The sequence below is a fragment of the Trichosurus vulpecula genome, chromosome 4 (genome assembly GCF_011100635.1).
Source record: "Trichosurus vulpecula isolate mTriVul1 chromosome 4, mTriVul1.pri, whole genome shotgun sequence".
NCBI lineage: Eukaryota > Metazoa > Chordata > Mammalia > Diprotodontia > Phalangeridae > Trichosurus > Trichosurus vulpecula.
In genome coordinates this window covers 246,863,946-246,936,034 of record NC_050576.1, presented here as the reverse complement: position 1 = coordinate 246,936,034, position 72,089 = coordinate 246,863,946, and the positions used below count along the sequence as shown (strand labels likewise).

The following is a 72,089-nucleotide window of genomic DNA, read 5'->3' as shown; positions in this document are numbered from 1 at the left end:
CACAAATTATTCATAACTATATGAACCATTGTTCCATATCCTTAGTAAGAGACAAGCAAAACAACTCTGGAGTTTCACTTCATATTCACCTAATTACCCAAGATGACAAAAGGTAGGAATAGTCAATGTTTAAGAGGTTTGGGGGAAAACCAGCACACTAATGCACTATGGCTGGAACTGTGAATTGGCTTAGCCATTCTGGACAGGCATTTGGAATGATACGTTAAAAAAAAAAAGGCTAAAATGTCCCTACCCTTTGACCCAGAGATTCTATTGTTAGGCATATGCCCCAGAGAGGTCATTGATAAGAAGAAAATCTCCATAAAAATGAAAATATTTATTTTCGCTTTGTTCAGTTGTTTAGTCATGATTGACTCTATGTGACCCCGTGGACCATAGCCCTTCTGTTCTTTCCTATCTCTCAAAGTCTGTTTGATTCATGTTCATTGTTCCCATGACACTATCTATCCTTCTCCTTCTCTGCCATTCCCTTTTCCTTTTGCCTCCAATCTTTCCCCAAATCAGGGTCTTTTCCAATGAGTCCCATCTTCTCATTATGTGGTCAAAGTATTTAAGCTTCAGCTTCAGTATTTGACCTTGCAGTGAATAGCCTGAACTAATTTCTTTAAGTATTGACTGATTTATCTCCTCGCTGTCCAAGGGACTCTCAAAAGTCTTTTCCTGCACCACAATCTGAAAGCATCGATTCAGGGGCACTCAGCTCTCCTTATTGTTTCACAGCCCTACATTACCACTGGAAAAGCCACAGCTTAACTATATGAACCTTTTTTGGCAAGGTAATCTCTGCCTTTTAACATGCTGCCCAAATTTGACATAGTTTTCCTTTCAAGGAGCAAGTATCTTCCTTTCATGGCTGCAGTGACCGTCTGCAGTGATCTTTGAGTCCAAGAACATAAAATCTGACACTGCTTCCATTTCTTCTCCCTCTATTTGCCAGGAAGTGATGGGAGCAGTTGCCAAGATCTTAGTTGTTTTGTTGTTGCTTTTATGTCAAGCTTCAAGCCAGTTTTTATACCCTTTCACCCACATCAAGAGTCTTCTTAATATCTTCTTCACTTTCTGCCCTCAGAGTGATATCATCTGCACATCTGAGATTGTTGCTATTTCTCCCAGCAACCTTAATTCCAGATTTTGTTTTATATAGCACTTTTTGTGGTGGCAAAAAACTAGAAACAAAGAAGATGTCTATCATTTAGAGAAACTGTGGTACAATTGCGTGTAATGGAATATTTCCTTGCTGTTAAGAACAACAAATATGATAAATACACAGAAGCATGAAAAGATGTACATGAACTGATGCAAAATAAAGTAGAATAAAAATTGAGTGTGTATATATATGCATACACAGAGATAGATATATATGTCCACAACAATGTAAATGTAAATAACAGCCACAAAACAACTGAAAATGTTCCAAAATTACAAAGAGCAGGCTTGGCCCCAATGAATAGATATGGGAAGATATCTCCATAACTCTTCTGCAGAACTCGGGTGTCCATGCACTCTAGGGTGGAATATCACTTATACTGCCAGATCTTTTTAATGACCAGTTTTGCTCTTTTTTTTAATCAGGAAAATTGAGAATTCAAAGGAAATGGATAATTATCAACAGAACAATTAAATACCCAAATTTAAAAAAACAAGGAACATACCCAATGTCAGAAAGAAATCATTTTTTCTTTATAAACTGTTTCTTTAAAAATTATAAACTTTTTTTCTTTTTCTTTATACTTCTTTAAAAATTATTTATAGATGGGTGGCATTCTAGGAGGAGAAAAGGAAGAAATACAAGGGTAAATTTAAGTTATGTAAAAAACAAAAGATATCAATAAAACAAAGTTTTTAAAGAAAATGAATGTTACAAAGTTACAAAGAACAAGCATGCCCCTAAAGAAGAGATAAGACACTTCAAGTCCTGACTCCTTTGAAGAGGTGGGGTAAGGGGGGCAGAGAAAGAGTGTCAATGATGTGGAAGGATGCATGTGATGCCAATTTTTTTTATGTATTGATTGGTTTTCTTGAATTTTTTTTCACTTCTTTTTTTTTAAATTACTTGTTATAAAATCTAGGTGATGTGAAAATAAGAGATAAACAAAATCTATTTCAAAACATTCAGAACGAAAATGAAGGGATGGGACAAAATGTATCATGCTTCAGGCAATTTGAAAAAGTAAGAGTTGCATCATACTTTCAGATACAGTAATAATAAAAATTGTCAAAAGAAACCAACGGAGAAATTATGCTATAGAACTGGTGTAATTATTCTGAAAAATGCCTTGAAATTACACACACAAGATCACTAAATCGTCCACGGCATATGACTTAGCAATATCACTACCTGCTATATATACTCCAAGGAGATCAAAGACAGGCAAAAATAGTTGCAGCAACAAAGACCTAGAAACAAAATGGGTGCCCATCATTTGGGAAATAGCTGAACAAATTGGGATGCGTTGAATATAATTCTACTCTAAGAAATAACAACTATGGAAAATTCCAATAGACTTCGGTAAACATGTGTGAACTGAAGCAGAAAGACATAAACAAAACCAGGAGAGTAATTGATATTATGTCCACAATAATGTAAAGGAAAATGGTACTAAAAGATTTCAAAACTATAATCTATGCAGCAAATATGATTTCAGCAGGTTGATAGGGAAGCATGAACTAGATGTGGGACGAGGCACACTGTTTCAGACATGGACAATGAATGAATAAAACACTTAATAAGCACTTACTATGGGCAAAGCATTAAGTTAAGCTCTGGGGAAACAAATAGAAAAGAAAGACATGGACGATATGTTAATTTGTTTTGTTTGACTATTCTTATTTGTTACACAAGGAGAGCTCTGTTCAGGAGGGGAAGGAAATCAATTGGACTTGGCAGTGATGTAAAAGAAAAGAATCTCCCTAAATCATTTAAAAATAAAAAATAGGGGCAGTTAGGTGGCACAGTGAGCAAAGCACCGGCCCTGGAGTCAGGAGGACCTGAATTCAAATCTGGCCTCAGACACTTGACACATTTACTAGCTGTGTGACCTTGGGCAAGTCACTTAACCCCAATTGCCCTCAAAAAACAAAAACAATAAAAATTAAAAATACCAGAAACTAGACAGTAAACCATACACACTGAAAAAAAATTTCATTACTCCAAATTCTGCAATGGATGTGTGATTTCATCAATGTGGATAAATGCAGCTCTCAATCCATCCATCCCTGCCCTTCCTGTGAAATCTTTGTCCTTGTTTTCCCAAAGGTTTACTACAGGGTATCTACCCAACGAGCTGAAGTCCTTCCTATGCATTAAATGGCATAATGTCTAAGTTCCTAAAGGCAAATCTAGCTAAACTGCTAATAGACACCAAGAGTAACACAATAATTATAGGAGATTTTAATATCCCTCTCTTAGAGCTAGATAAATCCAGAAAGGTAAACAAGGTAGAAAAAAGAAAGAAAACATAGTTCTACACAGTTTGTTGGAGGCAGAGGAGGAATGGACTTGAAAGACGAGTAAAGAATTCTGAAGTAGAGAAGTATAGATATGGAACTTTAACCAAAAGTGATCATGTGCTGAAGCATAAAGAAACCTTAAATAAATGTAAACATGCAAAAATAATCAGCATCTTTTATAATCTACAACAATTAAAAAACAGGAATGAAAGAAACTTGAGGAAAAAATACAGAAATAATTGGAAATTAAGTAACAGGTGGGTCTAGGAACAAATCGTGAAAATAATAATTATATTGAAAAGAATGAGACAACATATCAAAATTTCAATGATGGAGTTAAAGCAGTCCTCAGAAGAAAAAGTCTATCTCAGAAAACATTTTAACAAAACAAAAAAATAAATTAGGGGACTATTTGAATTGTTTTTTAAACTAGAAAATAATAAATAATTATCCCCAAAACAAACACAAAAGAAATCTTGAAAATTATAGAAATAAAAGTGAAAATAAAAATTACCAAAGAAAAAAATTAATGTGAATGTACAACAGAAAGGAGCTAATGAGACCTCTCACAAGTGCCTATGCCCAATTATATGCCAGAAAAACTAAGAATTCAAAGGAAATTGATGATCATCAACAAAACTATCAAAGACCCAAAATTTTAAAAAATGAGAAATATGCACCTAATGTCAAAAAGAGAAATAATTGAGCTATCAAAGGGGAAAAAAAACCTTAGTCCAGATGAATTTACAAAGAGCAAATAAATACATGCTACAAATATTTTTCTAATTGAGAAAGAAGAAAATTTAACTGAATCTCTTTTATGAGACAAATAGGGTCCCCAAAGCCCAAACCATGGAGGGTGAAAGAAGAGAAAGAGAGCAACAAACCAATCTCATCCATGAACATTGATACAAAAAAAAAAAAAATAGAAATATCTTGGGGAAGAAAGATTACAGCAATGTCCAACTCTTTGTGACCCCATTTGGGGTTTTCTTGGCAAAGATACTAGAGTGGTTTGCCATTTCCTCCTCCAGCTCATTTTATAGATGTGAAATTGAGGCAAACAGGTTGAAGTGATCACCCAGGGTCCCACAGCTAGTAAATGTCTGAGGCTGAATTTGAACTCACAAAGATGTCTTCTTGATTCCAGACCCAGTGGTCTATCCACTGTGCCACCTAGTTGCACCCTAAACTCGCTTTGACCAAGTTGGATTAGTGTCAGTGATAAAAGGAATGTCAAAGACTATAAGATAAACCTGGAAAGGAAAGGTGGCAACCAACTATGGATGGCTGTGAAAAATAAGCAAAGGACTTAGACCACTGCTAGGTAGGTAATAGGTAGCCACTGGAGATGGTTGAGAGAAATATTGCCATTACCAGATCTACAAAGATTAGTTTGGCAGTGGTTTGAGAAGTGGATTAAAGGTGGGGAGAGAATGGAAACCGTAACTTCTTCAAGAGTAAGACTTTCATTTCCGTCTTCATACCCCTAGCACAATGTCTAGCTTCTGGTGAGCAAAAATGGTTACTGAATTAAAGCAGGAAAATCATTGCCGTAGGCCAGATAAGTAGGAATGAGGGTAGTAGCAATGGGAAGAGAGGAAGAGATTGTTGTGAGGAGGATTTCAGAGGCCAAATAGTAAGGCTTTGCAATTGACTGGATAAGAGAGAAAGGGGTATAGAAAATCTCTTGGTATAGAAAAATCTCTTTTAAAAGTCTGGCAATGAAGGAGGAAAAAAAAGGGGTAGGATAGTATCTGGATATTGTTCAATGGAAAGGTTTTGGTTTTGGTTTTAATGTGGGCATATTTGTAGGCAGAACAAGTTGGGAGGAGAGGAGTGGCGGGAGAGAGAGCAAACGAGAGAGAGGGCAGAAGACGGAGGTAAGGGAGAGAAAGAAAGAGAAGGAAGAAGGGAAAGGGAGAAGGAAAGAGAAGTAAAGACTTATGGAACAACGTCCTGGAAGAGGGAGAAGACAACATGATCCAGGGCACAGTAAAGGGATTTGTTTTAGAGAGATAGAAATACCTTGACCTCTGTAACTAGAAAGGACTGAGCAGATGATGTTCCTGAAGGGTTACAAGGGTAGCGAACCTATGGCCTCAAGGCCACATGTGGCTTTCTAGGACCTTGGGTGCTGCCTTTTGACTGAGTCCAAGTTTTACAGAAAAAAATCCTTTTAGTGAGGGGATTTGTTCTGTGAAGTTTGGATTCAGTCAAAGGGACTTAGAGGGACACAAGTGGCCTCAAGGCCACAGGTTCCCTGAACCTGCTAAAGAGTAGCAGAAGATGAGGGAACTCACATCAGGACTCAATCTCGGTAATGAAATAGGCTGCCATCTGCTCTAAGTATAGAAGATTAGGAGTACAGTTAAGGAGAGAAAAACACTCAGAAAAATCAATCGCTACGGACAATGAAACAGGGAACTGATAAGCTTGGTGGAACAGGATGGCTGGGCACCAGGGAAAGTCCAACAGAAGGGTGGACACTACCATCAGCTCCATTTCATGGCTTTCTTCAAGAATATTCAGCAGCCCTGAAACACAAATGAAGAAATAGAATATGCCATAGGGTAAGGATAGGATGAGGACTAGTTTGGAAATGGAGAAAAGTAGAGATGGGAGATTCTGGCCTGCTGTAGTGAATCATTAAAAGGGCTGACCATGAGGCTAAGGCTGGGTGTGAAGGCAAGAAAAACTAGAGTACAATTCATGCTTGCCTTTTTTTCCTCCCTTTTTTTATTCTTTTTCTCTCTTTTGTTTTTGGATTTTTTTTTGTTTTGTTTTGTTTGTTGGTTCTGTTTCTTCTTTCTCATGATTCATTCCATTAGTCATGGTTCTTCTCCGTAACTTGACTAGTGTGTAAATTAATTCAATGCAAAGTTATACATGGAGGTTATATGGGATTCCATGCCGTCTTGGGGAGGGAGGGGGGAAGGGAGGGAAGAAGGTCTGGAACTTGGGATTATGTAGAGCCGTGTTTTAAGCTAAAAATAAAAAAAATTTAATTTAAAAAAATAAATAAAAAACTAGAGTATGAGAGATCGACGGGGAAAACATGGAGGGGTCAGGATACAATGAGGATAATGACATTTGTTGTGAGAAAGCATAAGGAGGCAGAATTAATGAGTGAATAAATGAAAAAGAACTTGTTACATGCTTCCTATGTACAAAGCACTGGGGATACAAATAGAAATGCCATCAATCTTTGCTTACATTCTGATGAGGAAGACAAGATGGCTCTTCAGCTGCAAGTCACACGGAAGGGTCCAATGGCCCTCACAGTGAAATATATCTTCTTTGTTGTCACCTGAGTGACAAAAACTATATTTGCTTCCAAAGCTGAACTGTTTGAAGACGTGAAAACAGAGGTAGAAACCAATTAGAAGGCTGTGGCAATAAACTAAGCAAGAAGTGATGAGGGCCAGCACTAAGATGATCACTGTGTGAGTGGAAAGAAGAGGCTGGATGTGAGACATGTTGTGGTAAAAATGGCAAAGTTTAGCAGCAGAATGAATATATGAGAGAAGAGAGAGGAGGAGAGGATAATGTTAAAAATTATATGCCTATTGCTGTTTCAGGAAGGGGGGAGGGGAGAAAGGAAGGCATAGAATTTGGAATTCAAAACTTTTTTTAAAAATGTTAAAAATTGTTTTTACGTGTAATTAGGGGAAAAAAATATTATTGTAAAAAATTATATGCCTAAGATACTGAAAGGATTGTGGTGCGTTTGACAGAAATAAAAATATTTAGAAGACGGGAAGATTTATAGGAAAAGATATTGAGCTCAGCTTTGGACGTGTGTAGTTAAGTGTCTCAGGGAGACCTATTATGTGCCCAGTGTTGTGCTAAGTTTTACAAATAATACCCTACTTGATCCTCACAACAGCCCTGCCTGTGAGGAATGTGCTATTATCATTCCCACTTTTACAGGTGAAAAAACAAACTGAGGCAGACAGAGACTAAGTGACTTGCCCAGGGTCACACAGCTTTGTGTCTAAGGCCAGGTTTGAACTCAAGTCTTCCCAATTCCATGCCCAGAGGTCTGTCCACTGCACCACCTAACAGCCTCTAGGTTTACTCTCCAGCATATATCAAGGACTAAAGCTTGGGGGAAGAGACTGGGGCTGGATATATAGGATTGTCAACATGAATATCAAAGTCCCCAAAGATGGTGGAATAGAGGTAAGTCCTAAAGTCATTGAGAAAAGTGAGTGAAGTAGAGTCCAACAAATAGCAGCCCCAAGGACAGAAAGAGGGTAGTATAATCAAACCACATGAACTTCAAAAGAGGAAGGATTATATGGAGTTAGAGGAAACTGTCCGAAAGGGGTAGAAGCAGGCCCACATCATGTCAATTCTTCCTCTTAGATCTGTCTCTGCCCTCAAAGATTACATTCTAATGGGGAGACACAATCTATAAAGAAGGGAACTGAAAAGCAGAAGGGGGAAGGGAGAAATTAGTATAGACAGGAGCAGAGCTGGGAGAGGAATGTTCGTATTTCCATAGGAGACACCCTCCCAATACAAGATGTTGTACTCCTCTCCTCCCTTCCCTACATCCCTGCCCCAGTATAGACCAGCTACATAACTTATCCTAATTCCAAACTGAAGAAATTCCCACTTCTTCCTTTCTATCCTCCTTGTTAGAAAGAAATCAATTAGATGAACAAAGTGAGATGTTAATCTTGCTTTTCTTCTTTCTGGTGTTCGAGTAAGCTCTGAGAAGTGAAAACATATCTCAGGTACTACACGATCTGCAACCTCCCTGCTGGAGAGTACTCTGCTCACCTCCCTATCACAGGACAGGGAGAAAGCATCAACATAATCTACTCTCTTCTGCTGTTTCCAAGCAATTTTTCTTTTGAAGTCCATCTCATGTTGGGAGTCACCTAACAGTAGACCTGCCAAAGAGAAACAATCTTACTGGCAAGCAGTTGGAGTTAAACCAATTTTTTTTTTTTGGTCCAGGACTGATTTCATGAATGTGGGGAACTCCTGGCATGGAAACTCCCTCTTCCAAAGGCTGTCAGCACCTACTCTTCAAGAATTACCTGGAACACTGTGAGGTGAAAGGCTTTGCCCTGGGTCATGTTGCTAGTACGTGTTGCAAGCAGAACTTGAACCCAGATCATCCTGTCTGAGACCCACTCCCTTACCCACTACACATCATACTGCCTCGCTAGCAAAACATTAGCATTATAAATTTGAAAATATCTCTTCATTCCCTAGAGGTTTTGTTTTCCATAGACAGTAGAGTAAGTCACAGTGATGAAGTGTTAATGAGAGTGACCTTAAAATAAGATGAGAGACTTACCAGTTTTGTCCAACAGCATGAAAGGTGAGATTTTCCTAGCAATGAATATTTATGAAGCAGCTTTTCTATATATCACTCCCACAGAGCACTTAGCAGTCTATGGAGCCGTCTGAAGTCACTCATGTAATAGGTTTTGTCCTTGTAGCAGAAGGATTCCTGCTTTGATGATAACCATGTGAGCTCCTTGAGGGTAGGGTCCGTTTTGCCTGGTCAGCACTTAAATCAGTGTTTGCTGAACTGAAGTATCCAAGGGGGATGAATATGGATGACACTAACAAGACTAGAAGTCTTGAATGAAACCTTTTTCCCCTTTCTAAAGCATAACTGGGCTGCCAAAGTAAAAAAGGGGGCTACGTGACAGTCCAAGTGAATGTTCGTATCCAAATAAATGTGGCAAAAGATGATTAATCGAAAAACATTTATTAAATACTACTATGTGCCAGGCATTGTGCTAAGCTGGGGAATCGGTCTACCAGAAGAACGAAGGATTTACAATGTAATGGAAGAAGATGATGAGTAAAAGGAAGTTAATGGGAGTTAATAAAGGCCTTGCCGGCACGAGCCGGTGTTTCAAGGCCTGAAGCGCTTTCACACGACTGCAAGTTGAAGAAATGTTGCTGACCTGCACTGCCAAGAGTGGTTTCCACCCCTAGGAGTTACCTAGACCAAGGCAGTCATAGGTTCAGTCTCTATCTGTACCCCCATCATTCATGGGGGACCCAGAGCTAGGCACCAGAACAGGAGAACAGACAACATCCCTTCAAGCTTAGCCAGGAATGTCAGTCCTGGTATTCCCACCATAATAGGACTTGCTCTTAAGGCGCTCACATTCAACTCAGAGGGATAACATGCAATTAAAATTCATAGAACATGTATATAAACCAAATGGAAGTTAATCTCGGAGGCAAGGCACTAATATTGATAAGAAGGGAGAAGAGGAGGAAAGGCCCCTCAACAGGTGGGGTGAGCTGAGTCTTGAAGACAACCAAGAGGATGAGTTGAGGAGGGAAGACTACTCCAGCTGGGCAAGGGAGATAGCCAGTAAAAACAGAGTCAAGAGGTGGAGCGTCTGGGGTGAGAAACATGAAGGCCAGCATGGCAGGACCACAGAGCAAGTGGAGGGGTATCTCAGAGACTTCCCTGGATAGTGTGCAGGTACAAATACATACCTCGTTCCTTATGTGAAAAGGTTTTACTTACACACACACACACACACACGCACGCACACACACGCAAACACACACAATGACTCAACTTTTTTTCCCTAATAAGCCTTCCTTATTGTATAATGGCTTACATTTTCTACAGTGTGCTAAACCTACAAAAGCATTTCCCCGTGTATTTTCTTATTGGACCTTCATGACAGCCCTGTGCTGTAGACAGTGATCTTCCCCCTTTGAAGATGACAAAACCTTCATCCAGACAGATTAAGGGATACACCAGAAGCCAGTGGAGGAAGAGGCTGCTGACTTCCTGGCAGGACAACAGGCTCTGGGGCTTTGCCAGGGGCAGCAATGTTTCCATCACACGTTAAGACCTGTCATGTAGCAAGAAGAGGACACCACAGTGGGGGGGATCCCTCACTTCCAGAATAGCAACTCTGGAGAACTGATAAGAGACCATACCACAGTATGGTGGGTAAAGTACTGGATGATGACTGGGTCTGAGTTCCATCACATACACTCCTAGCTGTGACCCTAGGTAAGCCACTTCACATCTCTCTGAGCCTGTTTCCTCATCTACAAAATAAGGGGGTTAGATGAGATCTTCCAGCCCTACATGCTATGGGCATGGATGGTCTGCAGTCTACACACACCAATGTGCTCTCCAAAGCAGCAAAGTAATAAGTGTGAACTGAACCATTTTCCCCCTCGGGTCTAGGAAATGCCTGCCACCAAATGCCTGCATACTGCAGCCTAACGACTGCTCTCTAACTTGTCAAGTTAATATTCTTTTCCCCGATACCTTTAGGAATTAGCAGCCTGGAGGTTTCCCACACACCATCCACTGACTACCCAATACAATCTGAGTCACTAGCGAATGTGTCTCTACAATAGGCTTAGAACTGAGGCCAAAAGCACAGATTCAACAGTGAATGTATTTAATTGCAAATTGTTTTAGCTAAGCAAGTTATACACATTGTTTAATAGCTTGTTGGTATTTGTTGATGCATTGTTAAAAGTGACTCAAAGCAGACATGAGCAAGAAGTTATGGCCTAAGTCATACCAGTCAGGAGGTAGGAAGTGTTGATGCCCAGGTTCTACCTGTTGTCCAGCCCAAGCAGGGCCAGGTAAGACCCATGAACAAACATCCTACCACTGTCACTCCTTAGGTCTTTGTTCATTAACACCCTAGCTAACGTATCATCACTGCTACAATCAATAAGAATTCTAGAGAAAGCCCCAAGAAGACTGTGTGAGATACATTTTGTATCATCAATTTCAATTAGCTTTCCCAGAAATTTGACTTGTCCTGTGCTATCTGCTAAACTTTGTTTAAAAATATCAAGTGTCTATTTAAAAAAAAGATCACTTCTCTTTGTACCCCTCCCAAGTGTCTTGTAGAATGCTATAAATAAAAAATGCTCACTACTTATTAAATCAAGCAATATTTTAAACATGCTAGAGAAGCTTACTAAAGTAACCCTATGATAAATCATTTTACCAACTGAATCTTCATACCCTCATTTATCATTTGTGAAAATTCACATGTTTTAAATCAAGTTTTCCTAAAGTGAAGTACATTATGTTTCTTCTTGAGTGTCTTATGACAATCTCTGAAGAAACTAACTTCTTAAAAATCATTCAAAGCTGACTGAATCAAGTATTCCAGTGTTAGGCCATGCTTTTGACACATTCCTACCACATTTTATAAGAGCCTGTGTTAAAAATAAACTAAAAATACATTTAGGGAATTATATTCTCTCTCTTAGATTAGAAAATGATAAAAAGTTCCTTTAGGACAGTCAGATTAAGACTTAAAAATAAAAACTCCCTGATGCAATAAAATTTGGTCTTTTTAAACACAATATGAATTTCTGGAGTATCTTAAGTCAGATAATAGGATCATGGTCTAAGCCACATAGCCTTAATACTGGCCACAAATTTCAGTGCGGAAAGGTTTCTGCCATCACCTTATATTGACTATGACTCTTCCACAATAAGAGATCACTCTAAGAAAACCACTTAGGTGACAGCCATATGATTATAGCTGTCATGTGATCTAGAAAGTCAGATACATAAATAATGGTACTGCCTATGACCTTCCTTTGTTTTGCACTTTTTAGTTAAAAACAACTAATTTACAAAATTAACTTACTCCCATATAATTTAATTATTTCGGGGTACAAGAATGACTGAAATAAGTAACCACCTATAGCAGATTCATTTTGAAATATCAAAAGATTCTTAAGTTTGTCATTTTTTTGTTGGTTTTCTGGCTTTTTTTTTTCAAGAACAGTAAACACTGGAGGTTTTTACATCTTTATTTACACAGTTCTTAGTTTTAAAAACACATCAGAAAAGGGCCATTTAATATTCTCAAAAGCAGCATTCTGGTTACATATACAACATACAACAACTGTATGTAGTCAGTTAATTTCTTACAACAGAAACCTGAGAATTATTAAATGGCATCAATGTGTTTAGACTAGTCCCTAAACAGATAAGAAAGGCAGACGGATACCCATAGGAAAAACGTGATTATTTTAAAATATTCACTATAATGAAAAAACAAGACTATATTCTGTTAAAATTAGACAATTTGGAATGGAGCTTTTTTTACAGTAAATAAATGAATTTAATTTTACAATTGATTCAGAATCAAAATCTGAGTTTCACAATGAAATGCCCAAATATATACATGCATTTTAAAAGCAGGTAAGCAAAAAATGCTAACTTTCAAAATAATTTTGATTAAATGCTATAGATACATTATCAGCATAATTTTATAGTCCTGTGCTTCAAAGTGAATTTTTGCAAACTATAAAACTAAATTTTAAAAGTATCCCAGTTGCTAACATATGATAAAACATCTGGACTCTGTACCCATGACCTATTTCTGTGCAAAACATACAATATTTTCAAAACTATGTCTTCACTACAATCTATAAAAGGATTTTGATCATTTGATCATTTCCATACGGGGGCAAGTTGCCAGATTTGGAAATAAACAATAATAATGAGCTATACAACAGAGAAGTCACTGTACTTGCAGTAGCGTAGTGAAGCACACGTGTCTGCGGAGTTAGCTGCCAGGGAAGTCATTTGTTCAGTGAGAATCTTGACGATGTTACTTGATGTCTGCACTGAACACAGCATTTAAATACAAAGATGTATTTCATAAGATCGTTAATAAGCACTATACAAAATTGTTTACATCAGAATCTTTGCATCCAACAATAAAATCATTTATTGTATCAAAGGATCAAAATTACTGATGTTAGAAATAACTTAAGATATTGGCATGGAAAGAGGAGTTTAAACAAATAAATTACATCTAAACCAATATCAAATTCTTCATTTAAGTTTATATTTATAATTGAGCAACTAATTCCTTTAAAAAATTCAAATGGTTAATTTAGTGTTACCTAACTTCCTCCTGGTTTTCAAGTGCTAATGACAGTACTATTTAAGTCAGTTTCTTGTCTCAAGAATAAGCTGCTTGTCAGTCACTGGATTAAAACATCATGTAAGAGGAATAACTTCATATCAAATGTGTTGTAGATCGGCTTAAAGTGTGACTCCTCTTTTCAAAGAAGGCTGGAAGGCTAACAAGGGAAGGAGATGGAATGCCCTGTAAAGACAAAAGAAGAAGGTTGAAAATATATTCAAAGATTTTCCGAAAGGTGCTGATTATGGTACTGAACTCTCCTACCTCATCATCAGAATTATGACATTATTTAAGAGAGAACCTTATCCATAAAGGTTTAGAAACTCTTCACTGCAGCATAGACAAGACTATAGCATAGACAAGGCAATTCAAAATGGGGAAAAAGAAGGACAAACTCTGAGGAAACTTGATTTAAAGTATCTTAAGAAAATTAGAACAGGTCAAGAAATATGTGCTTGCAGTTTATCTGAAAGGAGCCCTCTTTGGAACAGACATTGGATTATATGACAGACTAGCTAGCATTAGTCTACAACTTTTTTAATTGTTGGAATTAATGGTGCAGCATTCCTTTGTAGACAATTAGTTACACTTTGGAAATGAGTTTTTACAGCAGAGAGACAATCATAAAGTTGAAATAAGGGGTAGATTCACTGGCATTTTTGAAACAAGCTAAAGAATGTAAGCCATTTCTCTAAAGCAACTGATGCGTGTATATCCAGTCTCTTCACAAGTTCCTAAACAATCCATTTAAAAGATAATGGAGATCTGGATAGGCAGTGGGGTTAGAAGGGTAGCTAGAAAGAGGGAAGCAGGGGAAGGGCAGTGGATTGGAAAATGGGGCTTAGATAATAAATTCCTCCAGTAACAACTTTTGTCATATCTGACAAATATTGGTAAGCCTCCAAACTTCCGGCTTCAAAGATCACAATTAGGTTACAGTCAAATTTGACAACTATAATACAATATCACACATGACCAGGAAAGAAACTCAAAAGCAGGTGTTAAGTGAGGCAGCTAGGTAGCACAGTGTGTAGAACACCAGCCCTGGAGTCAGGAGGACTTGAGCTCAAATCAGCCTCAGTTACTAGCTGTGTGGCCTTGGGCGAGTCACTTAACCCCAAGTGCCTTGCCTTCTCCGCTCCAAAAAAGAAAAAAAAAAAAAGGTAGTGATAATTTTAACAAAAATTATAAAACTACCACTTAAAACAATAAAAAAGAAAACTTCACGTTGAATGGCTCAGTAATATTAAATTAAGCTTTTATTCAATACTCTTACCAAACAAGGAGTGAAATGAAATGAAATGATTAGTTTGAGTACTAATCAATAGTAAAGTTAAAATTCAAATATCTAACCAGTAGAGCTTAAGTTTTCTTTAGGTAAATGTACTATATTATATATTGAGCCAATGCGTAATGCCACAAATATGGCTGTGAAACAGATTTCACATGGAAATCTAGTCTTCACAATCCTTAATAGAAAACTTCCAGGTTTCTTTAATATCAGGAAATCTCAAAACATGCTGAAACTTCACTCTGCTTAAATTCTCTGTGAGTAATGACCAGTGGTGTTCACACAGCTATGTGAATAATGACCGAAGGTGCAAGAAACTCAGCCCAAGAAAATGTGAACCAAGAAATCATGCAAAGCCTCACTTCCCAATAATTGGTAATTCAACAGAAGAAAAATTAGCATCCTATTTTTTTAGAAGCATAAATTCCAAATGGAACACTCCCCAATATAGCTAACTTTAAGGATTTTAGAATTAGCTTCTATCAGTTTTTCCCCAAGTTTTCATAAATGTTATGAGTGACTTAGAGAGGCTTTAGGGTCAACAGATATTCAGAGAATTTTTTTCAGTTTAAAGAGGAACACTTCCCTCTTCTATGAATGATACATTAGTAAGGGAATTAGAATGAAGCAAGGTTGAAGTGAAAAGCTTTGAGAGTGCCTATCAGTAGAGTCTGAGGCATGAACACGGACAGGTTTAACAGATCCAATTACAATATATTTGGGAATGGAAAGGGTCATCTATAAAACAGATGAGGAGGAAAGTTGTTAGTAAAAAGCAAGTAATGAAGAAAAGGAAAGCCACACTTTTTATTCTCCTTTCGTGAATGTATAGGAAATTTAAAAGATCATATTAAAATGTTTTACACAGTTAAAACAATACCTGTAAGTATTATTTTTTAAAATATAATTTTCTGGTTAATTGCCCTGTAATTCAAAGCAGGTGTTGCTATAGTTGCTATGGATATACATAACATAACAAAGTTGTAATCTAGTTACTATGCTGCATCATCTTGTTAACAAAGCAAAGCAACAATCCATCTTGGAGAACATAGATACATTTTGCACATACTTCAGATTAGTAAACCAACTATAACTTCTTGACTTCTTTCTAGGTCTCAGTTGTTTGTTTCAAAGTCCTAGAAATCAACTCAAATGTGTCACAATAATGACTTAAATCCAACGTAAATCAAAGAGGTGGCACCTCACCAAGAACACAGCTATCCCCCACACACTTGAAGTGTTAATAAATATTGGTCTTTAACTGTCCTATATTAGCAATAAATGTCGAATGATTTTATATTAGCCAGATGTGTTTGATAATCTACATCCCATCTGGAACTCCAATCTTATTTTGGAATTCAGCTTCCAATAATCACAGGATTTACAAAAGAAAGTAATTAATATCTACTTGACACCTTCAGCACCTTCCTTGGCTTAGGAAGAGAAAAGGCATCTAGTCATGTTACCATGTGCACTCTGTCCTTAAGTGCACCTCGTCTGTAACAGAGCTGGAATCACACCAGAACCCCTCCCCATCTCCCCAGAAGAATCAACAACAAGCCAGTAAGTGTAGCCCCATGTTCCCTTCCAGTTGATCAACAAAGGATCTGCCCACAACTCTGCTGGTCGTACCAACAGGATGCTGCTGAGATTTTTAAGGCCTGGAAGCAAACAGTAACTGGCAAATTCATCGTGACACGGTCCACAAAAATAAAACATTAAATTCCGTGCCCCCACCACCTTGGTCAGGTCCTGTGCCAAGACTTACTGCTAACGAGGATGTGCTGGTCAGGCGGCTGCCTACATAAGTGTCACCGCTGGAGCAAGGGCTCCTCCCCTCCACGCTGCTCTGCGTGCTTATCAAAGTCCTTCGAAAAGCTCTCTTTGGAGTCTTGGTGAAGGAGAATGCCCTGGTGACCTAGTTATAAATGGAATGGCGATCACTTGGCAAATCTAAAACAGCTGATAAACACCAAATATCACGCACAGAGAAAGGACCAAATGTCCATGTTTAGTATTCTCACAAAGGGCTGGCAGCTCCGGGTCAGCATTATACTGGAGACTTCTCAAAGCACTTGCACATTTAGTATCTTCTTGGGGTCTCATGTCTAGAGGGAGTGCATGAGGCAATCGCCATCCCAGTTTTACAAGTGAGGAACTTAAGAATGAGAGGCTAAATGTCTAGGCCTAGCCCTCCCCATGAATAAGAGAAAAGAGTAATTAGAACACAGGCTTTTTATTTTAATATACCTGAAGGGATATTAAGGGGTGGGGAAAGCAAAGGGAGGAATGTAAAAGGGACTGGAATGGAATGGTGATTTTTAGAGACTAGCAGAACAAAATCATTTTAAAGAGCTCTATGGCAGCTCAGAACTTCATTTCCAAACCCACGAAGAACCAAATTAGTGTTTTCATTGAAGAGAATGACCCACAAGGAGGGCAAGGGCCCAGAAAATAATGTTATATAAAATTACTTTATGCCGCATTTACTATAACTGGCTCAATCAAAACACTCTTTCTATCACTCATTTCTCAGGCTATAGGAAAATAGCTTGGTTACATAAAATCTATCTTGGAAAAAATGGTGATATTATAGTATTATATTCTGGGGAAAAGATAGTGGAGGATACATTTAAGAAGTATGTTACTTTCTTACCCTTTTAGAAGTCTTTTTAATTGCTCTGGATGCCCTACTCAATGTACTATCCATATCTTTTGTATTTACTTCAAAAGATTCTGGATCTGCAGCATAAATAAGGTTTTCCTGTTGAAAAATAATACTTGTTAATAATTTTTCAAGACCATCAAAATTCTTCTAAATTACACTTATGTCCAAAATAACAAGTAGTTGAAAAATAAACTCTACAAGCTTAACAATTTCTATTTTGAAATTTAACTAGATTGGGAAAAAAGATTTAACACATTGCTAGGATTATAAACTAGTCCATCCACTCTGAAAATCAACTTGGAATTCTTTGGAAATGACCAGACTGTCCTTACTCCTCAAGGTATCAATGGGACTAGAAATGTAACAATATTATGAAATCCTAAAAAATGACAGATGTAATGAATGCAGAAAAAGTTGGGAGGACCTGTATGAACTGATAGACAGTGGGCAGAATCAAGGGTACAACATGCACAATGACCAGAATAATGTAATAGGAAACACCACTGAAAGACATTAATGCAATGACCAATTGTGACAAGGCTTAATTAAATAGCTCCCTCCTCTTGGCAGGGTAGAATGAACCGAACAAGGGAAGGTTCTCTATTGGAGGGGATACTGGTACATGACAACAAAGGTGGGGTGTTTTCCTTTTAAAAAACATCGATGGAACATCTTTGGAAAGCAGAGGAGTTCACAATAAATGGATAGTTACAAGGTCTATTCAAAGGGAGCAAATGGAATGCTAGACTTAATTCCATTAAAATGTCTATAATGGGAAAGATACTGGGTTAGACACCGAAGATACAAAAATGGTCTGTAGGAATTTCAAATCTAGTAGGGAAATAAAATATGTCACAATAATAATGCAAATTAAGCTATGAAATCTAGGAGATTTGAAAAGGGATCACTTCTATAAAAATCAGTGAAGGCCTCAGAAAGCTGGACTGAAGGAGTCCAACAGACAGAAATGTCCACGTCTGTTTTGGGCAGGTGGCATGTGATATGTGCAAATGCAACAACGTGGAGATCAAGCAGAACAAAATCATTTTCATGATTTCATGTTTTCAATGTTGCCCAGTTTGGCTGGAGCGCAGTGTGTGTGAAAGGAAGTAATGGGAAAGAAAGCTGGAAATAAAAAGGAATGGAAGGCAAGGCCTGACTTCAAAGAGTTTTTATTTCATTTGTTACAAAATGAGGAACCAATGAAGATTCTTAGACTGCCAGGAAGTCACTGGTGTTAGGAAGGTTACACTGGCAGTGGTATGGTGGATGAATCAGTTTCACTATTTCAACTGTAAGATATTAATGCATAGCTTGTAAGAGCTAAACAAATAAAGCAGCGATTTGTGGACCTAGTCATTTGATACCTGTTTCCCATGCAAAGTTAGTACAAGATTTTGGCAAACCCTACATAATATATTCTCCACTGATATGGAAAGTGCCAAGCTAATAAGGGCAGCTTCTTTATCATTCGTAGAATTCTGAGGGTATAAAGCATCCAGTAGGGGTCACCAAATCTCAATTTACAAAGAAAATTTCTGAAGGATGATACTAAAAGTAACCCAGGACACATAGTTAAATATTTGGTGCCATCCTGTGGCTAACAGGCAAACTACAAAATGCTTCGCAATGTTTTCCTACCAATTTTTTTATATTAAGCAACTCCTATGTAAAAGTCAGACTCCAGTGAAGCTTAGTCCATGAGGCTAGAAATACCAGAGGTGAATGTGGCCCTGACCCTGGCCTGGCCCCAGCAGCTGTCACTCAGGGTGGTGGTACCCAGAGGTACCACAGGAGCAGCTTGCTCAGCTGCTACAGCTCCCCCGCACCAACCCTGGAGGCCTGTCAAATGGCTCCACACCAGGCACAGGTGTGGTTTTACACACAGAACTGACAGCAAAGAATAACCATCCGCTGGGTCACCACTCAAAGGACCACTGGGCTTCCCTCTTCCCTGAAGCATAAAACAATCTCTTAGGGTATTTGCCCATGGAGGTGCTGGGAATTTTTTGCAGGAAAAAAGAAGTGGGAGTCTGAGGAGAAATGGAGGGGAGGGGGCAAAAAGGGGGAGGGAGAGACAACCATTTCAAGAAGACAAAAGGAAGTTTAAAAGGGAAACAAACAAGAAAGCATTGAAAGTAATACATAGAATTATACTTTTTTTAAAAAACAAGCTCTATTCAATAAAAATGCATGGTTTCACTTAGAATCTTTTATTCTGTTCTACTTTGTATGTAATTGTTCTTTTTTTTTTTTGGTGTTTTGTTTTTTGGTTTTTTTAGAATTCTTTTTAATTAATTTTTTTTAAATTGTGGCGGGAAGGAGCACTATGTGGCTTCTGTCTCTCCAGGCCTGAGCCCAGTGCTTTCCACCTTGTTGTTCAGTCATGTCCAACTCTGTGACCCTGTGGACCAAAGTATGTCCAGGGGCTTTTCTTGGCAAAGACACTAGTGTGGTCTGCCATTTCCTTCCCCAGTGGATTAAGGCAAGCAGAGGTTGGGTGACTTGCCTAGCATGTGCCTGAGGTTGCATCTGAACTCAGGTCTTCCAGACTCCAGGCCCAGTGTTCTATCCACTGTGTCATCCAGCTGCCCAGAAAGCACTTCATCCATCCATCCATCCATCCATCCATTATGCCAGACTGGTGATGAAAACCCAGGACAGACCCTGCTTCTCAAGATCTTATACTCTAACGGGAATGGGGGCTGAAGGGAGATTAATAATAACAACCGAAGCGCAATTACGTAGCACTTTAAGATTTGCAATTTGTTGTCCACCTGTCAAGTCATTTGACCTTCACCACCCTGGGAAGAAGGGGCCATTACAATCCTCATTTTCCATATAAGGAAACTGAGGCTTAGAAAGTTTAAGTGAGTTGTGTAGGGTCACACAGGGCTAAGGAGGTATCTGGATCAGGATCTGAACTTGGCTCCTGCCTCCAATAGCCCTCTCTTTCCTATGCCACAACAATATAATTTTATGAGGAAGAATGGATTAAGCAAAAAGGAGTGTCTAGGTAAAGTGCTAGGAGGCAAGTTAGAATAGGAGGTTCAGGAGCAGAGGTAGCCCCAGCTTTAAAAGGCCTTCAGGAGATCAGATGAGCACAGGCACAGCAGGAGGGGCCAGAAAGCCATCCATCGGAGCCAAGCACAGGCTATAAGACAAGGAGCAGGAGATTAAGGGAGGCTGCGGCATTCACATTCTATTCAAGAGGCATCAGGAGCCCCTGGCAGGACCCAAGGGGCACCAAGCAGAGCTGCTGCACTGAGACTACTGGAAGAAGGATGACTTAGAGACAGCAGCAATGCTAGTTAAGAGGCCACTTCGATAGTCAAGCAGAAAAAAAGAGGATAGCAGAGGGGCAGAGAGGAGGAACATTTCAGGGCACCGACAACACCAGAGATCTAACAGTGCAGGTTACACCTCTAAGCAGCGCTGGGGCAGTTCTCTGAGACAGTCCTCCTCCCGAGCCTCTCTAGGCGTTTAAGCAGAAGAGCCCTACCTACTTTCCTTGATGAACACAGACAGAAATGATTCTGCCATAAGCAACCTAGAAAACACTGCTAAAGATTATGAAGTCCTGGGGCAAAGAACCTGAAGACCATAGGCGGACAAGTGGTTCTTCATTACTTAAGACCTAGGAAAGCCTAAGTCGGAAAGTACAGAAAGGCAAACTTGGGAAGGGAAGAGCTGGTTAAGAAGGTGACCATGGCTCCTCTCCAGGGATGGAAAGCTCCTAATAAGGAGTAGAAACAAAGAATTCTCTCCTGCAAATTTAATCAAAACAGCTTTAAACTGAAAAGGAAAAGAGGGGAGAAAACTACACATATGTGAGCACTGCGCTAAAAACCACAGGGAAGATCTACAATGTAGAATGAAGAAAGGGAGCAAACAAACTCAGAAGTTCAGAGAAAAGAAACCCAAGAAAGGATTTAGTAATTCAAAAAAAAACCCATCTATGGCCTTATATGTATATCATCTATAGACAGGAGTAACAAAGATGATGAATTGGAAATCCCATGCAAGGAGGCAAGTTAGATTTTACAGGCATCCCTGAGATGTAGTAGGATGAGAGCCATGAGCAGAGCATGGCTTTCTTACTTAAAAACTCCACCACCACAAGACTTGTTTAAAAAAAAAAAAGACAGAGAGATGAAAAAAAAAAGAGAGGAGTGAATAGCAGTGCATATTAGGAAAATATATTTATGTATAGAGCTCAAAGAACCAGAGGGAAGGGAAAGATGGAAGAGAATATGTGAAGGTTAATGGAGGCCCAAAGAGAACTTGACATAGTATATTAGGGAACGTGAAACTCCCCTCATGTGCCCAGCACTGTGCTAAGCACTTTACAATTATTATCTCATTTCATCCTCGCAACTGCCCTGGGAGGTAGGTCCTGTGATTATTCTCATTTTACAGCTGATGAAACTGAGGCAGACAAAGGGTAAGTGACTTGTCCAGGATCACAAGGCTAGTAAATGACTGAGGCCAAATTTGAACTTGAGTCTTCCTGACTCCAGGTCCAGTGTTCTATCCATCGAGTAACCCAGTTGCTTTTGTTTCTAACCTAGATAGAAAAGGGGAATAGCTAAGTCTGAGGAACAAATCCTAAGCCTGGCACAGAGGCACAATCTAACAGTGATAAGGGACTTCAATGATCTGGATATCTGCTGACACACTGACAAAAGTAAAGCAGCAGCAATGACTTCCTGACTTGTCCTTAATGACACCTTTTCCTACAAGGAATGGATGAACCAATGAGAGGAAATTCTATTCCCAATCTGCCTCTACTAACATAGAAAGAGAGACTGCTCCATCTTAGAAGGTGACAGGGAAGAAAGAAGCTGGGAATGGGCTGACCTGCCCCCAGAGACTGAGAGAACAGATTTCAAAGGACTCAGAGAAGGTGCAAGTAATATCCTACAGACACAAATTCTATAGAAGACAGTCCATGAAGGAAAGACAACTCTCAAGTATGAAATTCCAAGAAAATAAAGAAAAAACTCCAATGAGGAGAAAGAGGGAATTTATCTCAAAAGATCAATCTAGACGGACAGGAAACTCACCCACTTAGGTGTTTTTTAAATCACTCACAGAAGATGGAAGCAAGTTCAGCGGGCACACCAAGGCTCTGTAAGTGTCAAATGCACTAAAGCACCAAGCGAGCCAAAGCAGGAGAAGGTTCCCAGCTTGATATTTTAGAAAAGAAACTGAATAGCTGGAAAGCAAATTTAGAGCAGAAAAACCAAGACGGGTAGGAGGGCATCTAGTTCATGTAATATGGGGATCAGCTGAAAGAAATAGGGTCACTTAAAAACTTGGAAAACAGAACACAAGGCCATAAAAGCCAATTTCAAGTATTTCAAACTATGATATGTTTTACTTGGCCCTACAGGGCAGAACAAGGTCCAATAGTGGCTTTTAAGGAAAACTGTCAACATTTATTTAGACCAACACAGAAGTGGGCTTCCCTTCTTCCTTCAGGATGATGATCTGAACCTAATCAAACACATTTATAACAAAACCCATGCTTGATTAAACATGTTAAAGGTCCCCAGGGAAAGACTTTTAAAGAGAGAACAGCAAATGTACTTAAAAAGCATCAGCAAATATCAATCCAGATACCTATTTCTTATCTACATAAAAATTTATGGGAGCATGATCTATGTGTGCATATAAGGTATTCATAATGAAAATATGATTTGTTTACCTAACTAGGGTTTATCTGAATCTTTTTAATTACAAAACAGAGAAATATGAAAGTCAGGGGTTCAGTATGCTTACTGTTCATGATTTTAAAGCATTTGATTCAAGAGAATCCCTAAAAAGGTATCCTCCATACAGATGTTAAAAAATTACAAAACTGATGTGACAAACAGAAGAACTTCATTAGATAATGCACTAAAAGTAGTTAACAGCAGAAGAAACAAATAGAAGAAACATAGCTGTACCTAGATATACCTCTTCATACAAACTGAGAAATTCGTGCTTAAAGTGCTTACCAACATTAAACTTTGTAAAGCCCACACTAAAAAACAAAAGACAAACTTCCTAATTAGTTGAGATCTGCCAAATGTATTTATCTGCATTAACTGCATCAAGTCCATGAATATTATACAAAGACCCCTCAGGAAAACCTATAGCTATTAAAAAAAAAAAAAAAAGAAAGACCGGTCTAATTAGCAACCCTAGAAAAAGGATTAAAAATCCACATTGCTGAGCTTATGACACACAAATGAACAGGAAAGCTGCTTATTTCTTGGACAAATGAGTCCAAAATTGAATAGAAGAGGTAAAGCTGAATGACAACTATGAAACTTCTTAGTGTTTTCAACGATCGCAGACTGCACCAGTATTCTTTATTACTAGTGGCAACATGGCTATGAATCATGGAATGCCAAAATCATAAACGGCCCCAAAGAGCAATGGGCAAATTCATAAAGGGTATAAATAAGTACGCTGCAGCATATCACCAGTAATGATGAGCACAAGAAGTCGTGTAAAAAGATGAAATGTGACCAGAAAAGTGGATAGACAATAATGGTTTAACAATGAAATAGAATTTGAAATTATGCAAAAAACAAACACAGTCTGTTCCTTTTGACCTAGCATTACTACTGGGAATATACCCCCAGGAAAGCCAATGACAAAAAAAAAAGTCACATATTCACCAAAATACTTATAGCAGCACTTTTTATTCATGGGGAGAATGGCTATACCAAATGTATAAAAACTCATACAGAACAAAGTAGAACTACCCAAAAAGACTAACGCAGATGAAAGCATGAAAATGCTGTCTTCAAATGAATCCTAATGACCAACCTTGCTTCCAGAGAAAAAAAGAAGGAAATAGAGTTCCTTGAGTCTCTTGGTAAAAGGAAGTAAGTCTTCTTTTGTGAAATGTTGCCTATATGGTAAGGACCTGATCTGTTCACATAATCATTTGGATTTTACTGAAATTTTTATTTTTTACAATGGAGAATTAGGGGTGGGAAAAGAGACTTTTTTTCTTAAAGAGAGGAATAAAAGTTGAAGAGTTAGAAGAAAAGATGACAGACTGCCAAAATCATGCACTGTTATCCTAATCTCTTAAAAAGACACCAGAAGGGACTCAAATCCATCAGAGCAATAACTCTAAAGATTTCAAAGACAACCCAGAGGAGAAATGCACAGTATGAGCAGGCATGGAAGGGCCACTATTCACATCAGCAGAAGACACCCACACACAGAGGCTCAAAGAATGGCAGTTCTGGTCTCACATTCAAGAAAGCAGTCATCTGTTACATTCGTCTGACATCAAGGATGAGATGCATGTACAGTTCAAGGGAAGTCTAAGAGACAATATGTGGTGCAGAAACGGTGGTCCTGTCCTTAGTGCTTTACAGAATTACTTATGCTATGAATTATCTAACTATATATTCCATTTGTCATCATCAGTTGTAGTAATAACCCACCTGTAAACAGCCCTGATTACAAAATGCTTCCATCAATGTCATGTAGGATTATATCCACATACAAAGGTACATATACATGTATGTATATAGGACCATGTTATAATCACAGGCTCAGGATCTAGAATTAGAAGAGACCCTAGAGAATATTGAGTTTAACCCCCTAATTTTAAAGATGAGAAGATTGAAGTCCATGAAGAAAGTGAGACATGGCCAAGGTCACTAAGATACTAAGTAGCAGAAAGGCCTTACGACTTAAAAAATAATTTGATATTACTGAGTCTGCCTGTTCTGCTCTGCCTAACTGCTTACCTATTCATAGCTTTAGTTTATACAACTTTTGCCACATCTCAATATTTTCTCCTGATTCTCTATCAATTTTTCTCTCTGCACCATCAGTCTCAGAGAAGTTATGTTATCTATGCAAGTACTCGGAATTCCCTGGGAAAAAGACATTTAAAAATCCAATGTGGTGGCTGTAGTAGTCTTCATCTATGTGAGGAAAATGGTAAGGGGAAGCCTAGGGAGGATACTTCGAGGCAGAAAGGGCCTTGGAGATTACTTTAGTGCCACTCTCATTTCACAAATAAGGAAAATGAGATCCAGAGTGTTTTTTTGACACTTCACCAAGGACTCATGGGCAAGGAAGAGAGAGCTGGAGTTCAAACCCTTTCTAATACAGGTCCCTATTGACTCAGAAATTAGAAGCAGAAAAATGGAGTTTCTGCAAACAAGCCGATTCAGCCACTCTCCCAGTAAGAGAAAATACCCTATACCAGTTTCCATCACAACATAAAAACACACCACATGCTTCGCAAGAAATTCCAAGAATTCTGTGGCTGTGTAACAACACATTCAATGAAATCATTTTCACTGACACAAACGTAAGAACTTACAGCATCTGCTTTACAAATGGTGTTGGCCACGTGTCGGCACAGCATCTTCAGCCAGGTGTCTTTGGGAAGATCCTCTGATGTCATCTGGAAACTGAGCAATACATTTGTCTGTTCTGTTGGTGGCCTCACGAGCAGGGCAAAAGCATTATGGCAATCTAGAGTCCCCAAAAAAACCATCAATGAGATTCAGCGTCACTCTTGAAAGTACACAAAGAGCATGCAAGCTCAGTACCAGGGTCGAAAGTAATTTAGAAATTCAGAAAGCTGCTCTCTTACTCTTTCCCCATTTGGCCATTAACAAGAGTTTTGACATACTAAGAGGAAACAGAAGAACCAAATAGACTTCAAGTTTCTTAGTATTTTACATGATACTTTGTCCAAAATGCAAAATTATACTTTTACTTAAATTTCATCTAGCTCAAGTTTTTCTTAAACAAATATTACAATAAAATTATATTAAAGCCACTTCAGTAATACCAACTATCTGCATCAAATCCAAGGAAATAAAAAGTCTAGACATTACTATTTCCATTCTAAAACTTTGGTGAGAGATTTGAAAAGCAGTCTACATTTCAACATCAATGTCTTTGTAGTCATTATGAACCCATAAAAGACTGAGGTCATTAACTCAAACACCTATCATTTAGGAAAACATTAATGTAATTTTTAATTGTTATTTAGTCTTTTCCTTGACAACTAATTTGCAGTGAGTTTCATGTAGTACTATTGTATGTCTCTATCAGTTAGGAAACAAGTTCTATGATGCCAAATGTTGTGGCAACAAAGGGAGGCCCTCCAAAGACAGAATAAATGCATACATATGCCTTAAGGGAAGGGGTATTAGAACATCCTGCTAGGTAGCACTCTTTACCCTTGTGAGGGGGGCTTCTGTACCCCTCCTTGTAGCTATAGGGCCTTGGCTAGCTGCAGACACTTTCCCAAGGGGACTGAAATCTCCCCCAAAGTTCGTTGAATATTCTTAGGAAATAGTCAGTTTGAATACACAAAATGTCTGCCAAGGATACCTGGAATGCAGCACAAACGTCTCATCTCTCAGATGCTGACAAGGGCACAAGTACTATGCAGGTACTATATACATGTAGACTGTAGAGCACATCAAATCACTTGATAACTTTGGGTCTTGATGAAATGGGAAGAACATTGTTAGTGCCCTGGAAGCACTGGTTTGACAAGTTACCTGTTTAAAAGTTCTTTGGCTGTTCAAACATAAGATTTCCTACATATTCCCTTATCACTGAGTGCTATGATTACTTAACTCATGTGAACAGCAGTTTCATAAGCAATTTCTGTAACCTCAAGTGCCAAATGCTTATAAATAGGATTTATGAGCTGCTGACATTTAAATAACTAAGATTCAAATCTACAACTCTATACAAACTATTTGTATGAATTAACCACTGCAGATTGCCAAATACACAGACCTTCAGTCTCTTTTATATCTAGCACCTTCTTAATCTGAGAAAGAGGCATTAGATGAATGTGTTTAAGGGCTGCTGGGGGTCTGGTATGGCCATGAGGACTCTTGAATGTGCCAATAACCTTGTGCCGTTTCCTTGCTATCTGTTTAAGAAAAAAAAATGAATAAGCAGATGAATAAGCAAAATCTTAAGATTTCTTCATTTCCACCAATAAGCTTAGAAAAATTAAAACCCCAAACAAGTTCATTTAATCAAATAAGTACTGTATTCTATTAAACACAATGATTCTCATATCACAGATGTGGGTAAAACATATTCTCCAAAAGTCATATGAATTGTGAATTTGTATCATTGGACTAGTCAAAGTGTAATAATATTATAAATATATTGATGTTTACATGAGGAAACAATAGACCATGAGATGAGTAGAAAGAAGGGAAAAGGAATTTGCCAGGATGAGTGACTTTAAAAAAAAGAAGAAGATGGACATCTAAACTGGTATAATTGGAAAGGAATTGGTGCTATGCATTAAAAAGAGATGAAGAAAGAAAGGAGTAGAAAGACCTTCCCTCAGCCTGTATCAGGCTGCTCTGTGAACCAACCTAGGGGACAGCTTAGCTTAATTAGCTCTAGCATAAACAACAGAAGCGCAGAAGGATGGAGAAATAATCCAAAACCTAAGCCCAGATGACCTCAAGGTAAAAGAGAAGACACGTCAAAGAGACCGAGTGTACTTTAAGCCAAGTCAAGCTGAGTATGGAGAAGCCTATAGTTTAAGCTGTTTTTTACCAAGGGATCAAGAGACTGCAGGGAGCACACAACAATGAAACATTGCTGCCAACACAAATTCTTGTCTTCTTTCTCAACAAAATACAAACATATCAGAGAATTCCACCCTGTCTCTATGGTCAATACCTTCTGATCTCTTACTTCTATTGTTGTCTTGAAATAAGCCTTATCTGTAATGATTAAGTTCAAGAAAGCAGCTGAAATGTTGCTTAAGAAAACCTCCATCCTTTATCAGTCTCCTAAACTGTATCCTGCTTGAGGGAAGGCATCCTAAACATTTATTCTTCCGAGGGTCAATTCATCAGTGGGTCACGATCCCTAAGATAAGACAACTTGACTTGAGATAAGAAAGCCGCCTCTAACTTCACAATTGAAAGCCTGATCTCAAGCATTCACTGCAGCCCCAGCCAATAACATTACTATGATGCTGCCACATACCTCCAGGCAGTCATTGAAGAGAAAGAGAGTTACTTGTTCTCCTCGGTCACAGGGATGTTCACCCAAAGATATGGTTTCAACTCTCTGCACCAAACTTCGGTGAGAGGACAAAAGGTTAGCCTACATGAAATGAAGATATAAATATGAGATCACTTGCTGTTTGCTCATACAAAATTTTAAAACACTTGATAAAAGTTTGTATAGACAGATATGACAGATTTCAATTACAACTGAAAAGTAAAACATTTTAAGAGACAGATAGTTACTAAATAAGAACACTTACTGGGCATCCATCTACTTCATAGACGACATCAAAAATTTGCTTTTGGGCTTCTGTTTTCCTCTTATCCTCATTAATATGTCTGCAAACATAAAATTATAGATAAAAAGGAATTCTGACTCCCATAGCAACAGTCTACATAAAAAAAAGAGGTAAAAACTTATGTCACTTTACAACAGAAAAAGCATCTGCAAAGATGTCCAAACTGGAAAATTTACAATGATCCACAGGTAACATGGTAACTTACCTTACAAAGAATTCCTTAGGTGAATCTTTCAAGAAGTCAATTGTCACCCAATCCATGTCATCACAAACAGGCCCATTCAGGGACACTACAGGTTAAGTTTCATGAGCTATAGACTCATGCATAATATGACTTCTGAAGGGCAACATATTCCAAAGCTTATAAGACCCTATAACTTTGAGATTCCCTAAAATTAGTCTGCTCGAAGCAGTCCATCTATATAAATTTCAAGGGATACTGAGTAGTATTAAGGTTCCCTTTAGGCAATTTTGCAATTCATACTAAAGTTCATTTTTTTAAAAATTGTTATTAAAATATGTATGACATGAACATGCTAATTACAAGCCCAGTCATATAGATATGCCTAATATCAGCAACCATTTATCTTTCCAACCTTATAAATTAATTGTTTAAAATGCCTAAGGATTGGTAAATGAGGGTTTTCTCATTATCTCCACACTCCAAACAGAGGTGTGTCCTTTCAACACTTTTTATCTGTTACCAATTCAATCACCCCATTATGACAAACACAAATGATTAAAGAACAATAGCCTGGGTACCATAAAATTCTACCAAATTTGTTGTAGATTGTCACACATCTGTTGGACTTCAAATTCACCTATGACAGCGAAGGAGAAAAATCTCTAGTAATTCGTTAAGGATTCCTCGATTTTTCACCTTCCATAGGTTCCATCAATAGCAAAAATTTCAATTTCCAGATGTCCCTCAAAACTTAAGTTTCCTTAAAAATTAATTGGAAAACAATAAGAAAAATGAGTCAAGAAGGAAAAGATTTTTGTACCATTTATACCTTTTTCTTGTTTCAGGATGGATAAGTTAAGTCACTTTGGTGCATCTGAGCTCAAAAGCAAATTCTGCATGGGAGTGTGTGTGTGTGTGTGTGTATATACACACACACACACACACACACACACACACACACACACACACACATATATATACACATATGGATGAGGAAGTCTACATTTCGAAATTTATTTGCATGAAACCAAAATGTTTTTAGGAGTGAGCTGACAATCTGTGATTGTATAGTAAATATATTCTGGAATCATTTATCATTTTTACCAAGTTAACTCTATTAGAAAATGGGTGAAATTGTGCTGTGCCACAAATACACTAGTTATTATTACACTCATTAATTACACTCTCATTAATTAATTCACTTAAATTTTCTATCAATGTCATTTTAAACCTTAAGCAAAACCCCAAAATTAAAATGAACTTACGTCATTACTTCCTTTAATGATCCAATAGCTCTCTCTAGTGTATTCTTGTCAGGATTATCATCTGCCGTATGTTTCTTAAGATCTTTAATAAAAGAGTTGTTTTACTACAATGAAAGATCTTCATGAACGTAGAGCCAAGAAAACAATATACCTAATGACTACAACAATGTAAATGGAAAGAACCACAAAAAACCCCAAAAAGGGAATGCTGAGAAATTACAAACAAGCATGGCTCCTAAGAAGTTATAATTAGACACTACCACCCCATCCCGCTGCAGAGGTAGGAAGCCTACAAATGGACCAAGACACATATTTTCAGTTTCTCCACTGTATTGATTTATTATAGATCTTCCCCCTTTCCTTTCTTTTACTAAAATGAAAATACAAATATGTTTATGATGCAGAAGACTATTTGAGATGATATGACATTATATAAAAATCTAGGCTAGAGTAGGGAAAGGAAAAGGGGGAAAAGGAAAAGAGAAAACGTTCCTTCCTTCAATAAGACCAATATGACTCACATTAAGACTAGAAATCTAGCATTTATCAAATAATTATGTAAATGTGACCCAGGAATATTTTTTCTTTAATAAAAGACAGTATACTTATATACCAGATATAAAAATGTATTTCTTTTTTGGTAACTCTAAATTTAGTATGCATATTTTAAATGTATTCAATCCTCAGTGTGCCAATTTCCTGACTGCTTAGGTTCTTATACTTGTCCCTCTTCCAAAACACTGAAAGAAGAAACTGAAAGAAGAAATAAGTTTCTACTTGGGGGTGTGTGTGTGTGTGTGTGTGTGTGTGTGTGTGTGTCTGACACACACAAGCGCACGTGTATATATACAGACAGACAGACAGACACAGACACAGACACACACACACATCCTGAGATTACTTCTGTGGCTCCACCCTCAAAAGTCCTGAAAGATCTCAAAAGCAGATTTCATGGCCCAAAACGTCTCTGCATTATGGATATTTCTCTCCCCAAAACATTCATTAATTTATTCTTTCTCTCTCAACTAAAGAGTATTATAAATAGCCTAACCACTGCTAAGTAAGGATACTTAAAAGGTAGGACTAAATCTAAGAATATATTGGCAGTTTTTCTTTTGCTTGAAAATTCCATTCCCTAAAATATAATGAAACTATATCATAAAAGTACCATTTAGAAGTAATGCAACACTAGGTAACCGCTGTACAGGTCGAATGAGAAGTTCAGCAAGGCTCTGACGCCCACATTCCGGTTTAGCTTGGTTTATCTAGAAATAAACAACATTTTTGCATAATTATTATAAAACAGAAAATAGACATTTCAGTCAGCTAATGAGCATGTATTAAACCTACTGTGTGTCAGGCACAGGGGACACAAGGAAAGGCAAAAGACTATCTGTCATTGATAGACGTAGAGAAGACAACAAAAGCAAACAAATATGTATGAACAAACTATGCACAGGATAACACAGAAATAATTAACAGAGAGAAGGTACTAGAATTAAGAAAGACTGGGAAAGGCTTCCTGTAGAAGGTGGTGTTTTAGCTGGGCCTTCAAGGAAGCCAGGGAAGCATGGAAGGAGAGCATTCCAAGCATGGAGGAATCCAGAGAACATGGCTGGATCTATGAGACTGAGTGTCTTATTCATGGAAACACAAGGAAACCTGTGCCAGAAGAAGGGCAAAAAAGGCCAATATTCGAGAGGCATGACAATGATGAAATCAAGAAGCCCTAGCAACAGACTGAACATGGGGCATGAGAGACGGCGAGGGGCTGAAGATGACACCTGACAGCAAGCCTAGGAGACTGAGAGGGAAATAATAGGGAAGTTTGAAAGAAGGGAGGGTTTGGGGGGAAAGCTATTAAGTTCAGCTTTGGACATTCAACACAAGTTAAATACAACAACCCAAGATTCACCTAAGTAGGCTTGATGATGCCAAAAAGTCCTAAAATTATATCCTCTACTGTCAGAAGTGGCATTCCAATAGGCTAGGAGTTAATACTGCAAAGAAGGAATCGGTTTAATAATTTCCTATGGAGCCAAGGTCTTAAGTCTATTCAATGTCATAATATAAGCTTTCAGAATTTTTAAAATCACCATGAAAAATCTTACATCTTCATATGATATCAGAGAATCAGGTGAATAGATATTTCTGACTAAAGGAATTTCAACTTGAGGATCTCAGACAGTTGGGAGAAAGCACAGAGATTACTTAACCTGATATCTCACTGACTGCAGACATCCCCGACAAATGATCAGCTCTCCCTCTGGCACAATTTTTACTTTTCTCCCTTTACTGGCCCAGGTGAGCCACAGATGAGTCAACCCCACCCACCTCCTCGAGAGAGGTATTTTTACTACCCTTTACAAATGACCCACTCACAGTGATCCAGCTTCTAGACCTTTAATTTCCTTAGTAGAGTGAGCCTCCAGTGAGGACAACTCCTCTGCCACCCGTCCTTCACCTCTCCCTTCAGGTCATACAACTGGAATGTGTCTAAAGCTGCCTTTGAGTCAGCACTCCGTTTACTACACTAGAGCTGCCTTTCCCCCAGCTCCTTCCTCTTCCCCCCAAACCTGCCCACTGCAGATTGTTAAAAACATGTGCATAACTAGGCAATTCTTAATAGAGCTATGCTTGATTCTTGCTAGCAATATGTTTTTCACGGAAGTCTTTCAAAATGATATACAGTAGATTCACAAGATTTTTTTTTTAATACCACTTTACCTTTAGGAAAGCATGAAATCTCGGCTTCTGTTTTTCACACTTAACAATTGTTTCTTTACTCATTTCAAAGAAGTTTACAAAAGGAGGGTAAATTTTCACCAAGTCTTTTGACTGCAAGGGAAAAAAAGCCAACATAATGAATGTTTTCATTATTTTCTCTACACACTACACACTATAAAATTACTTATCAATTTCAAGGAATCAAAAAAATTCCAACCTCACAAATATTACTACTAAATTAAGTGATGCCAACATTTGCACATTAGCTAACTTTTAATATTTGTGGTTTATTTGTTCATTTTTCAAGAGGGGTTGCATTGCGACTCAGTTTGAAACACAATCAAAACATAAGAAAATGCAAAGTAACTGAGTGTTTGACTGAACAAAGGCAAAGGTCTGCATGGAATACAAACACAGAACTTCTGAAAGGTGGAAAAAGTTGCAGGAAGAACCAAAATTCAATAAATTCTTTGCTATATATAAGAAAGATCTCTGCCAAAAATTGCTGATATGAAACCTCAGGGTTATTTTGATTCACATTTCTCTTATTATTACTGATTTAGAATGGATAGTGAGAGAGCAAAGTAGATAATAAACTGAAAAAATATATAAGTATCTGGAAAGCATTCAGATTAATGGTAGCTTATACACTTCAATGGTACCAAATCATCGTGCTCCAATAAAGTACAACCATTGATGTTCATAACGATGACCTTCAACAAGAAAAAGAATTATGCTCAGTGTTCTCCAAAAAGTCTTAGTGTAGCTGTAAGCTATTAAAGCTTGTATTAAAGCTTATAAGCCTTAATAGCTTACAACTACACTAAGACTTTTTGGGACACCCAGTATAAGAAAGCATAAAAGTGCATAATCTTACAAGGAATTTTAAAGAAAGATTTTAGTCAATTAGCATTAATTTTCAATACTTTGGTAAGCTTCTATAACATGGAAAATTAACTTAAGTGGAACACAGTGTCAGACAATATATTACTCTAAGTGGGAAAAGTATTCTTTCAGTAAGCACTCACGTATTTCAGAAAGATGTCACCGATACTTTTGCTTTCATCCCAATTGATAATGAGGTCTTCAAGATCCTCCTGAAATACAAAATAGAGCAGAAGATTAGTGCTAACCATCTTCCATGCTTACCTCTACATACACATTTGATAGAACCACTGATCTAGACATGGAAGGAACTGAGAGACCTTCTTGTCCAGAGGTTCTTGGCCTTTTTTCTGTCACAGAACCCTTGGGCAGTGTCTGATGAAGCCTTTAGACCCCTTCTCGGAAGAATATTTTTAAATTCATAAAATAAAATACATGGAATTACAAAGGAAACCAATTATATTGCAATACAAGTTGTTAATAACTTAAAAGACAAAATTACAGACACCAGGTTAAGAATTTTCGTGATCTAGACCAGCTCCCTCGATTCTGCAGATGAAGAAACTGAGACCCAGGCAATCTCAGTGGCCTGCCCCAGCCCACATAAGCAGTGAGTGCCAGGCAGAATCAGAACTTAGGTATTCTAACTTTAAACAGTGCTCTTTCCACTACACTGCACTGCCTCCCTTAGAAAATTACTATAGATTTGGTCAGAACCTGTGATTTTTTTTTTTGGAGGTGTAAAGTGGGTAAGGGGAACTCTTGCCATAGAAGTTCCTTCACCTGGTATAATTCTACAAGTAACTTGGAGTCCCTAACTACCACCCCACAATAACTCTTAAAATTATACATTAAATTTAACCTTTTCAGAGCTAGTAATAGTCTTCTGTTTGTTCTCAAAATGAAATTAGATCTATGAACTGAACAACGATGTCCTCTTAAATGAGGAAACACTAGGTTGTCAAATCATCAAGTCTGAAAGTGTGTCCCCCTAAACACAATTTGATATCAGGAAGGTATAGCCAAGATGGTGGAGTAAAGGCAGGAACTCACCTGAGCTCTCCCCCAACCCCCTCCAAATACCTTTAAATAATGACTCTAAACAAATTATAGAGTAGCAGAACCCACAAAAGGACAGAGTGACATAATTTTCCAGCCCAAGACAACATCGAAGATTGGCAGGAAAGGTCTGCTACACCAGGATGAAAAAAGGGGCACGGTTCAGTGCAGGCTGGGCCAGCACAGACAGGGCCACAGCAAACCAGGAACAGGCCTCGAAGAAAAAAATCAGTGGGAGTAGTGGCAGTTCCCAGACCTCTCAGACCACAAATGGTAAGGGAATCAATAGATCACGAGACTGACAGGGGTCCCTTTGCTGGCCCCACGGGCAGGACTCTGTTGCATTGCCCATACTTGGATCTGGGTCAGAGTCCTGGGTCTTAGTCCCAGTGTGAGGAAGAGAACTAGAACAGCAGAGCTTGGGGCCACAGTGGAACAGGGACCCTAGTCACAGTTCCAGGATTGAAAAGAGTTCTTGGGGTCGCTCACAAACCAGTGCACAGTATAGGAGAGTAGTGAACATAGCTTTCCCTAGATCATACCACCTTGGAAGAGCCAAAAACTTACAGGTCCCCAGAATTACTTCTGAAAACAGCCGTACAAAAAACCTGAAGTTTGGGATAGTGCCCCCTCCCCTTGGAAGCACTAACTTCAGCACTACCCTCACTTCAGCAGAGTTAAAAGTCAAGAAATAAGCTGGAAAATGAACAGGAAAAAAATTCTTACCAAAGAAAGTTACTATGGTGACAAGGAACATCAAAACACACACTCAACGAAGTCAAACTGCCTGCACCCAAAGCCTCAAAGGAAAATATGAAATGGTCACAGGCCATGGAAGGGGTCAAAAAGAATTTTAAAAATCAAGTAAGAGAGGTAGAGGAAAAACTGGGAAGAGAAATGAGAGTGATGCAAGAAAATCATGAAAAAAGAGTCAACAGGTTGGTAAAGGAGGCAAAAAAAAATACTATATAAAAAAAAAAACACCTTAACAGACTAGCAGATTGAAGCAGACATTCTAATTTTTCTATATAATATGACTAATATGAAAATATGTTTAATAGGAATGTATATCAGATTGCATACCATCTTGAGGAAGGGGGAGGGGGAGAAAATTTTAAACTTATGGAAGTGAATGTTGATAACTAAAAAGAAATTAACTTATTATATGAAAAAAAAAAAACAGAATAGGCCAAATGGCAAAAGCGGCACAAAAATCCAATGAAGAGAAAATGCCTTGAAATGCAGAATTGGCCAAATGGTACAAAAGCTAACTAAAGAAAATGGTACAAAAGCTAACTAAAGAAAATAACTCCTTAAAAGTTAGTATTGGGCAAGTGGAAGCTAATGACTTTGAGACATCAGGATACAATCAAACAAAATCAAAAGAATGAAAAAACTATAAGAAAATGTGAAATATCTCACCGAAAAAACAAGTGACCTAGAATATAGATCCGAGAAAGATAATTTAAGAATTGTTGGACTACCTGAAAGTCACGATCAAAAAAAGAGCCTAGACATCATCTTTCGAGAAATTATCAAGGAAATTATTTCAAGAAATTATCAAGGAAAACTGCCCTGATATTCTAGAACCAGAGGGTAAAATAGAAATTGAATGAATCCACGGATCACCTCCTAAAAGAGATCCTAAAATGAAAACTCCCAGGAATATTGTAGCCAAATTCCAGACCTCCCAAGAGCAAGGAGAAAATACCGAAAGCAACCAAAAAGAAACAATTCAAGTATCGTGGAGCCACAGTCAGGATAACACAAGATTTAGCAGCTTCTACATTAAAGGTTCAGAGGGCTTGGAATATGATATTCTGGAGGGCAAAACAGCTAGGATTACAATCAAGAATTACTTACCCAGCAAAACTGAGTATAACACTTGGCGGGGAGGATGTGGGGGGTGGATGGGTGGGAATGGATATTAAATGAAAAAGAGGACTTTTCAAGCATTCCTGATGAAAAGACCAGAGCTAAATAGAAAATATGACTTTCAAATACAAGATGCAAAAGCATAAAAAGATAAATAGGAAAGAAATCATAAGGGATTCAGTAAGGTTAAACTGTTTATATTCTTACATGGAAAAATGACATTTATAACTCCTAAAAACTTTTTTATCATTAGGGCAACTAGGAGTATATATAGACAGAAAGCAAATGTGTGAGTTGAATGTGATGGCATGATTATCTAAAACAATAAAACTAAAGTATGGTAAAGAGAGAGGTAGAATGGGATAAATTATCTGACATCAAAGAGGTCTGAAAGAGATTTTACAGTGAAAGAGAGAATAGGGGAAGTGGGGAGGGGATCACATGAACCTTACTCTCATTGGAATTGGCTCAAAGAGGCAATAATAAATACATTCAGTTGGGTATAGAACTCTATCTTGCCATATAGGAAAGTAGGAAGGGAAGAGTAGGGGGGAAGTACTGATAGAAGGGAGGGCAGTTTCAGGGAGGGAAAAGTCAGAAGCAAAACACTTTTGAGAATGGACAGGGTAGAAGAAGAGAGAGTAGGATAAGTGGGGAAAATAGGATGAAGGAAAATACATAGCTGGTAATCATTACTGTGAACAAAATTTTTACAGTGAGTTTTGCTGATAAAGACTTCATTTCTCAAACAGAAAACTGGGTCAAAATTATAGAAATAAGAACATGATTCTCAATTGATAAATGGTCAAAGAATATGAGCAGGCAGTTTTCAGACAAAGTAATCAAAGCTATCTTAGTCATATAAAAAAAAGCTCTAAATCACTATCAATGAGAGAAATGCAAATTAAAATAATTCTGAGCTACTACCTCACACCTGTCAGATTGGCTAATATGACAGAAAAGGAAAATGACAAACGTTAGAAGGGATGTGGGAAAATTAAAACACTAATGTACTATTGGTGGAGTTGTGAATTGATCCAACTTTTCTGGAGAGCAATTTGGAACTATGCCCATAGAGCTATAAAACCACACATACCCTTTGACCAAGCCTTTGACCAAGGCCTGTATCGCAAGGAGATAAAAAACAAAAATAAAGAGGACCTATGTGTACAAGAATATTTATAGCCACTCTTTTGGTGGTGGCAAAGAATTGGAAATTGAGGAGATGTCCATCAACTGGGGAATGGCTGAACAAGTTGTCATATATGATGGTGCTGGAATACTACTGTGCTTTAAGAAATGATGAGGAGGATGCTCTCAGAAAAACATGGAAAAACTTACATGAACTGATGCAAAATGAAATGAGCGGAATCAGGAGAACACTGTACATGGTAACAGCAACATTGTATGATGATCTACTATGAATAACTTAGCTTTTCTCAGCAACACAATGATATCAGACAATCCTGTAGGACTAAGAGGAAAGGTGCTGTCCATCTCCAAAGAAAGAACTGGTAGAGCCTAAATGCTGGTCAAAGATACTTTTTCTTTCCTTTCTTTCTTTTTCTTAGGTTTTTTTGGTTTTTTCTTTAGGTTTTTTATGACTTACATGGAAATGTGTTTTGCATGACTACACACAAATAACCTATGTCAAATTGCTTGCCTTCTCGAATGAGGGGGTAAGAGGAGGGAGACAGAAAATTTGGAACTCAAAATTTGAAAAACAGAATGTTAAAATAGTGTTTACATGTAATTGGGAAAAAAATAAAATACTAAGTAAGATTTTAAAATATGTACTGCTGATATTTTATAATGAGGAAATTAAATTTCTTAAAAAATTTTGCACTTCAGAGTGTTTTCCCAATTATTCCACATTATAAGGTCTTATGATTTTAAGGAGCATTGCTTTGGGGGAAAATGCTGGCAAACTTTTAAATCTTCACTAAAGGAACAACGAAAAAGAAATAATTCTAATAACATCAAGAGTTCTAGTCTAATATACAAAGCTGTTTGAGCTGTAGAAGAAACTAATAATGGCCTCTGGGGAGGTTATAGGTACTTGACTAGAAATAATGTCATGAAAGAAAAAGAAAAAGAATTATTTTTTCTTGGATTGTGTACAAATTTATTTGTTTAAATAGAGGGAAATTAGATGGTAGAGAGGCAGCTTGGTGATTCCATGGATACAGCACTAGGCCTCGAGTTAGGAAGATCTGAATTAAAATCTAGCCTCAGACACTCACTAGCTGTTATAACCCTGGGCAAGTCACTTAACTTCTGTTTGCCTTAATCCACTAGAGAAGGAAATGGTAAGCCACCCCAGCATATTTGCCAAGAGAACCCCATACAGGATCAAAAAGAGTCAGATACAACTAGATGACTGAACAACAACAAACAAGTAATCCCTTCTAATGTAAAACTTCAGCAAAATAAATATGCCGGAAAAAGTCCCACAACAGAAGTAAAAAAAAAAAAAAAAAGTAGCAGACACTACTAATACCTTCAATCATCATTATTTAGGTTATTAATATAAAAAAAGTAACAGGTCCATGTAACAGGTGTGCAGCTCCAGGAACACTAAAAGTTCAATCAAAGGGAAAAGAAAGAAGTGGAAGAATTTTTAGGAATAAAATGTTACTTACTCCAACTAAAGCACCAAAAGGAAACAGTTGAACACATCTATAATCCTTTTAAAGGCCTTTAAAAAAAAAAGATTAAATACACTATCTGTTCTGTAAAAAAGTTTACCTTTATTTTAGTGTGTACATCAAAGATATCAGGAATGCTACCAAAGATGGCCTTTATCTCTTCCGGTGCAAGGATGGGTCCTCCACGCTGTCCTTCCTCTTCTAATGGAACTTGAAATAACTAAAGAGAGAAAGCAAAGGGAAATTTATAGCTTTAAGAGCTAAGAAAAATAATAATTTATGTGTAAGACAAGTGGGAGTAAGAAGACAAAAGATGATACTCCATTCCAACTTCCCCAAAATTAAAATCAAGAATTCTTTTTCTTTTTCCTTCATATTTTCAAATAGATCTATACTCTTTATCAGATACATATTTTAGCTCAATGGTATATCAGATTTTGTTGAGAGTTAATCACATGGTTACAGCATTAAAAAGGTATCATAATCATATAATAATTTTTTATTTTACATTCAGGTTGTTAGCTGAGTGTGCATACTTATTCTAAAGAAAAGAGTACATCCCCCAAAAGAAAAAAGGAATCAAAGTTCAGACAATTGGAAACACTTCAAAAACATGTTTAATGCATTGGTCAGTTTTGCTGAACTGGTTTGTTTCCCTTTCCTTTGACTTTTTAATTCTTTAAGGGATGGCTTTCTGGGAGGAAGGGCTATATTGAGAAATAAAGGTTATGCAAAGCAAAAGGTTATCAATGAAAATATAAATAACAACTTCCAGACATCTACTTCTGAAATATTTAATATTCATAATTGTCTGATTTTTTTTAATATTCTTGCCTTTCTGACAGTTTTTTGTTTAGTGAAAACTTATTCAAAGCATTAAAAGAAAGTTTGAGTTCAAAGTTAATTAATGACTCAGTATAATTTTCTGCTGATATGCTAACTGTAACAAAAATAACTTCTGGTTCATCTAACAGTCTAGCTAGTCAACCCCCCTAGTACAACTACAATGGAGACTCATAAAGACAGCCCAGAGGCACTATGAAAACCTAAAGTACACTGGGAAGCAAAAATTTTATGTTAAAAATCCCCCTGAAAATATGTAATCCACGCAAGTATATGATTCTACCCGAATATTGGATTAACTAGATCATGCCATTCCTGAACCACAAGGAACAAAAATTTATTCTCATACATAGATCTACACAGATAGATAGCAATAGAATTAGGTTCCTCAATGAAGGTCTAAAACTAAAATTAATGATACCAGTTGAAATACAAAAAAAAATTTCTCATACAATGAAACTAGAAAGGAAGAAGACCATCATCATGGTTTGGGCTTTACATATGTTATTTTATTTGATCCTCATATTTAATCTTTGAAGCAACATTGATAAGGAATATGAGCCTTAGAGAGGTTATGTGATTGCCCAGAGTCACACAGCTGGTAAGTGGTTGGGGTCCGAATTTGAATTGAGGTCTTCCTGACTCTGGGCAGACAGATATTGAAGTGGATAGAATGATGGGTCTAGAGTCAGAAAAACCAATCTTCCTGAGTTCAAATCTGGCCTCAGACACTTACTAGCTGTATGACCCTGGGCAAGTCACTTACCCTTGTTTGCCTCAGTTCCTCCTCTGTAATAAAATGAGCTGGAGAAGAAAATGGCAAACCACTCCAGTATCTTTGCCAAGAAAATCTCAAATGGGGGGGGGGGGGGGGGTGGCGGTAAAAGGACTGAGTAACTTCCTGATTCCATTCTATTAGCAGCACCACCCAGTATAGGTGAATTTCACACGCTAACTAGAACACTGTTATTCCCCCACCCCCAGTCCTGTATTTTATTGTGGCCTAACAGAATTTATACAAGTTATCAACCATTTACCAACAACTGTAAGTGTTCCAATGTGCAAAACATGAAATAAGAAAGGGCTGAATAGCCAAGTATCTCTATTATTTGGGGATTAACTCAGCTACCAATTTTTTTACCCGCAAATGTCAAAGGTATCCTGTTTCCCCACACAGTTAAGAGCAATCATGTTTATGTTCCCAGGGGTCAGCATGATTGAATCAACCATTGCCTCAGCCTCCAAAGCTGCCTAATGAACAAAGACAGTGCAGAAAACTGCTACAGAAGAGCTTCATGCACCATATTTACTAAGTTCTAATACAAATAGTGAGTTGGAAAAGATGTCCAACACTGAAATTATCCCTGAGACTACAAACATGCTTCTTTAATAATCAGGTGGAGTTTCACAAGGGCCTCTCAGACTGGTGATAAGTGGCATTAAATCCATCACACATGAACAGAAGAAGCCCCACCCTTCTTTGAACATAATCCTCTTTGAAGTCTACCATTGTGCTGACTGCTTTTAGAGGAATGGGTTGTAGGCACTAGTTCCAATGCTGGCCACATACATTTTAGCATCATTAATTATAGATTCCTTCTTTACATCTTTTTTCTAGCACATATATTTTGAATTTTACTTCAGGAACACTCGAAACAAACAAGATCCACCAATTTGGACTTACTTGAATAATTGTTGCCAAAATATTTACATAATTGCTTTCAGTCTGATAAAGTTCTTTTGCCACCTGCCACCTTGCTGACTGCTTTGGAGGAACAGGAGTGGAATTTTTGGAAGGCTTGGAACAAGATTTTGGTGTATCTAAAAAAGAAGAATTTTAAAAATTTCTAAAAGCAAAATGTTTCAATAAAGCAAATATACTCATTTAACACTAGGCTTAAAACAACTTAAGTCTTACAAATGTACCCAAATCAGTACTTTAGGTGTGAATAGTGTTTAATACTCTTAAATTGTCATTTCAGTTGATTCTCACAGCTTCATGAGGTAATAAGAAACCCCATTTTAGTAGGAAAATGAGAGAAAAAGTTTAAATGACATTACAAAAAAGAATCCATACAGCAAGTACCAGGGCCAGGCCTTAGAAATCAGATTTCTTCACTGTTAATCTAGTGTTGTTTTACCCACCACAGAGTCCTAACATAAACTGGTTTCCATGTCAAAATTGTCTTTTTAGAAACTTGGAAGTTCCATATTCTGAAAGGTTTTTTTAACTGTGAAACATTTAATATCCAAGTATCACACATTTAGTAATTTTTTTCCTGCATTTACTATTGTAAGACTGAAATGTAAGGTGGGAAGTCTTTCAAAGGTAAATTCAATAATTGTTTTTAAAACTATACCCTATAACAGGGTTGTCCAACCTTGGGTTTTTATTGAAACAACAAACAATATATTTTGATTTGCCACTTTAGTGAGAGCTCTGCGGTAGCTCGGCTTCATTTACTAAAGCATTTAAGTAAATTTCTATGCTTGTAGGCAGGCCACATAAATCTCACTGCTGGCCACATTTTGGACAGCCCTGCCCTATAAGAGCAAACTGTTAATCATAACTTTAAAATTTTATCTTTTAATAGTCACCTCAAATTCTTTTAAAAGCAAAGTTTTATTTTAGTTTTTTTAAGTAAAACTTGCTAATTAAAAATTTTTCTTCTTAAAGATTTTTTTAAAATATATTTAGTTTTCAGCATTGATTTTCACAAGGGTTTGAATTACAAATTTTCTCCCCATTTCTACCCTCCCCCCCCACTCCAAGATGGCATATATTCTGGTTGCCCTGTTCCCCAGTCAGCCCTCCCTTCTGTCACCCCACTCCCCTCCCATCCCCTTTTCCCTTCTTTCTTGTAGGGCAAGATAAATTTCTAAGCCCCATTGCCTGTGTATCTTATTTTCTAGTTGCATGCAAAAAAAGTTTTTTTTTGTTTTTGAACATCTGTTTTTAAAACTTTGAGTTCCAAATTCTCTCCCCTCTTCCCTCCCCACCCACCCTCCCTAAGAAGTCAAGCAATTCAACATAGGCCACATGCGTATCATTATGTATAACCCTTCCACAATACTCATGTTGTGAAAGACGCACTATATTTTGCTCCTCCCCAACCCATCCCCCTTTATTGAATTTTCTCCCTTGGCCCTGTCCCTTTTCGAAAATGTTTTTGATTACCTCCACCCCCATCTGCCCTCCCTTCTATCATCCCCCTTTTTTTAATAATCTTCCTCTTTCTTTCCTGTGGGGTAAGATACCCAATTGAGTATGTATGGTATTCCCTCCTCAGGTCAAATCTGATGAGCAAGATTCACTCATTCCCCCCTCACCTGCCTTCTCTTCTCTTCCTACAGAACTGCTTTTTCTTGCCACTTTTATGTGAGATAATTTACCCCATTCTATCTCTCCCTATCTCCCTCTCCCAATATATTCCTCTCTCATAGCTTAATTTGATTTTATTTCTTTTAGATATCATCCCGTCATCTTCAACTCACCCTGTGCCCGCTCTCTCTATGCACATACATATATACATACATACACGCTCACATGTACATATATATACATAAATATATATACATAAATACATATATATATGGGCATATTCCCTTCAGCTACCCTAATACTGAGGTCTCATGAATCATACATGTCATCTTTCCATGTAGGAACATAAACAAAACAGTTCACCTTTAGTAAGTCCCTTGCAATTTCTTTTTCTTGTTCTTTTTCTTGATTACCTTTTCATGCTTCTCTTGATTTCTGTGTTTGAAAGTCAAATTTTCTATTCAGCTCTGGTCTTTTCACTGAGAAAGCTTGAAAGTCCTCTATTTTACTGAAAATCCATATTTTTGCCTTGGAACATGATACTCAGCTTTGCTGGGTAGGTGATTCTTGGTTTTAATCCTAGCTCCATTGACCTCCGGAATATCGTATTCCAAGCCCTTCAATCTCTTAATGTAGAAGCTGCTAGATCTTGGGTTATTCTGATTGTGTTTCCATACTCAAATTGTTTCTTTCTGGCTGCTTGCAGTATTTTCTCCTTGATCTGGAATTTGGCGACAATATTCCTAGGAGATTTCTTTTTGGGATCTATTTGAGGAGGCGATCAGTGGATTCTTTCAATTCCTATTTTACCCTGTGGCTCTAGAATATCAGGACAATTCTCCTTGATAATTTCTTGAAAGATGATCTCTAGGCTCTTTTTTTGATCATGGCTTTCAGGTAGTCCAATAATTTTTAAATTATCTCTCCTGCATCTATTTTCCAGGTCAGTGGTTTTTCCAAGGAGATATTTCACATTGTCTTCCATTTTTTCATTCCTTTGGTTCTGTTTTATAATATCTTGATTTCTCATCAAGCCACTAGCTTCAACTTGCTCCAATCTAATTTTTAAGGTAGTATTTTCTTCAGTGGTCTTTTGGACCTCCTTTTCCATTTGGCTAATTCCGCCTTTCAAGGCATTCTTCTCTTCATTGGCTTTTTGGAGCTCTTTTGGCATGAGTTAATCTATTTTTTAAGGTGTTTTTGTCTTCAGTATATTTTCCAGCATTTTTTTGGGTCTCCTTTAGCAAGTCATTGACTTGTTTTTCATGGTTTTCTCTCATCCTTCTTATTTCTCTTCCTAGTTTTTCCTCTACTTCTCTAACTTGCTTTCCCAAATCCTTTTTGAGCTCTTCCATGGCCTGAGACCAGTTCATGTTTTTCTTGGAGGCTTTTGTTGTAGGCTCTTTGACTTTGTTGACTTCTTCTGGCTGTATGTTTTGGTCTTCTTTGTCACCAAAGAAAGATACCAAAGTCTGAGACTGAATCTGGGTGCATTTTCACTGCCTGGCCATATTTCCAGCCAACTAAATTGACCCTTGAGTTTTTCAGTGGGGTATGACTGCTTGTAGAGTTAAGAGAACTATGTTCCAAGCTTGGGGGGATGGGCCAGCTCTGCCACACCAGCACTCCTCCTTCCCCAAGAACCCCCAACCTGGACTGGACTTAAGATCTTCAGCAGGCTCTTCATTCCTGCTCTGATCTGCCACTTAATTCCTCCCACCAGGTGGGCCTGGGGCTGGAAGCAACTGCAGCTGTACTTCTGTAGCTGCCCTACCTCCGCTGCCCCAGGGGTGGTGGCCAAACAGGGAACTCCTTTTTTCACTCTGTCCCCAGCAGCTTTTCCCACTAACCTTCCCTGTTGTCTTTGGTGTTTGTGGGTTGAGAAGCCTGGTAACTGCTGCAGCTCACTGATTCAGGGCCCTAGGGCCCGCTCCGCCCTGCTCCTGGTCTGGTTGGTCCACGCCGCCCACGCTGGGCTCTGCTCTGCTCTGCTCCCGGCTCTCTGCAGGATAGACCTTACCCAGAGACCATCCAGGCTGCCCTGGGCTGGAGCCCTGCTTCCCTCTGCTATTTTGTGGGTTCTGCAGTTCTAGAATTGGTTCAGAGCCATTTTTTATAGGTTTTTGGAGGACTCGGCAGGGAGCTCTTGCTAGTCCCTGCTTTCTAGCCGCCATCTTCTAAACAAAGGTTTTTATAAAAATTAATTTCCTATGCCAGGAAAGGAAACTATCTACCTTTTCTATATTACTAACAACTCTTGCTTGAAACCCAAGCAAAATGTCTTTGCAAAGAGCAAGCTCTCAACAGCTGCTTGTTGGGGGCTGAAAAAGAAAATAAGTCCTGCAAAAAAAAAAAAAAAAAGATCTTCCATTCCACAGATAGTTATCTAGAAGCCCCTCGTTAAAGTGCTTCATGGGATACATCAAAGTTGTATAAGGCATGGTCCCTTCTTTGACACAACTTAAAAAAATATAGCATAAGAGTTAAGCTGGGCATATCTTGGCAATCGACTCCAAATGGCTCCCTTTATAAACAAGAAAATGGAGTCCCTGTGCAGCCTTCATCCCAATATGGCCCAAAGTAGAAAGACCAAGCTCTCAGAATCTAAGATAAGGGGGTGGCCACTACCGTCTCATTCTACATTCAGTTCAAGATCAAGAGATTTGTTTGCTCTAGTAAAACAGGTGAGTTGGGATTCAAATCTCTCCAGTATCCAAAAACAAGTGTTCCTACTAACCCTCCTTACCTCCTAAATAGCACTTGGGAGCCCAGAGGAAAGAAGGGTTGCTTTTATTTTAGGCATGACAGGACATGTGGAAAAATACCTCTCATGTTCAAGAAAGAGCAGAGTCTAGACTACGGGAGAACATGCAGACTGGAGAGGTGAATCTGAAATCAGGAGAAGGGTTTGAATCCTGCCTCAAATACCAGCTGCATGATCACAGCTCAGTCATTTCACCTCTGAGAGAGGGTTTTCTCACACTAGCATTTGTCTACACCAAGAGGACAGTGCTTGCAAATCTCAGAGCATTATACATGTGTGAAGTGCTATGTTTGAGGGTGTGAAGGATTTTATTGAAGAGTAATGGCAGGGAAGGTTAGAGAGGAGGCAAGCCAAGACTGTGGAAAGCTTTTCATAAAAGACTGAGTGTATACTTGAATGTGTCTTTAAGGAGATGTGGGCCTATCTGTAGCATAAGGATGACAGACATTTATATGGCATTTTAAAATTTATAAAGCACTTTGTTTCATTTGATCACCATAACTACTCCAGGTATTATTGGCATCCTTTTAGAGACCAGGAAAATGAGGTTCCAAAGTGAAGTGATTTGCCCAGAATCACCTCGATGACTCCAGGTGCAGAAGTCTTATTATTTCATGCTACCTCTCAAGGCAGATGGGAAGGTGCTAATTGAAAGAAAGAGATGAAGGCACAGGAAAGAAGGGATAAACAGAACAAAGTACAATATGATGTTTCTCAAATAATGAGTATGAGGACTTCTTTTTAATACCAAATAAATTTCATAAATCCCAATGATAATAATTATGTTTTTACTGACTATTTTAAAAATAACCAAAAAGTTATTATAAATTCAGTAATGATTTTAATTTATTATTTTATTAAGGTCCAAAAGGACTGCTAGAGCTAGCTATGCTTCTCCCTATAGGATTTGCTTATGGCCACTGGAATCCCAAGCAAAAAATGAGAATATTGCAATTTTCTCTTGAGTACTTCTGCCAAAATAGCTATTAGAAATTGATGGGGAAACCTATCCTGGGTAAGCAATGAATTGATCTGATTAGAAGTTAAATCTGAGCATGAATAATGATATCACAAAAATTCATAAGTGACTACTCTCAAAGACATAACAATATATCCTATTTCTCAATATTCAAAGTACGTTAAAAGCATGAAGTTTATCAGTGAAAACCAAAGCAATTCTATCACTGTGAAATTTGACACTTCATGAAATCTGACAACAAACAGCTCAGGTCTTCAGAGAAAAAAAAAATGGTCAAGAATTCTTCCTTCAAGGGGGCCAGAAAATTTGTTTTCCTTTCAGGTACAAATGAAACATCAAAAACATAAAACCATCATCACCAAATATACTATTCACATTACTATATTTTGCGAAAACTAAATAAAAGATGAAAATGACAATGCTTTCTACTGAGGACATGTATATTTTGGTAATGACATCACAGTCCACCCCAGGAAAAATACTGAAGCAAAAAAGAGAAAAACCATCAAGAGCGCTGGGTAAGGGGATCAGTCTGGATATGAGGGTCCCTCTTCCATCAAAAGAGAAGGAAGGACAAGATGAAGACCAAGGTATTTGGTGGTAGTAGGGAGATACACTGGTTCTGGTCTGATAATTCTGGAGCTAACTCCAGGTTCTCTAAAGATACTCCAGGGGAACACAATCTTAGGCAAGTCCTATATATCTGGCAACACTGGGTATGAGCCTGGTGACAGTCTAGGTCACAGCTGTCCAAAGTGCAGCCCGCAGTGCGATTTTACGCGGCCCTCCTGTATTTACTACGGGCCTGGAAATGGATATAAATGCTTTAACTAAAGCATTTGTGTCAATTTCTGTGCTCGTGGTGGACACAGGCTGGCTACATGAGAGCACACGGCCCATGTTTTGGACAGCCCTAGTCTAGGTGACTGGGGATTGGCCTGGTTAAGTTTAGAGAAGCTTATCACTAGCATACAAGCTGATGGACTTCTCTGCCACAATTCTCAAAGCTACAGAGATGTTACAGCCAACATGAGTGGAGAGAACCAACAGAATTATAGGCTCTTCAAGTATTTAATGAAGAAAATGAAGATATAATACAGCAGAGGGGGGAGACACGATGCAGGTGGTGGCACTGAGTAGTAAAATGGGAAGGAAAAGTCATCTAATGTATCTTCGACAATGGTACATTTGTTATGTTTTGATGTTGCTAAAGGGCTTTGAGTATATTATCTTAACTAATAAGAGTAAAGGAATTAGAAGTGAAATTGCTAACAGATGCTGTGAGAGAAATCGATAGGAAGCCAACAAGACACAAATAAAACGGCCCAAAAACAGTGAGGACCCATCTGTTACAATGAACTTAGAACAAATACAAAAATATGTTTAAGAACCTTTTTCAAAGAACCAAAGCCCAGATAAGGAAATGGGAAAAAAAAAAGGGGGGGGGCGGGGAGGAAGGATTACTAGACTTCAGAGGATTTAAGAAACTTCCTAAAATAAAGGCAAAAGCCAGACTGGGGATCGGTAACTTGTCTTTTCCAGGCCCCTCTTAGATTCAGGTACTTCACTTCTTACTTTTATTATATCTCAACTTTTAATAAACCTTGTTAGTTGATATTGTTTAGGTTTCTCAATCTCCCAGAGTTTTCTAGAACATATCTAAAAAATATGTAACTCTGTTAGATAAGAAAGATATTCTTTTATTTTTAAAGTTGAAACACTTAATTTTCCTTGGTTTTTTGAAGGGGAGAGTGGGTAGGGCATGGTTTTCAGATAAAAATTATAGCTGCCTCATTGATTTAGTAAATTTTTTTTTCCAGGAATCCGTTTTATAAAAAAAGATTACCTAAAGCTTTGCTGATTGTCTTCATGTATTTTCCTTTTTCCTTTCATATATAATTACTACACTTAATGATCTGGTCAGAGGTAGTCTGGCTAACCTGTCTAAATTTTTCACTGACAATCACTTTCTTGAATATTTTAAAAGAAACAGTTATTTAACAAAGCAAACTTACAGACATTTTTTCCCTACTTAGCTATTTCTTCACCTAAATAATTAATTGATCCTATGACTTTCATTGGCTATTCTTCCCTCTAAGGGATGTTTCTGGAAATTTAATCCTGGGTCACTGGCTCTTTTCACCTTAAAAACCCCCTCTCTCTCTAGATATCATGTTTACTCTTTTGGTTTCATCCAAGGCCTTTATGAGGATGGTCCCCAAATCTCTGGTTTTACTCAGTTATGTATCCCAGTCCTATTTTTCAGATTGAGTGCTATTTACACTTAAACATTCAGCCATCATATCCTATTGTTCCTACTCTTTTCCTACCCAACATCTCTTCTTCCCAGAACCAACTTCTATCTCCCAACTTTCACATTCATGCTAATAGTAGTATCATCTGTATAGTATCCTGGTTCAATGACTTGGTCATCAATGATGCTTTCCAATCCCTTACCCCCACCAAGCTTCTTCTCTTCCTTCTCATTGAGATGACATTCATGCTTTCCTTTCCAAGCCTACTATTTGCTCTCTCATTGTCTACTTTCTCTAATTCATCTTATCTCAAATTCAGTCATCCTCTTTAATCATCTCCTTCTACCCGCTGAAAGATCTCCAAACATTCCCTGAAGGATAAAGTAGATGAGCTCCATTGCCTGGTTTTCAAGGCCTTCTAGAACATGGCTCCAACTAACCTTTCCACTCTTATTTCCTACTTCTCTAAAAATTACCTTACAATTCTTCCAAATAAGTCTACTGACTGTCCTGATAGATACTTTGTGTTTTCCCATCTTGTATTTAAATCTAATCCATTCTTAAATTTCCAGCTCAAGTTTCATCTCCTCAAAGGACAATTCATCAAACAGCCTCTGAGTGGGCTGCCCATTATCCATTCTGCTATCTAATCACATATTTTGCAACATGTGTTATGAAGGTATATTATGCTGTTATACACATTGTACACTCCTATCTTTTCTCCACAACTATTTTATAGGTGTCATGAAGATAGGAACTATGACTTATACTTTTTATATTCCCCAAATTCCTTAGGACTCTGCTTTTCACATCACAGGGAATCACATAAGTCCATAAGAAATGGTTTTGACTGACTACAATAGAAATATGTAGAGAGACTCTCTACTGACCCATACTCATAACAAGATTTATATTTAATATTCAATACAAATATATTAAAATGTATTTTTACCTCCATAGTTATTACTGGACTCTGGTGTGTTGGAGATATCCAATAGTGACCCTATAGAAAGGGAATGTTCAGCTGATGGGCGTTTACGAGGGGGGAATGGTGATATATCAGTTTCTCTTGCCAGCTGAGCAAGCGTCTCTTTTAAACGTCGTCTCTTACGATTGCTATTGGGGGTACTCAAAGAAAGGAGTGACACTGATTTCTTGAGTTCAGGAGTATCAGCCTAAAATTAAACAAATTCTCTTTATTAGTTATTAAGGCACCAAAAAAACATATGTATATGTTAACCATACTGGAGCCCAATTTGTACAAAATTCACATTTATTTCAGACAAGTCTGAAGCCTTATAAAATTCAATAGTAAATAAAGAATTGTAATTGCCTGATACTAACATTTTGATTAACTTTCTAAAGTATGTTTTTCAATTTTATATTAAAAAAAAAATCTCAGAAAAGTTCTCCATTTAGGTTTTATTATTCTGAACTTATTGATATGATTGTTTTCATTTATGCCTGAAGGAAGAATAACATTTGGTATCTAATTTAAAATTATTCTCTTTGAATGCTTAGAATTTTACACATCGGTTCATATGTCTCAAGTTTTTGTCCTTGAGGTAAGAATTATGAAGTATTCTAAGATCAAAAGGTGCTATATTAACACCATTTAGTATATGTTCTCTCTGAATGCAAGAAGAAATAATTTTTATACCTTTTCATATAAATACATAGATTCTCCAGCTCTGGCATCCATCTGAATACTGCCCCAGAACCACTGGAAAGGACCAAGGAAAAAAATTCAACATAGAAGACTTGAAATCCATATTATAGAACAGAATAATTTTGAGTGCATCAAAGTAAAAGCATCTTATACAACAAAAAGTAATGCATCTAGAAATAAACTAGTGGGTAAAAACCATTATATCAAACACATGTAAAAAAAAGTCTGGCATCTAAGTAAAATGTTTAAGAGACAAAAACTATCTATTATTTATATACATATTTTTATTATTATTAAATTTGCCATGTCATTAGTCAAGGGATAAGAGGTTAAAGGATATGAAAAATATAAATTAACTGCCATATAAAAATGTGTGCCAAATCTGACAATTATAAACATAGATATTTTTTAATTTAAATTTGAAATTAAAGGAACCTTAATACTTGACACCCAAACTGACAAAGCTAATGAAATACAACCAAAATCACTGGCATGGCTGTAGTTTAAGAAAAAAAAAAAAAAGAAAAAACAGCAAAGCATTAATGTTGATAAAATTATCAAGTTGTACCCAACTTATCTGTGGAGAATTTAGGATTATTTATTAGGGAATATACATTTTTTTGGGCTAAGAATTAACAGCTAGCATTCAGCTCTGAAAAATTACAAGTACTTCTACAAATTATTTCATTTGAGCATCACAACAACCATGTGAGGTAGGTTGTACTAGTATCACTATTTTACAGACAAGGAAGGAAACCAATGCACAGAGAAGCTAAGTAATTTGCTCTGAGTCTGACAGTTTCTGAGACAAAGTTTGATCTGAGGCCTTCCTGACTTCATGTGTTCTGTATTCAACCCACCATACCATCTACCTGTTCACTGTCTCTTGATCCTGGGTCCCCACTGCTGGGCCTATGCCCCAAAACTAGTGACAGGGGAAAGAAAATCTGTACAAAAACATCCTTAGAAAAACTGTTCAAAGAAAAAATGAAAAAGAATTTATTACACATTTACTGTGTGCAAAGCACTGTACTGCTGCAGTTACAAAGGGATAGTGCCTACAAAATACTAAGCACTTACTACATGCTTACTGAAGGCAGTGCCTACTCTCAAGGAGCTCACACTCTACAGCAGGAGACAACATATGAGGCCTTTGTGCTTCAGTTGAGTTCTTAAAGTACAGTAGCAAAGCAGATGGGAATGCATCGTTAGCCATTATTTCAACTGATAAAATGACTCATTTGACAGTGATATAGACTACAGTGATGAGAAGCTTCTTCTCTGGGTCTTCAGTAGCTGCAAGTGCTGAGTTGGCAGGGACTTTTGGACACGCATAGACATGATGCTCCCTGGACAATGGCTGTGGGGAGCAGGTGGTCTGGGGAGGGGGCATGCTGTTATTCCTAGGGCTTTTGGCCTTACCTGCCCATTGGTGGCAGTTGGTTTGTAGTTGGTGAAGGTGGGTCCTGTTCTGCACAAAGGTTGCTCCCCCTACCCCACCTCACCACCAATGACAGCGGTGAGAGTAAAGCTGGAAGTAGGGTCAGCAGTCTGTAGGATGCTACTATTCCCAGGGCAAATGCTGCAATTCCAAGACCACTTGGGTTTACCTTGCCCCTTAGTGGCAGCTGGTCAGCAGGTGCTCCTGATTGTAGTAATGATAACAGGTCCCCTCACCAAAAAGGTTACCCTATCACTGATGATAGCTGCAGAGGTTGGCCTGGAAGCTGGGTCAACATAACAGTAAAAATGGGAAACAAACTAGATGTCCAATAAGAGGGGAAAGACTAAACAAGTAATGAAGTAATACAAGTAACACAATAAAAACAAGTAATGAAAATAATGGAATGTTACCGCACCATATAAAATGAGGCAGTATCGCATGTGTAAAAGAGGACCAAACTCAAGGTCAGAGAAATCTGGATTCAAGTCTTTCCTGGGACCCCTAATGGTTGTGTGACCCAGGGCAAGTCACTTAACCTTGCACTGTAGCAGGCTACTCTTTAAAAGTCTGTGGAGTATAATGGGTCTATCTTTTATCACTGAACTCATTTGAATACGTTATCTAGCATTATAATCCGAGTCAAAAGGTATGGGGATCCTAGTCACTAAGCATAATTCCAAACAGCTCTCCAGAATGACAAGAACCCTCCACAGCTCCACCAACAGCTCCTCCACAGCCCTTTCAATACTGATTATTCCATCTTTCACCACCTTTGTCCATCTGCTGATTATAATATAAAACCTCAGAGTCGTTCTGATTTGCATTTCGTTATTAATGATTTAGCGCATCCTTTGAATAACAACTGTTTATATACTTTGCTTCGCACAGTTTATTTACTGGAGAGAGACTTTTGGCCTTTCATTATTTATGATATTTGGTACAAAAAATTTTTCCAAGTTAATCACTTCCTTTTTCATCCCTGTTGTAGGATTTTTTTTGTAGAAGCAAAGAACTAGAAACAAAGCATTCTATAAATTGTTATAAAAGTGAAGTAAAAAGATAGTACAAATACAGACAATGATACAACAACGTCAACACAGAGCACAACCCAACAACCTGAATGCAGGTGAATTATGGTGACCGAGCTTGGTCCCAAAAGAAGAGATGTGGGAAGGCATCAGACCTCCCTCTTTCAGTAGGAGTGTAAGGGACAGATGTGGAACACTGCACAGAATATCAGACTTTCCTCACGATCTTGGCTAGTTTTCTTTCCCTCTTTTTTATTGTTCTAAGGAAATGGTTGAGGGGAAATGAGAACAAAGCGGGAAAGGGAAACATAACAGTTGCTAATTTATATTGGTTGGAATTTCACACACCAGTGCAATCAGGTCTGGATGAAAAAAAATCAAGACAATGAATATGGAAAAACTCAAAAAAACATGAAATTAAGAAAAAAAGGATCAAAACCACTACAGAACTAGAGATCCATCTTATGAACATAGAAAGGAAAACAAAGATGAAAACTAGTACAGTGTAGGTACTACTATGGTAAAGTTCACACCCATAACTTTTGAGTAGAGGACTTTCAAATGGCCATTAAAAACTTTCTAAGATGTGTACAATCACTTACAATTTTGTTTTAAATTTAATTTTTATTTTCTTTTACTGTTTCTACATCTAAACAATGATCTACCAATGGAAGCTGAAATAATATTTTTATATACTTCAGTGAATCCTGCATCAATGCAAAGAACAAGCTGGTCCCACTTGCTTGTCCCATGCAGGCCTTAGCTGCTTCGGATGGGTCCTCTAGAGAACAGATGGGCAGTAAGCTAGGTGCTCTCTAGGACAACGGTTCTTAACCAGCAGACCATGAACTTTTTTCTTTTAAGAACAATTTACCTCTAATTGGTCTCTGTTGTCATACATGTGGTTTCGTGTACTTAAGAACACTGTTCCAAGAAGGGGTGCCCAGTCTTCTCCAGACTGAAGGGTCTGCTTCAGGGTCTGGTCTGGTCTCATGAATACATATTTCTTGGATGCCAGCAAAGCACGGAAGCTGTCTAGCTGTTACTCCTCACTTTTGGTATAATACAAACTTTATCTTACTCAGAACATCCCTAGATAATATTTCTTAAAAGGTTTAACAAGTAAAAGAATTACTTGCCTCTTGTTTTACAACATAAAGTTTCTTTGAAGGTTCAAATGGAAGCTCTTTTATTGCATTTTCTTCAACTATAAGGTGAGTGCACCGTTCATCTCCAACTGGCAAATAGCGACCTCCTAAAGTTAAAGTTAAGAGCCAACAGTTACTAAAAGGTTTCTTTCTCAATCCAAACATTTTAAAATTTATAGAATGAAATGACACTAGATAAGGGGAAAATTAATTTCTTATGATTCCTCCCATTTAAATGTATCAAATAAATACTACCTTGCATTTCAGTCATTTCTTCCATATTAGTCTTCTCCTCATCCGAGAATCCCAGAAAACTTAGCATGCAATCTTGAAATGGAGGGACTTTAAATTCATTTCTAAATTCATCAGCTGCTGCATAGAAATCCCTAAATACAAAGAAAAATCAATCAACAATCATTCCTTAAACACGTGCCCTGTGCCAGGCACCAAATTGGGCACTGGGGAGACAAAAACAAAAAAGAGTCAGTTCCTGCTCTTAAGGGTGCTTACGTTCAGGGTTGGGGAAGGGGAAGATACAAAACAAGTATAAGACAGAAGAGACCAAGAGAAGTTTCACATATAAGGTGGTACTTAGCTGAGCCTTGATGGAAGTAAGAGAGCAGGCAGAAGGCACAGGCAAAAAGAACGGGTGACTACATGGAGAAATATGACGAACAAGGAGAGTAATAGAACATGAGGAAGGGAAGAGAGATTGGAGCAATGTGATGAAGGATTTTGAAAGCCAATCAGCTTGAGGATTTCATACTCAAGCCCAGAGGCAACAGAAAGAACCTGGAGTTACTGATGTGGGGAGTGACTCTGTCAGATCAGTACTGCGAGACTATCCCTTTGGCAGCAATGTGGAAGATGGACTAAGATGGGGAAGAGTCCTGAGGCAGAGATCAATCAGGAGGTGATTTCCCAACAGTCCAGGCAAAAAAAGTGATAGTCCTGAACTTGGGCAGTGACTGTGAGAGAATTTAAGTGAGAAAGGGTGTCAAGATTAAACTCAACATTTGCCACCTAAATGGCTATGTGAAATGAAGGGGAATGGGAAGCCAAGGATGATTTGGCCAAAATGTGGCCCGCGGGCCACCCACAGTGCGATTCATGTGGCCCTACAAGCATAGAGATTTACATAAATGCTTTAGTAAACAAAGCCGAGCTACTGCAGAGCTCTCACTAAAATAGCAAATCAAAATATATTGTCTATTGCTTCAATAAAAACCTAAGGTTGAACAGCACTGGCCTAAGTGGTAAACCCAGGACACTGGAAGGATGGTGGTGCCCCTGAAGGGAAAAAAAATCTAGAAGAGGAATGGGTTTGGGGGGAAAGAGGAGTTAAGCCCAAATTTTAAAACGTTGACTAGACCAAATTTATAAAACTATTCTAATTGCTCAGAGGCTCTAAAATATGAATAAACAGTCATTGAAAATAGTGTATCTCTCATTCAGAAGTGGAAATTGAATGCAGCAATATATTTTGCCATGAATGACCTCTTTAAAAAAAACTGCAATCCCTGTTCTGAATTCTTCTTTTACACGAAATTCCAAAGAATTTTAAAATCTGTAAACATTTTAAAACGGTGAAACAAAAGGATCAAAACCTAAAGAACCAAGAACCTCCTGCTTCTTCCTGTTTTCTTCCCACCCCCACCATCCTCCTGGCAGCTCTTACCACCAATTGTCTAATAGTTCTGCTAACCTCCACCCCTCCTTCCTTCAACCCACCTTTCACACTGCTGCCAAAAACATTTTTTTAGATACAGATTTGGTCATATCTCCTCTCTCCTCAAAAGTCTTTTGACATCTCCCTACTGTTCACAGTAAAATTCAAATGCCTTTGCCCAGCATTCATGATCTGCTGCCCTCTTCTACCTCTTCCTAAAACAGTCCACGTAATAAGGGTATGAAGTGAGATGGCAACAGCAGAAGTGAAGGAAAAGGAGGGGATATGAGAAAGACTACCAAGATACAAATGACAACACTTGGCAAATGGTTCAATGTGGAGACCAACAAAAGCCTGTAAACCATATTCTTCAACTGTGGGTACTTTTCTATCCACATCATTCTTCTTGGACTGTATTCTCTTAATTTTTCCATGAAACCTTAAATTTCTTCACTTAGGGAATAAGACCCACATTTAACTTCATGTACTAAATTCCAGTGAGAACTACGGAAGAAATTTAAATACTTAAATAAAATGCCTACCGTTCATTTCTCCTTTCCCAGGCCTTAAAAATCCATTCTGGTTTCATAATAGGAGTGCCTAGACTAACAGCAGCCTAAAATAAGCAAAATCATTATTAATAATAATGATGAGTCAGTAATTAAGGGATAGTCATCTTATATAGCTCCAAGTTTAACTGCTATAAAGAAATTATAAATTAGCTTGTACAAATTCATAATACAGTTTGTGTAATTTTGAGACAAATATATGGAAAATATCACAAAAGAAAAACAAAGTTTTATATAGTAAAGGTAAAGAATTTGTTATCCAAAAAACTCCAAATAATCTAATTATTTTCTTACAGTAAAATTTATTTTAGTAAGAAGCATCCCCAGCCAAAACAAGGGTGTTAGCAAAGTTTATCATCACGACTTCCTTTATCTCTAGTTTCTTTCTTGAAGGAGTCCAGGCAAAGAAGGCCTCTTAGAGCCTTCCACACCCATCACCCCTAAGTGTGAGTGACTTTTTTCATTACTCAGCCTAGGGTTCAAGACTCTACTGAAAATTCTACCTGCTATATATCAAAACTTCCCTGCAAGGACTTGGAAGAATTTAACAAAAAGTAAGATTCTCAGCACTCACATACTCTATAAAACCAAGATTTTACTTGAGAAAGAGGCAACATAAGTTAAGCTCAAATGATTATTTTTTTCTCCTTGTAAATAGCAGAAAACGTAAACAAGAACCATTTCACATAAATATGTTTACAACCTAATTTTTCAGTTATTACCTACAACCAAAGTGCCATTTCCATCAGACAATACTAGACTCAGTTTTCCATACTCATGCTATCCCTTGGCAATTTCATTCGTTCTCACAGCTTCAACTCTGGCCTCTAAACAGATGACTCCCAAATCTTATCTCTCCAGCCTTGATCCCAAGCTTCAGAATTGCACCTCAAGCTCAAAATGTCAAAAACAAAGATCATTTCTCCAAACCTCATGCCTCCTGATTTCACTATTTCTATCAGTGGACCCATTATGATCAGATGAGATCTCTCCAAAGTGCTTTAAAAACTTTCAGACAGTACACAAATGTAAGTTTATTATCATTGGCCCAATTTCCAGGGGTTATATTTGACTGTTCCCCTTACTACATTGTTTCAAAGTTTGCATACGATTTTGCCCACAACAATCCTAGTCTGATTATGCCCTTCTCACAAATTAGAATATTAACAGTTTAGAGAGGTCCACATATTCACCACCACTCCCTAAACTGTGCCACCTTCCTTCTCTGCCCCTCTAAGCCCTCATTCACAGCACTGACAGCTTGATCATCTTTCATCTCCCACTTCTTTCTTCATATGACCTTTCAAGGACTCTCTACCTTCTCCTCAGCAGCACAGGCCAAAGTGATGTCTTAGGCCCCCTGTTACAATATGGTGATGGATGCATGGTAGGGATTTTGACTTTTCCAGATATAAGACATCAAGTCTTTTTCTTACTCTCAAAAGCAGCATGCCAGTATATAGAATAAAGCCCCTCCCAAAATTCTAATGCTGCTAATAACTTGTAGGTACCTATAAACAGCCTATGGTGTACCCACCTAAGCAACACAGGAGGCTGACATTCTGCATATCGAAGTGCAAGGAGTAACTGTTCTTTATAAATTCCACAGTTCTACTGAACGCATGAAATATTTATTAAGTGTCTATTTTGAACAACGTGTCAGTGCTCAGCAGTGGGGATACAAAAATAAAAAGTGGCACATTCCCTCCCCTGGAGGAGTTTATAATCTTAACGCAGGGGATGGAGATGAAGAAGTAGAATTCAAGGTAGTCTATGATAATGGCACTAGAGATCCAGACAAGTGCTCAAAGAAAATCTGAGAGGAAAAGGTCAAGGAAAGGAAAGGAAGCAAAATTAACAAGACTTCAGGAAGCAGGCGCAACTGTACAAACTAGATTCTTCCATATTTCATGGAGCTGAGATTTAATTGACACGTTTCCCTCTAATAATTTTTACTGAATTGTCTTTGGGAGTGGTTGTGGCTGAAAAATCCATCAGCAAGGCTAACATAGCAATGAGTTTCTTCAAACTCAACTAGGCTCCTCTTAAAATGACAGGAAGAGAGTCCATCACTGGACCAATACTTGAGGTTTGTTAAGGCTATAAAGGGGTCCCCTGAGCTTGTCTTTTGCGTTGCCACCTTTCCCAGAAATACGGGACCCACAGCACTCAGGAGGCCCTAAATGTATGGGAGACAGGAGCCCCTCCGGGTGACATAATTCGTTATTTGCATCCCAAACTAGATTCCTTGTGTGTCCTTGGGAGTCAAGACAGGCACCAGACAGTCTGTGCTAACCTGGGAAATTTGTTTGTGCAGCTGGGACCCTGGAGATATGCAAACCATCCTATCTTCACAGTCTCACTGTTTCCAAGGGAAAAGAATGGGCTTTTTGCCAAAGCCTTGCTCCTCCCCTTCAGGAGGGGTTTTGTCCTTCTCCCACCTTTATAGCACCTTTTCCCCTCAGATGCCACACCCCTTTCTAGTATCTCCTCTTTCCTTTGTCCTGTCATAATATGCAAACTTCTGTACAAACTGTGAACTGTTTGTGTTCTACATGCACGTTCCTTTCTCTTGTAATAAATCTGGTTTTCACATGAGTCTTGTGACATTGTGATTGCCTGTTTGACAGGTTGATGCATCAAGGAAGGATCTTTGAGAGCTTGGGCTCATTGGCATTGTACACAAGAAATCAGAATACTCACCAAACCATAATGAGGCAAAGGAGGGCTTTGGTGAAGTCACTATATATGGTTAATGATCATAAATTAAGCATGAAAAATCAGTAACAATGCCCTATTTTTCTCTACCTGGTTAAAAAGTTTAGGACATTGCCTTCTTCACTGGGGAAAAAAATCCCCAAATAATTTATGTTTTATATTACAAGAGGCCCACACTGAGGTGGCTTAAAAATCTTGGTTAAGTAGAACAAAACTCCTTTTGTCCCATAAATAACTTAAAGAATACTGCTGTTATCACACAACTTACAAGGCAATCAATTATGTGAAAGCTAAAGATACAACAAATCATACATACCCTGAATTTTTCTCCTTGTGTACAATTTGCCACCAAATGTGTAACTTTAGAATTAAAGTCCTTTCGAATAGTCCCACCCATGTAATGGGCCAAAGTCACCAATTTGACCTTAGGAGAAAAAAAAAAACAAATTATACATTATCACTGTAAACTTGTTTTAAATTAAATGATTCCTACAAGAATCTTTCATGAGTATATAAATTTTTATTATACAGATTAAAGACTTGTTTTAATAGCAATAATAATAGCTTAATAACCTTAAAGACAATAGTCTTATTTTTTCATGATCTGCTTCATTTGAGCTTAAGTTAGATAATGGTTTTAACTGTTCTTATTTACATTCAGTACTTTTTCCACAATGAACACCACACATGCTGCATCAAATTTGAGTTTTTCCCCTTCAGTAGTCTAAATTTTAGTCAAACTGATTTCCCCTTTCATTCCCCTCAAAAAAAAATCAGATATTAAATTCTTATTACTTGCAATATTTTGTGCTGTCTGAGACAGCACATTATTTTAAAGCTGTATATTCAACATCAGTTACAAAGGTGTAAATCAGATATTAAGTTCTTTTAAAATTATTATCCAAGTTTTATCCATAGAGGTTTTAATACAATCTCTTCAGAACTGCTTAAGATTTTTAAAACTAGTTGGTCCATGCTATTTCTTCCATCTCTTTAAAATGACGGCAGTACAAAAAAGGATCTCAATGCAGTTTACAAAATTATCAGAGAGGAACCCTTTGTGGTGGTGTATTTGTTTAAAGAGACTTACAAGTTCTTCTTTCTTCCTAAATCCTGTAAAGCACAGCACCAGATTCAACATGCTTGCACAGTATAGAGGGCGGCAGGAATACGGCAACGGCTGAAAGAGAATCGTAGATTTAGAGCTGAAAGAGGCTTTTCAGGCTATCAAGCCTAATTCCTCTCATTTTACAGATGAGGAAACTGAAACTGAGTGTTTAAGTGACTTGATCAGCATCAGAAAGCTAGATAAGAGTCTGAGACAGGATTTGAACTCAAGTGTTCCTGAGGCCCAGCCTAGTGCCTTTATTCACAGCACCACCACACTGGATATAGGTTCATGATCACTTTAAGGCATCATTTAATATTTTTCCTTAGGTAAGAGTGTTTTCTACTTGACTTAATGCTACCTGATCCCTTAGTAAAAATAAACATAATCACTCAAGTAAACAAACAAAAAAACAAACTATTTTTAAAAGACTCCCAAAGCAAAACTCTTATATCTTCAAATATGAGTCTCTCTAAACAGTTTTCTCTTTGGGAATAAAATTACTAACCAACAATATAAATTCCTAAATCAACTTAGGATAGTTTACACATAACGTAACAACATCACTCATACAGAAAATTTCAAAGAGAGATTTTGTATGTTCACTTCGATTCAAATTGTATATGATACAGATGAAATATTGTTTGCAAACAAAACTGGCAAACACTTCCACTGCTTGAGTCCTCATTAGTTATTAAAAATTAGTCAAAGAAATTTAATAACATTAAAGATCGTAATATTTTTTGCAATTGGAGGAGGGGGGGAGGAAGTCCTGTATTAAAATATATCCATTTTGAAGATGGAAAAAACAAACAAATTAAGCAATTTATCCACTGCCGAGTTGGTCGGAGGTGAAAACAGAGCCCATTATGAGGATTTTCTCCATAGAATCTGCCAAAAATTCATCATATTATTGACTTCATTACTTAAAAGTATTAAATTGTCCACTAAAAAATAAGACCACATCAAGAGGTTTTAATTAGAAGACAACTGTCACACAGTAAACAGCACCGAATATCATAATTCTAAAGGAATGGGGAAATATAAAAACAAAATGATATAAGAAAATCAAAAAATAAAATATATGATGAAGAACTCTATTTTGAACCCTTTTGGTTAGACTATATTTAAGAAATGAAGTATGGCATAATGATAAAGGGGCCAGCCTCAGAACCAGAATTCTCTAAGACAATAAGAGGAATGGGATACTGGGACTCCTGAGTTACATTGGCAGTTTTCCACAGTAGTGAAGTCACCAGTCCAATCATTATCCCTATAAATTTAGTTTCATATCCCTATCACCATCAGTGAGATTTACTGGCCACAAGGCTTTCATTATGTAATAGGAAAACATTGACTGGGAACAACATTGCAGCTGCTATTATTTCTATGCTAAAAATCTGATGTCCAATTAAACAGGTGATTTTCTGACGACCCTAAAATCAACATGCTTTATCATAAGGTACTCTCCTATGGCACAATTACCACTCTTCTAATTCATACTACAATCATACAATGCCAGAAAATAAGAACTAACACCCTGCTGGTTGGGTTCTGAATCACAGACTGGAAGTGCTAGAATATCCCTTAATTATCCCCTAACCAGGTCTACATCTTTATTTTACAGGTGAGAGAGAAAAGGTGGTCCCAAAATGTCAAGCAAGGGACAGACCCCAAATCTCAGTTAGTTAATAGAACAGGAACTAGAACCCAAGCTGGATAGATTTTCAAGCAAGTATTCTTTCTACTCCTTCTTTAGATCTGACCTGTGATTTCACTGGTATAGGAAATTCCTAAGACAAGACTAATTCAAATAAGCAACTTCTATATAACATAGTTTTAGAGAATGAGTGGTATGGCCAGGGTCCTACAGCCACCTGTCAGAGACAGAGCCCAGGCAGGTCTTCCTCCCTTGGAAGGCTGGCCACAAGGCCACCTTTCACAACACTAGTATGGTAAAGCATAATAAGGTAGACCTAATGCAAATTCACAAAACTTACTATGTTTAACACACATGCACAAACAGCTGCAATACTGAAAAGTTAAAATTAGTTTATACTCTTACCTCCTCTTTTTTTGCACAATGAAACACAACTGGGGGTCCAAGAATTCTATAATCAGCCTTATATAAGTCATTGAAGATAGCATCCTGAAAGTCCATGACCACAAATATATTTTCAAATTCTGGAGAATCTGAATCTTCAAATTCCTCCACTGATTCCATCTTTAGGTAGGGCATTTTTATTTCCTTGATTATTTTAAATGGAATATTAGAAGTATGAAGCATTCATGCATATACAATTAGTTAATAAAATAACTCTAAATAGACATTATATACTAAACACCATTTATCTATCCAAAAAGTAAACTTTTAAGATTAATTATCCAATATCACTGTTACATTTAAGTTTAAAATTGAAAATTTTGCCTTAGTCTATATACTGCTATTACCTTACAAACTTTCAATTAGTTCTAGACTGAAATATCTGAATGGATGATGATTAAGCATCAAATCAATTGGTTTAGATATTGATAGAAAATATCACAGAATGAAGAATGACAAATTTAAGAGGTATGCTAATTATTTTCATGAAAAAGGCCAAATATTATTCTTCAGCACTGATTGCTTCTATTCTATTATTTTGTGCTGACCTAAAAAATATATAAGCAGTCTTTTGTGAAGCAAAATTTTTTAAAATTATAGTAGATGTCAATGTTATAAGGATCTACACTTTTGTCAGTGGGGGTGGTTCTTCCACCAAAATGAATCACCACTACTCTGTAACTCAGAGGTTTTTGAGAGTTACCATAGAAGAAAAATTCAACACCCTGCAGTCAAGCTGGTGATAAGCATTTCTGAACTTAAGTAGGCTTGTCTTGTGAAAATAAGGACTTAATAATAAAAAATAACAAAAACTTAGTGCTTTCAAGTTAGAAAAACATCTTATATGCATCATATCATTTGAACCTCACAATACCCTGGTGGGGTAAGTTTATTAGTATTACATATAAAGATGACATAACTGAGACTAATGATCTGCCCAGATCACTTAGCTAATAATAAATATCAGTGATGCGGTTTGAACTCAAGTGTTTAAAATTCCAGGTTCACTACTCTATCCAATACACTGCACCTCTACTGTGTTCTCTGTTAGCAGAGACTTGGGAGACGCAGGGATACTACTATCCAACAATGAGACAGCAGGAGACGTGTACTATAATGAAAAACTAAGGCATAGGATAAAATTTAACTAGAAAACAATAAACATTCTAATCATCATTGCATACTGGGAACAAAGGAAACGTGAGATGGATCAGTAAGGACTGCCCTTTATCTAAAAAAAGAAATCAGTAGGAAGTACCATGACTAAAGCAGTATGAAAGGAAAGGGGTTTAAAGAAATGAACAAAGACGACCCAAGGGTACACAGAGGGAGTAACTAATGAGCGGTTATGAGTGCTTAATATGTTGATTTTTTTCTAAAATGTAAACAGTTATAAATGTAGGTTTAATTGGTTTGTTGATGTTTAAACTTAAGCATGATAAATTATTTTAATTGAACATATAATGGGATACAGATATAAAAAATAAGTAATCCAGCAAATAATCACTTGCCACTACATAGAGTATTGAGCAAATTTTTCAGAGACAAGTAAAAAAGGAATGAAGTCTTCATTTTACTACCCACATGTTTTAAAATAAAGCTCTTTCTTTTCTTTTTTTTTTTTTTAACATCTTTGGGCTCATAAATTTAGTAGTTTGGAAGCTATTATTATGTGAATGGACTGGAAAGGTATTTGAATGTCTAGTCCAGAAAATTAGACATACTTTTATATGCTCATATAGCATACTCCCAGTATTTGGCAAAGTTCTTTAATTCTACTTTCGCCAAGGTTTCACAACTTTAGAGTGAATACAAAATTAATGGAAGAAGCTAGTTCAAAGGAAAATATGAGACCTCTGCTGAAATGTACTGCTATATCCAAATTTTGCAATAGCAAATTATTTTATAAATTTCATCAAATATATCATATGTCATAGTGAGGCTTTACCTACTGCCAGTTTCAAAATGAAGTATGAAATTAGCATCCATATTTTCTATTCAACTAGCTTCAGAGTGCACCAAATCCACCTCCATGCCAAATTTAGGTCCAATTATCACAGATTATAGAAAGTAACCAAGTCAAAGGAAGGACAGCATGTTACATGCAATCAAGACACCCGACATACCATATTAATAATACTTTTTATTAACTTTTCTTCTGCTTTTCCGGAGCAACTTTCTTTTATCTTTATAACTGGGACTTCCATTATTTTAATGGTCTGTGGAAAAGAGACTTGGGTATGAGATTAAAGAACTACCAAACTGTGGGCACACGTGCAAACTTAAAGAAAGAAACCATGCAGCTACAGCTGAGGCCAAAGCAGCGACTCATACCTTTAAGGCCCTTATAAGTTCTTCTTGTCTTCCAGCTTCTTGAACCAGTATTACTCGAGTTTCAATCTGAGGCATTTCTTCTGTTAAGAGATTAAAAAAATGTCATCACGCACATCAGAAATGTGCTGCTATGTCCTGCTATGGTGTCATTTTCTATGTCTTCCATTCACTCAAGGAGCAGATTAGCACCCTCTAAAATGTCTTGAACCAACTAAGTTTTAATTAATTGGCAGGGGAGGACAGGAGGAACCGCCAAATATCACTTCAGAGGACAGGAAAAATATTACGAAATATAATTTGGGATCTAAAAATTTGGCAATAACAAAACAGACTACGTGTGCAGAAAAGTTATAAATATACTAGAACTACTCTCAATTAATGACTAGCCTGTTTATTGAATACCAAAGTCATAGAATTTCAGAAGTTGCTCTTCTTCAAAAATACTTCATCTTCTGACTCCTGGCACTTTTCCTGGCTGTCTCCCATGTCTGGAATTCTTTTTCTCCTAGTTTCCCTGGCTTCATCTAAGTCCCAGCTAAAATCCTACCTTTTATAGGAAGGAATCCCTTGTTTCTAATATTTTCCTTCTATTGATTATCTTCAATTTATCTTGTATATACTCTGTCTATAGAGCTGTTTGCATGCTGTCTCTCCCTCCAGATTATTAGCTCCTTGAGAGCATGGACTGTTGTTTGGAGTGTTGGTGTGGTTTTTTTTTTGCGTTTTGCTTTTCTTAACAGAGTTCCTGGCTGCTAGTAGGTTTGTTGAGATAGATATCATCTATTCCAACCAGTGCCTGACCAAGAATTCCCTCTCATCAAGTGGCATCAAGACTTTGAAAACCTCCAGTGAGGTGGACTCCATTAACTATCTCGCTAGGCAGTCTATTCTTTTACATAGTTCTAATTATATACAAGCCTAAATGTGTCTCTTTGCAACCTTCTTTTCTACATGACACTTTTGACGTGGTTTCTGCTATCATGTTACCTTTTTGTTTTCCTCCAAGCTAAATATCACCAGTTTCTTTAGTCAATCATCATATGGCAAGGTCATATAGCCATTCACCATCCTGGTTGCCCCAGTCTTGATAATCTCCAGCCTCTCAATATGCTCCCTAAAAATGTGGTGCCCAGAGCTGAATACAATACTCCAGATGTGGTCTGACCAAGGCAAGGTATAGCAATACCATCAATTTCTTAGGGCTACACATCATAACCCTCTTAAAGTACCCCAAGATGAAATTATTTTTTTTGTACAATTTCACATAACACCATTTGGGGAATCTATTCGGAAAAGTTATAGGTAAAAGTGTAACAGCAAATTCTTCTGAACAGAAGACCAGGTAGACCCACTTTATGCTCTACTGAATTCTCAAGTACATTGTTACAACAAAGGTTCACTGTACCTAGACAAACAAATTTTAAGTGCCTTCTGTGCCATTTATTTTCGTAAAACACAGTCAGGGTCAATAAACATTTATTTATAAGATACCCATATTTGGTGATTCTTTCACAAAGCATACATAGGTTTCACAGACAGTTTGCTTATTAAAGCAGAAACACAAGATATCTCAGTTGGAAGGAACCTCAGCAGCCATCTAATCCAATCCACATGGGGAAGAGAACCCTCAAATACATCCTAATGCAAAGAAGTACCTATCCAGCTTCTGCCTGAAGATTGACAAAGGGAGCAACCACCACCTTCAAAAGTTGGTTTCACTCCACTTTTTTTATTTTTAAAATGCTTATTCAGTTTTCAAAACATTTAAATAACATGAATTTTTTTCATAATTACCATCAGCATCTGAAGTGGATCCAGTAAGTTCATTTTCTTTAGAAATTTCAGGAACTTTAGAATCAAAAATAGAAGTATCTGCCAAGAGACTCTTCCCAGCAGCAGATACTAATATACTATTGTCAGCCATTATTGATTCTTCTCAGCTTTTCAACCTAAAAGTTCATAAGAGATTTAAATTCAGAATAGTAAGATTATTTTTAAACAATTTTTATCCAGTCAAGTTTAAGCATTGTTTTAGGATTAATTTGCTTCTACCTATAATAAATTAATTACTTCTTAAGAATCTTCAGTGTCTATCAGTAAAAAATGTAATCCAATGTACGAAGTTACAAGATTAATATTGAGATTTATTGTATTCCTTACTGATATTCAATACAAAAGCATCAGAACTAAAAATATATAACTCAGTTCAACAAAAAGTCAAGAATCTTAAAGATATTTCTTTCATAACTCAACATATAATATCGAAGGAAGAAAATGCATAAATACCAAGACATTCATCATTGCATTCTCCCACTCTCAATAATATATAATTTCATTCCCAATAATCTAATGTGCTGACAGACAAAAAACTCTAGCAGCTGTTCTTCCTGGTGCTAGCATATGAACAGAGAGCTGGTCTTAGAGCCAGGAAGCCCTAGGTTCAAGTCCTTCCTGAAACATACTAGCTGTGAGACCCTGGGCAAGTCATTTAAACTCACAGTGCTTTGATGAATTCTCTGAAGCTATAAATTGCAGAGAAGATGTTCTGGTTGCAGGTGATCCTCAGCCAGTGAAATCACAAGTTCAGTTCCTATCTTCTACATCCTCAGTTTCAGGAATTATATGAAGGATGTAAAGATAAACAAGGTGATTTCCATGACCACAGATTTAGACCTGGAAATCAATTCAAAGGTCCTATGGTCCAGGCCCCTTACACAGAAGGTAGTGAAGGAGTAAATAGGAATAACTACTCCCTTAGCAGTTAACTAGAAGAGGCAAGGCTGAGACCAGTCTTCTGACTCCAAACCCAGTGCTCTCTCCCTTAGACCACACTGTTGTCCTTCCCAGTCTGGAGAGCCTGCATACTGTCCCTGGAAGCTAATTATCAGAGAAGAAACAAACCAAGAGGGTCCAGCAATCCACCAATGTGGAACCTGAAAAAGTTTGTCAAATCATGAGCCATCTTCCTCCTGACCACCCTCTCCCCAACTTTGTCAGGACTGGAGGAGGAGGCAGGACAGCAGCACATGATGAAAAGTATAACTTACCTTTGGGTTAGGGACACGACACCAAGAAAGTGAGATGCAGCACTCAAGGGACCAACCCAAGGCTGAAATAATATTGAAACAAAAGTAGCTATAATGCTGGCAGTAATTGCCCATGCTATGAGAAGGATCCTGAACATTTACCTACAAATGTGCTTCAATTCCCAAACGACCCCAAAATGATTTCCTGATTTCCTAATTTTCTTCCTGCTAGGGTCTAAGACCAGACCTCTACTTTACATGGTCAAACCTCAGAGAATTCTACACTGAACATGAATACAGGTGCCACTCAAGCTGGTTGCTTTCTTCACATTATAACAGTTATTTTTCATTTTTAAAACAAGTATTCATTTAAATAAGTATCCCTCCCACCACACAGGATCTCAGTAATGGGCTGGATTGAATGAACACCTATTTGAATAACAATTCCATCCACAAGGACCCCAGCCTAAAAGTACCAAAAAGTTTAGTGACTTCTCAGGCTAACACAACCAGTACATATCAGAGTTAGGACCTGAACCAGAATTTAAGGTTGGCTGGAATCAGTCCCTCAAAAATGAGGATAAGCATCCTCTAACTGTAGGTGCATATCAGGGCAGTCTTGAGACCTCTTCTCCATACGTCCTCCTGATAACCTCACCTACCATGGGTTCAATTATCTCTATGCAGATGATACAAATCCCTGGACCATGTTCAGATCTCTAAAAATACAGCTACTATCCTGGTTTGAGTCCTCATCTCTCATCTTTCACCTGGACTGCTGTAATAGCCTAATCCAGCAGGTCTCAAATCTTTTGGTCCTTTTATACTCTTAAATATTATTGAGGATCCCAAAGGGAATTATGTGGCCTAACTCTATTCATAATTATAGATAAAAATGTTAGAAATTAAGACTGATAAATTTTTAAAATATTTACTAATTCATAAAAAATAATAGCAAAACCACTACATGTTAATAAATAATATTTTTGTGAAAAATAACTATATGTTCCCAAAAAATTAGTGATAAAAGTGAGGGCTGTTTTAATGATTTCTGCAAATCTCTTTAATGGCTGGCTTACTAAAAGGCAGATGGATTCTCTTATCTATTTCTGCATTCAACCTATTGTGATTTCTGGTTAAAGTATATAAAGAAAATCTGACCTCACACAGATATGTAATGAGAAAAGGGATGTGTATTTTAAAAGGCAAATACCATCTCAGTATTACTATGAAAACAGTTTTGACCTTGCAGATCCAGATCAAGGAAGCACTGGCCTATCTTCCTACCTCAATTGTCTCTCCAATCCATTCCCCAAAGAGCTGCCAAAGCGATTTTCCTAAAACCTAGGTCTAACCATGTCACCTCAATACTCAATAAACTCCAATGACTCCCTATTCCCTCTGGGGCAAAATACAACCTCTTTGCTTAGCATTGGCTCAGACCAACAGCCCCTTTTTCAGGCAAACTCTTTGGTCCATCCAAATTGACTAATTACTGTTCTTCACACGTAGCATTACATTCGCCATGTGTGTGCCTTTGTGCTGGCTGTCCCCATGGGACTGTCTCACCTCCACCTCTGAAATTTCTGAGTTTCCTTTAAGACAAACTCAAGTGCCACCTTCTACATGAAAAATTCCAGGATTCCCCTGCTCTACCAAGTTATTAGTGCACCCCCTTCCAAAACTTCCTTTCATTCACTTCGTATGTTTTATGCATGTACTACTCTGTATGTTTTCTCTCCTTTTGGAACATAAGCTGCTTGAGGGAGGATGCTGTCTCACTTATCTTTGTATTCCCAGTATCTTATAGTGCCTGGTACACAGTAGGTACCTCACAACTGCTTGCTGATTGATACTATCCTCTCAACAGATTGTGCCCACCTGGAGGGCAGAGACCATTTCATATTTGCCTTTCCATTGACAGGGAAAAACTTAATAAATTCTCTTCTGACTGATTTGAATCAAGATCTTTCCGGACTGAGTCACAATTCTACTTAAGACAGTTTTTTCCCCCTGTTCAGATGAAGCAGGGAAATCCTGCTGCTAAGAGAAACATTTAGCCATCTCTCCTGAAAGCATTTGAAAAAGGACAAGTTTGCACAGGTTGGTTGGTGCTTGGCATCAGTCTGCAAACTATTTCTGGGATGACATGAGTTGAAGAAGGGAGTGAAAGAGGGGGTTGATCAAGATGGAAAATAGCATCCCAAGTGAGCTTCAGTCAGGTCTTGTCTACACTTAGGTGTCTCATTTTGCTCAAAAGTGAATTTTATGTGTTCTCATTTTTCCCAGTTTGCATATTGTTGCTAGGCTCATTCTTGCTACCTAATTAAAATTCCTAATGACTTAGTAATAGTGTCTAAGTTTTTCCCAAAAAGCACTTTGTCAAGATGTCAAATGTAATAAAACACTTGTTTCCTGATGGTCTTTATTTGGTCTGAGACTTATTCATTTAAACACATATTAAGCATCTGTACACATAGTTTTATGCTTATTATATAAAATCCTAAGTTCTAAAGTAACTTTGAATCAGCTGAGGATGAGGTGTATGATAAACCTAAAAAAAAAATCTTAATGATGGGAGAAACCATCAAATCATTCCAATTTATGTGAGAGGGGCTCTTAACAAAGTCCCTGACTGAGGTTAGAACTCCTAAAATGATAATGGGCACTCTACAACTACAAACTACATTTATTATACTACATATATACATATATTATACTACAAAATTTTTAGTGGAGCCCTAAGGTAAACAATGTCGTTTTAGAGAAATTTTTCTTGGGAAAATTTTCTTGACCAACTTTTTAAAGAAATATGGACCATTCAAATCATCTTAAACCCTCCCCACCTTCTCTCCCATCCCCCCAGGTCTGCCCTCTTAATGCTGTTCTAAATTCCAGTAAAGGAAAAAAAAGTTTGCATTTTTTTTTTATTTTTAGACATACTTTTTTTTAGTTTTTAGTTTTTTTTAGTTTTAGACATACTCTGTACTTCCTGGTGTCTTTTTAAAACTAATAAAGAAAAATATAAACTTAAGAGGATATGAAAAAGAATTATCTTAAAACTAATGTTTCCCCTATTGTATCCTACTCAATCAACTCTTTCAAGCTATTCCAAAGTCAACTTCTGACTCATGAATTTCCATGGAATTTCAGAGAATGATAGAACTATAATTGATACTAAAAAAACAAGATCCAAAGGTTCTTTGGGGAGTCCAGGATTAAAATAAACAAAAGTGTCGTTTCCACTCATTCATTTAACAAATAATTGTTAAGTGTCTTCTGTGACTGGCACAGAGCTAGGTGTCTGGGATACAAAGAAAGAATACAGACCTGTCCTCAAGAAACTTACATTCTATTTCATAGTGGTACACAGTATCCTTTTGCTACTCCTCAAAATATATTTTGTAATTTACTTACATAAAGCTTACATATCAGTTCTTAGCTAGGCAAGCCCCTAGCAAGTCTGATTAAAGATAAAAGGCTGCAAATCACTTTCTAGATCAAATATGATGTTATAAAAGAAAAAGTCCTCTTCTTTAGATTTCCTTTCAACAGAGGTCTTGAAATTACCTTCAATTACCTTCCAGGCAGGACTGAACTAGAATGTCTGGGTTAGTTGATGACAGTGAGAGAATAACTACAGTCTGTCCTAGTTGTGTTGCGGCTGGTTAGATTAGCTCAGATCTGAGTGATAATAGTAATAACTTACATTTCTATAGTATCTTGATATTTTATTACATTATTTAGGATCTGGAAGGGACCTCAGAGGGTG

At 37.5% G+C, this 72,089-nt stretch overlaps 1 protein-coding gene across 1 annotated transcript; it reads right to left on the bottom strand.

The window, feature by feature from the left end:
* Positions 1-13,366: 13,366 nt before the first annotated feature.
* ECT2 (epithelial cell transforming 2) lies at positions 13,367-67,215 on the bottom strand. Its single transcript, XM_036755881.1, has 23 exons — positions 67,086-67,215; positions 65,292-65,371; positions 62,919-63,101; positions 60,836-60,925; positions 60,062-60,169; positions 57,001-57,074; positions 55,045-55,175; positions 54,781-54,896; positions 51,161-51,223; positions 50,453-50,675; positions 41,865-42,001; positions 39,438-39,557; positions 33,899-33,967; positions 32,871-32,981; positions 31,312-31,408; positions 30,144-30,225; positions 28,656-28,734; positions 28,373-28,492; positions 27,149-27,287; positions 25,707-25,861; positions 17,348-17,455; positions 16,460-16,609; positions 13,367-13,583 (listed from the first exon to the last, which is right to left on the bottom strand). Exons 1-23 carry the CDS (start codon positions 67,213-67,215, stop codon positions 13,494-13,496), a joined length of 2,655 nt encoding a protein of 884 aa, XP_036611776.1. The 3' UTR covers positions 13,367-13,493.
* Between the last annotated feature and the right edge of the window lie 4,874 nt (positions 67,216-72,089).

Bases quoted from the DNA above. Each gene is read 5' to 3' on its own strand.
- ECT2 (XM_036755881.1), bottom strand. From the start codon at position 67,215: ATGGCTGACAATAGTATATTAGTATCTGCTGCTGGGAAGAGTCTCTTG. The intron at 60,170-60,835 runs GTAAGTCTCTTT...TTTTCTCCTAAG, and splicing joins TTAGGAAGAAAGAAGAACTT to GTCAAATTGGTGACTTTGGC. The intron at 54,897-55,044 runs GTAGTATTTATT...CTTTAACTTTAG, and splicing joins AGAAATGACTGAAATGCAAG to GAGGTCGCTATTTGCCAGTT.